The sequence below is a fragment of the Magnolia sinica genome, chromosome 13 (assembly GCF_029962835.1).
Source record: "Magnolia sinica isolate HGM2019 chromosome 13, MsV1, whole genome shotgun sequence".
NCBI lineage: Eukaryota > Viridiplantae > Streptophyta > Magnoliopsida > Magnoliales > Magnoliaceae > Magnolia > Magnolia sinica.
In genome coordinates this window covers 14,841,122-14,902,239 of record NC_080585.1, presented here as the reverse complement: position 1 = coordinate 14,902,239, position 61,118 = coordinate 14,841,122, and the positions used below count along the sequence as shown (strand labels likewise).

Genomic DNA, 61,118 nt, shown 5'->3' with positions numbered 1-61,118 from the left:
TTCAGACATGAGCCCACGAATGAAGCAGATCCAAATCTCAAGTGAACCACACTAAAGGAGACTAGTGATTTACCATTAAAAACTTCTCTTGGCCCACAAAAATTTTTGATGAATTTGATATTTATGTGATCCTTTCATCCAAGTCTTTTTTACCTTATCAACAGATTGGATGGAAAATAAAAATTACGGTGGCTCCCAAAATATTTTTAATAATGGATATTCAATCACCATTGTTACCTGCGGTGTGATCGCAGTGTTTAATTACTATTGTTTCTTTTGATGTGGTCCATGCTTTTAATGTGGTTTACTTAAGATTTGAATCTGCCTCATCTTTAGTACCATGTCCTTAAAGCAGCTGTCAAAAGGGGTCGAGGGCATGGATTCGGGGCACATACATCACAGCAATCCACGGAAGCCGTGTCCTCGTCAAACCAGGAGAACCGGAATGTGACAGAGCAATCGCTCTACAGTGCACATAGAAGCGTGATGCCTCAATCGAGACACAGCATCTGGTGGGACCTATGGTGGGTGGGCCATGCTTGAAAAAAAAAATACACCTACCAAACAATTTTAATTATCATCTTCGTTCTTAATCTTGACTGTTAGTCTTTTTATTTTCTCCCGTGTCTTTGAAGGCCACCAACCAGACGGCTAGGATCATCCGATCTATGAATATCTTGAGCTACTTGTCATCCATGTAGATCCCAGTAGCTAAACAGTCTAGATATATCACTCAGCGATATTCAGATTCAATTGTACATACTGTATCATATTTCCTTACTGGTCCCACACGCACTTTCGCGATGCAAACGTGCTAACCTGGGTAGTGAGTCTACCAAGACCTTGCTCATCTATTCATTAAGAAGCTCACGCATGTAATTTCGGTCCAACAAGCCCACCCCAGCTTTCGATTGGCTTGGACCTATTAGCTTGGGCTGTGGGCAGGCTTCATGGTCCAATCAAGTTTATACCGGTGCTTGGGCTCAAAGCATTTTAGTCCAGCTAGCCAAACTAGATATATGAATGTCTTATGTCCTACAAATACCTCACTCTAATCCTTTATTCGTCAACCGATACATCTTCCTCCAGGTGAGCTTGAGCCTATTGTACAAATCTCATTGGGGCTTGGACTGGGCTTGAACCTTCAAGCTTATGTCTCAACCGGGGCTCAGGCATGCCGCCCCTATTTGTAAGCCATCCATTGTTTGCGCGCAAAGGTAACCGAGATAACCCCAATTTTTGTGTTACTTCATCAGCAACTCTCCTGCCTTATTATGATTGGTAGGTTGGGCTTGACACACATGACTCAACCCACCACAACTAATCCCAAGCTTAAGAAAGGAAAATAAGACTGCCGGAATGCAATATCACCTGGGCCTTCACTAAAGCAGACCAAGCTAGGTACCCATTTTGTGTTGCTTGGCCTTCGTTAAAGCAGACCGAGCTAGTTGATCGATGGGCTGACTTATTCATTGCTATCTTATGAAAATATTATTAATAGAATGAAGATTACATTAATTAAATCTCATGGGTTGTTTGCTATGAGTAGATGTGCAAACTATGATAGAAACAAACAATTACAAAGCAGTGAAGAAGAAAAAAACTGAAGTTGTTATGATTGTTTTGAAAGTGATTGTTAACACTGTTAATTAATCCCAACCCATGTGTCAGGTTGGCATGTGTGTTGCATGCAAATTACGTGTGAAGCCAGTAGGCCTCTTTGGGCATATCCCATTAAAGGGTGGGCCACTTAGAACTAAAAATCATCTCTTTGGATTGTGGGGTTCACGTTACATGGGCATTGGAACACTATTAACATCCCAATTCATCGGGGGGCGACGATTATTCCAACCCGTGGCCTGTGCATTGTGCAGGGGATATGAAGCTAGCAATCCACAATTGCGCAATTTGATGGACAATTGTAGATCGGTCACACGACATAAGTCATTCATTTAGACAAATATATATGCATTTGTACATACATAGATATATATAAGGTGAGGCCTGGTTTCTCTTAGACTTTGCCATGTGAAGGAAAGTAATAGAGAAAAGCAATTAAGTCTTTTAGGGTATTACTTAATGAGAGAAATTTTGTACCTAAGAAGAGTGGATTGTGGCATATGGTCTTTGTTAAAATGAGAAAAACCCAGATGGGTAGACTCATAGGATCTGACCATATTTGCATGATTTCATGGACCCTCACAATGTCGAAGAAAAAATGATAAACCCATACGAGGACTTTCATTCAATAATTTGTATATTTATTATAATAGTGAAAACAAGCTAATCATTTTTCTTATTCTACAATTAATATTATTATTGGATATGATTAACGATTTAAATCATATAATAAGAATTATTATGGACAAATGAGTATTCAATCCTTCTTCTTGAGCTTTTCTCTCAGAAAGAGCAGAAGGGATTTAGAAGAATTGGTTAGGATGATAATAAGGCCCAGTGCATCGCATTCAATTCTATCTCTAATAGCGCTATACCTTAACTTGAATTTAAATTCCCAGGGAAAGAAGTACCTGTTCAAAAAAAAAAAAGGAAATCATATGAAGCACATCGACAAATGATTGTCCACAACTGGCCCCACAGGCTCATATCCAACACAACCTAATAATCCAGTCCATCAATGAGCAGATCGCGGGACCACTTGGCAAATATATCAATGGCAGACTTTGGAGGACTAATAAGTCACGTGCGACACAAGTGCAGATAGGAGACAGGAAGCAGTTTTGCCATTACATTTAAGGGCCATTTGAATACCTTATCCTTAACTCGATTGTAGAGAATTCCAGTAAATCTGTTCTTGATTTACGGAATCTTCCTTGATTATAGGAGACATAATTTAGATTATACGGTTTCCATTTGTAGTTATCTTTCCTATTTTATCTCTGTATTCAAACTCTACTCTGCTTTGTATACGTCTATATAAATGGAAAACTCAACCCCATAAAAGAATGGTGGTTTTACAAACATTGTTATGGCATCAGAGCCTTCTTTGGATTAACCTCCTCGATCCCCTCATGGCCGATTCTTTTTTCTCCTTCAACACCATGATCCACATGGTTACTATTAAACTCTCCTCCACAAATTATCTTCTCTGGCGAAATCAACTTCTCCCCATTCTTCAATGTCAGAACCTCCTTAGCTATGTCGATGGTTCAGTTGTAGCGCCTCCAACCACCATCGCCTCTGATTCTTCCTCTTCTCAACCGAATTCCAAATATGTGGAATGGCAACTTTAAAATCAACGTCTTCTCAGTCTTCTCATCTCCTCGTTGACTGAAAAAGCCATGGCCGAAGTCCTTGGTCTCACCACCGCTCGTGATGTTTGGCTTGCTTGTTATCGATGCACACTGCATCTTGTACGAAATATGATAAGCACATGATCATCTACGTTCAAGCCCCATTATACCTAAGCCCATACTCAAACGCTTGGAATATGCAACCCATGCGTCACAATCTCCAAAGCTCAAGTAAAAATATTATATAAACATCCACGTATAAACCATGATTTTCTTTTTTTATTTCCAATGTAAAACAAAAGCTCGCATTATACGTTTCAATTTGAAATTTCCTAAAAGTGTTTGGGCAGAAAAAGGAAAATTCAGAATTTTTTTAATATTTTAATTTTTCAAGTGGGGCCTACCGATTGATGGTATGGATCTTACTTTGGACCTTAGGTGTGGCCGATGGCCCACCTTGATTCTCATGATCATTTCATGATGGGGCCATTCTTCATGAACCCCATCATGATGTTTATTTTTCTTGCATGAAAAGAGGTTATCTAGAACGTCCATTTTGGGTGGAGAAGGAATCTCCACCGTTGATCTTTGATTTGGTGGGCCCACATGTATTGGGACTCACTTGATGTATAATTGAATGCAAGGGAGGGCTCGTAGTGGCGGAGCCCTCCATCACACGTGTCCCTTCTCTCTCTCTCCCTCCCTCCCTTTTTCATTTATTTTTGTGGTTTGATGATGTGGCTGTGTGGCCCACCTGGATGAGCCCCCTCTTGATGTATGTATTACCTACGCCACTCAACCATTTTTTTCGGTGTGGCCCACATTAAACGTATGTGTTATACCCAACTGTCTAGTGTCCAGGGACGCTGGACGTGAACTGGAAAAAAAAAATATTAGCTTGATTTACAAGCCTTGGAGAGGGCTGTCCATGTAGGCCCCACCTTGATGTATGGGACTAATCCACACCGTCCATTCCATTTCCCAAATTATTTTAGGCGTTGAGCCGAAAAATGAAGCTGATTCGATTTTTAGGTGGGTCATAGCATAGCAAACAACGTTTTTACCGCTGAAATACACCATGATATTTTTGTATCCCAAAATATATCGAATATTGGGCTTGATGGGTCTGTCTTGGGCCATAAAAACCAATGGCTGGGTCGGATTCTGCTAATGCGGGCCCCACATATGAAAAACCACACAAAATATGGTTTTAAAAAAATAAGCAAACAACAGCAGCTGACGCTGCTGCTGGTGCAAGGATGGCACAGCGTCCTCTGCGTTGGGACGGTCCCTAGCCGACCATGGGTTCCCAAACGTGGGAACCACCACGATGTGTGTGGACATCAGCACCGTGCATTTCGTGGCCCCTTTAGGGCAGCGCGTCCCCTCAAAAAATCAGTCATATCTAGAACTCAGGGCCCACATCACAGGAAATAGTGGGATTGAACGTCTGCCATTGCAACCCTTTTAGGTGTCCCAGAAGTTTCGGATCACCATGAAATTTGTTTTCCCTCTTCATCAGGGTCTGTGTAACCTTATCAACGGTTTGGATGAGAAATAAATCATTATGGTGGGCCCCACGTGTGACCCAAGGATGTATGTGTTTTATTCACAGCGTCCACGGACGGTGGAACCCACCATGGTGTATGTGTTTTATACATGCCATCCACCCATTCTGTAAGAACGGTGGGTCCCACTGCTGTTGACATCAGCAAGGTCTGTGGAACCCACCATGGTTTATGTGTTTTATCCACACCGTCCATCCTTATGGGACCCACCATGATGCATGTGTTGTATCCATACGTCCAACCATTTTGAAAGCTCATTTTAGGGCTTGAGACCAAAATTAAGGTAGATCTAGGATTAGGTGGACCACACTATAGAAATCAGTGGGTTTGACCGTCCACCATTAAAACCCCTTTCAGGTCATTATGACCTTATGATCAAATTGGATGGGAAATAAATGTTATCGTGGGCCTTCGAAATTTTAATGGTAGAAATCATTATCACCGCTTATCTTGGGTATGGGCCATTTGATATGCATGAGGGCCCAATTGGTGTGGCCCATTTGATATACATATGGACCATGTGATGTGGCCCATTTGCCATATGAGGGCCCATTGTGATGTATTCAAAGGCCCATGGGATATGGCCCATTGCAATGTACATAAGGCCCATTGATGCGGCCCATTTAATGTATCTGAGGCCCATGGGTTGAGGTCCAAAGAGATGTATATAGGTCCATTGCAATGTGTGGTTTCATCGTGGTATATATAATGATGTTTATGGTGGGCCATGCATTGGGAATAATGATGGTTTGACGTCCACATTGTAAGAATAATGTTGGTTAAATGTCTGCATTATAACTCTCCCTAGGGCCCATTGATAGGCCCGTACTTGTTGTGTATAGGCCGTCTAGGCCCATCTGCGTTGTAAGGATAGTTCATTACTTTATAACATACTTAGTACAATTCTATGATTCATGCCCATATGCATCATATGTATGCTTGATACGAGGAATGTTTGATCATAGCATAAGCCGTTGGGCTGAAACATTTACGGGACTCCTTATGAGATGGAGTGCCCCACATGATCACGTGGTACGCGCCGGATTGCTGTATGATTTGACAGTGTGACTCATGCATCTCGCATACGTGTGACTTAATCATTGTACGTCCTAGGGACATCAGGGTCGTGGCTCCACAGGTACATCGTGGATGGCCGTATCGGATACCAGAAATACTTGGTTCTAGCACTGTGGGCACTTAGGATGTCCTTGGGTGAAAATTTCAGAACCTTTTTGGTACCAGGAGCTGCTCCAACGTCTAGACCGATTGGATACACGAGCACCCGAGTGCCGAATACCAGTAGGCCACGTCTCCTACTCTGTCATGGTCGGTTGGAAGGGGGTGTGGCCTTATCCGCCCGATTAAGGGGGTTATAAGATAGGCTGAGTTTGACCAGCTCGCAAATGAGTCCGCTGTCGACGAGGCAGGTAGGTATTGACAGACTACTGGTCAGACGGATAGTGAGGTCTATTCCGCTCGCTAGGCTATGCAGCTAGGGAAACGACAATCAATGTGGAGTATACTAGACCCCGGTGATATCCCAGAGAGAAACTGTACTGATATGTGTACTTGATGAGTACTGGTATGTTTGCTTTACATCTCACATATAACATTTGGCTACATAAGCCTTGCATCGCATGGCCTTGGTATGACCGATAACATTCATGCCTTGCATCACATAGATTTGGTACAACTGATAGCATTTATAAACTTATCGTATATTTTCGCATTACTCTGATATTGTACACTTGATGCTTGCCTTGCATACACACTTACACCACCCTCTAAGCTTTTGTAAGCTTATGCACGCCCGTTGCGTGCAAGTGGCATTGGATCGCAGCAGCGCTGAGGCAGGAGTGCACATCAGATCATTTTAGAGTTTTTGATCACCTTGTATTTCCCTTTCCACATTGTACTTAAAGTTTTTAATATAGTGGATATGTGGTGATGTTGTTTTGTGACTTGGTTATGCTTGTGGTTATGCTCAATTATAAAAAAAAATAATTCATACTGAAAATTCTCCTTGTAGGATCCTAGGATTGAAATCTAGCATATGAGTACCGAAATTCGAGAATGGGGCACTACGGAAGCTATCAGTGCCAAATTCGGCGATCGAAAATTTTATGAGCCCGTTTTTCGAGTTTGGGGCGTGACAGAAATGGTACGCCCCTGGTCATCAATGAGAAATCCCATGGGTTGTGGTTGTCACGGATCATAGTTGTCATGTAATATATGGTCGTGGTTCTCATGTGATATTGGTTGTGGTTGTAATGGGTCATTGTTTCCATGGGTCATCGTTGTCATTATATATGGGTTGTGGTTGTCATTTTAAATGGGTCGTGGTTGTCATGTTAAATGGGTTGTAGTTCTCATTATAAATGGGTCGTGGTTCTCATGTTAAATGGGTCGTGGATATAACATTTTTCCATATGATGTGATACAAATGACTATTATATTTACATGAAATTTAGGATACATGGTGAAAATATGATTCCTTGTGAGATGGATGGAATGGATCTCGTATAAACAATACTATGATATACGTGCCATCTAGACGTTAGAACAGTCAAACACATAAATGCTACGGAATGAGGCCGATTGACTGTGCACACAACTATCCACCATTAAAATCCTCCTAAAGCCCACAGTACTGTTTATTTGACATCCAATCTGTTGATTAGGTCGTATAGACACAAATGAAGGGAAGAAACAAAGATTAGCTTGATCTAGAACTTTTATGGCCCCCCAAAAGTTTTTGATGGTCTACAATGCTCATTGAACATTGTTTCCTCTAATGTAGCATGGATGAAACACATACATGGTGGTGGGGCCCATAGACCACTGAGCACCACCCATTGACTGGTGGTAGAGGGAGTAGCCAATCCGTCACTTTCTCAGGTTTTGAAAAAGAAGGTAACTTCTTATTCACTCCAGGACCGTACGACTTCTGACCAAGGACGGACATTTTCGTCTGAAACAATATCCAAAGCTTGTGAGAAGGCCACTTTTAAGATATATGAAATGTCATAGCTTTCTAGGTAATTTACCCAAACTTCGAAGTGAGTATGATCAAATTCCCACATATTACATTGAATGCTTCGTGTATAGCCGTGGGCTGGACTGGTCTTCCTGGACCGTATGCATTAGTTTATACATGGCTAACATCCTTGCTAGTTTCAGAGCTATGCTAAGCCCTACCATGATTGCATGTGCTATATCAACGCCGTCCATCAATTTTGTGAAGTCATTTTAGGGATTTGCCCAAAATAAGAAAAATCTAAAGCTCAAGTGAACCACACAACGAAAGCAAAAGGTAGTGGGGACAATGACATCCACTGTTGATACCTTTCTAGGGCCCACTATGATGTTTATTTGACAACCTTTTCGTAAGTTCATACAGACTTTGATGAAAGGAAAACACAAATATAAACTTGATCTAAAACTTATGCTCCTCCTAAAAAGTTTTCAACGGTAAGCATTCAATCCCTATTGCTTTCTATGGTGTGGTTTATTTAAGTTATGGATTTGCCTCAATTTTGAGCCATGCACTGATATGGAAAAACAAAAGAATGATGTTGATATAAAAAATACATCATGGCGGGGCTAACATAACTTGGTGATGTCACACCTTTAGAAATTAGAGTCATCCAAACATATAAATGATTCACATTAGAACTGCAGTTTGCCTGTTAAGGTGTGGAACCATTCGTCAACCTGCAGTTCATGAACAATGGAACCATACTCCATGAATAGTGGTACTGCATTCATTTTTTTTACCTTATTTATCTATGTTTTTTAAAAAAATAAATATGAGGGTAATTTTATCATTATCATAACAATAAAATCTCAATCATCTCCAAGAGTCAAAGTCTCTTAAGTCCTTGCTTTCTCTCTTATGATATTTTTCTTCCATTCTTCCTCTTCTCATGTCAACAACAAAAGTATATTATCTACCTTCTTCGCTACATTTTTATATGGCCAACATGTCAAATTTGTAAGATGATCATCCATTCCATCAAAAGCACAAATGCCCTGGGAGATTACACATGCCAAAAGGCCATGTATGGGATTGATGCGTCACTTCTATTTTCTTATTTTATTTTTCAAGCTCATTTCTTTTAATTTTTTTTAACAATTAAAATAATGGAATTAATATATATTTAGAGTTGAGGTTATATTTGATATGATTGATTGTTCTTGTGAATTCATGAGATTATGCTTTAAAATGAAGAGGTTGATTGTTGTCATTAATCAGGTGTAACTCACTATAAAAATTAGGGCTGAAAGTTGGGCAGGTTGGATCGGGTTGGTAATCAACCTTAGCCCAAGCCAAGGTTATTATACCTCAACCCTAACCTAACCCAACCAAACCTCTAGTTGCAAATTCTCAACCCAAGCCTAACCCAAGCGAGCTCCGTGGATACATGCTAATATTTTCATTATTACATTAAACAGTAATAAAATCTCTTGTGCCTTTAACATAGACAATTGGTACTCAATTATAATTTATAACTTATATATTAATTGGGTTCAAGTTGTGTCGGGCAACCTAAGACCTCAACCCAAGCCCGACTCATCTTTTCATAGGGTTGGTGTTTGTATATCCCAAGCTTGAGACCAAAGCTGATACATTGCACCCAAGCTCAGCCCAATGTCAAGTCGGGTTAAACAAGCTCAACTTCCAGCCCTAATAAAAATAAGAAACGATATAAAAATCAGCCCGATAACGAACTCAAGACAGCCAAACGACTTTAGCCGTTTTGGAAGCAATTCTATATTATTCCTACTGGCATTTCACATATTGAGTTTTAAAGAGCTCATCTTCAGCCTTGTGTCCAAATGATTGTTCTAGCCTGATCAACGGAGTGGATTTTACCTATACGACATACTAACAAGACGAGCCTCCCTGTAGACGGTCCAATCCAACCCTCTTATCTGATGTTACAGGTCATCATTACGAAGTTATCTAAACATGGGAAGATGAACATTTGAAGAAGATCAGGATGAAGGAATGTTATTATTTGGAAGGGCCTATCAAGTTAAAAAATGTTCTGTCCAAGGTCATATCTTTCTAACTTTTGGTGTGTCGTCCATTGTACATGTGCATCCAAGCGCCCAGTTTGGACCGCCCAAATATGGGGCCCCACTTAGCTTGGAGCATAGCCTAAAATTCACTTCGGATTAAAAAAATAAAAAAAATCTTTAATCATCTCTGCGGTTGATTTGGACTGATTACCATTTTATCTCTGAACGTTGGTTTGAAGTCATGAGATTGGGTGCTTAGAGCCGTTCGATCCATTTAAATTTTGAGCTGTGATTTATCTGTAGTGAGCCTTACAACATGGACGGTGGGAATCAAGTGAATATGCCACGTGTATGGTTGATCAGATGAGAAAGATTATTTCCCACTTGTGTCTCGCACATTAACACACCTTCCGAAAATGGGGCGTTTCAGGTTTCAACGCAAATAAGTCGAGAAGTCATCGAGTAGGGACTTTAACATAGAAGGTTCGGTTGCAGCCAAGATAACGTGCACGCGCATGCGAAATTTCAGGCAACTAGCAGGCACTTTATATCCGGACCCACGAAAAGATTATTACACATGTAAGGAAACTAAGGTGGTGAGTCAATGACGCGCACGCATGTGTCTTGGTGGAGCACATGCCGCAGATCTACACGAATGGCACGTGTGTCAGCAATCTGAGCCATTCATCATGTATGGAGCAGAGTGAACACGTACCCAAAAGAAAATTAGATGTTGCACTCAGCAAGAGAACTTACATGTACATTGAACTTGGCAGGTACCATTTCTATAACTGCAGGTACCGATCCAGTTGAATATTATTTTTTTAAGTCCGTGGCACGTTCATGTAATCTATTAATTTCTGTGCATATCATGTTTACGATAAGTATACATGATGAATTGTTTGGTGGCAGAGAGATTACGCGGCACATGTGAATGAAGATCTATATTAAATGTCCGTGTGTCCGATTAAGATAGTGGGCCTGTTAGAGTTCGCTTGACTCAAGGATTTACTGAATTGTCGATATCCTCGTTGGGATCCATAATTCTTTCAACCATATATTCTGCCCTCCTTTCACACTATTTGTTGAATGAAAGGAGGATAATCCTTTTAAATGAGTTTTTTTTTGGTTTTTTTTTTACATTATGACTATTATAGGTAAAAATGGATTGACAAATGAGATGAGGTCAAGTTGAATACTTGTGTAAGATATGAGGTCGGCCAACACTTGTGCACAGCATGAGGTCAGCCAACCCCAGTTATGACCAAGAAGTTCCTGAACGACCAGAAAGCAATAACATATTATTGAGGAAACGGTCTACTCTTCAAACTCAACCTCTAGAAGATGAAGTATACCCACTTCCATAAGACATCGAGCTCTTCCATAGTCCCATACATTTTCTAGTTGCCACTTGAATTGTTTCTTGAGAATAGTTCATGTCCCGTGTGATAGAATGAAAAGGATGGTCGTTTTAGATTTCGTCTACATTTCGCTAAAAAAATGACCTTGGCCTTTGTGCTCAGACAAATGTAGATCGGCAGGTCGATCATCCGCTTGATACTGAGGGAAAGCCCGACCATGGTTAACTAGAGAATTCAAGTCAGCAAATCGCTCTCAGAAGCAACCATATAAGTCACATTGGACTCTTCACCTCGGCCTCCTGCCACGTACTTCTACTAGATCTGACCCAGTATTGACTATCCAGACCTTACTAAACTTACTCATCCGAGATCCTAGCTAAGGATCTATGGAGACGACTGCAACACAGGTTTGTCTGAAATATTCGCTAAAGATCTCGAAAGATCATCATGATATGCCCTGGATACGAATTCATCTACAATATTTTTCTACTTAAAAGGGAAATTATCCCCTACGCCACCGCCATCTCTCACTTATACATAGGAGTATCTCTAATGGTGAAAGGTACACATAGTTATAAGTTTAAAAATTCTATTCTTTATTATATTTAGATTCCCTACCTAACTTAAGCATTAGAGGGTCCTCTGCTACAGCTAGGGTCTCCTTTGTCTTCTCTGTGTGCAGTTATTCAAAGGTCCAAGGAGGGGTAACCAGATTTTTGCATCAACAGTGATAATAGACGTGAGTCTACGAACTTTAAGACTTATTCTTTCACTAACACTTTAAGTTTAATGTACTTCTCAAATGATTAAGGATAAACATATAAATTAAAGAAGGCATAATGCAGTTAATTTATTTAATATTTAGAAACGATGTGGATTACCATCGACTAGTTGGTAGACAACTAAATGAATAGATTAAAAAAAAAATGATAAATACATGATACACCTATCGGAGCAGATGATTGAAGCGGATGTAATTAGCTAAATCAAAGCTCAGGGATTATAATCCTACAACTTAATATTGCAGAAATTTACTTATACTCGTAAGATATTATAGCGGATGGTGCTATGTAGTAGTTATGTAAAACTAGACTAGGGCAGGTTATGCTAAGAAAGATAAATGAAAGATAAATTAAAAGATAGGTTGATGTGTCTTGCATAAGGCCTCAAGCTTTTCTTTGATTGCTCCTTTAATAAATTGTCAATGCAATGAAACTCTCACGATGGTTTTGTTGTTGCTTATGGATCCTTTGTGATCACCTTGCTGGCTTTCCAAATAAGAAAATCTACTTTGCTGACATGCAACCTCCAAATCAAGAAGATCTTATATTAACTTTTCTTAGAATGGTAAGAAATAAGATGCAACATGATGCAACAATGCTTTACTTATATTATTGACCAATGGATCCCCTTATTTGAACACGATAGGTTGTGAAGGCTTTGACCCCACCCCTTTCGACTAAAAATTCAAAGTATACCATGCGAATTTCAAAGCCTTGCACGGAGGTTTCTCTAATTGGGAACTAATATTGTAAGGCATGGTTGACCATAATAAGTTAAGCAACCAATCATGCTACACCATGCGGTAGCTTAGAAACACTTTTAGAAAAAAAGAAAGAAAACAAAAAACAAATAAATCCATAAAAGACTATAAAAAGTGACTTATCAGCCACTTACCCTTTGTTGCTTGGTGACTTACCCTATTACGGTACACCATGGCTTACCGTATTCCTCTCTAATCCCCCACTTTCACGGGCTGAGAGCATGTTAGTGGTGCATTCTACTTCTGGTAATTTTGCTTTATTCAAGCCTAATCTCTTAGGTCATTCTCGTAATTTCTCTTAAATTTATGTCTTATTATATAGTCAAACTCCATTTCCCCAATAGACCAAACATAGAATAATTCCTTATCTCCGTGACACTGCGAGCACAAAATAGTCCACCACAAACATAAATAGGAAGTGTCATGATTCATGACCAGCTTCTTATGATGGGGTTGGGGCAGTTAAAGATCTGTGCGCACGTGGCAGAGATCCAGGCCATTCATTAGGTAAGATATACTATGAACATGCCACGTGTGAGGTTCCTTAATTATTCAAGTCAAAACTTGCAGGATAAAAAATGGTTGATAAAACGTCCAAACAGCTCAATAGATAAGTGTACTACCTTGATTTTTGGCATACGGTACGTTCACATGCACCCTACTTGATGAATGGCCTATATCTCTTACATGTGTGTCATAGGCTCAGTTCGGGCACTTTTTCTACCAGAGAACTAAGGGGCCACTTACCCTCTCATGTGAATCTGAGCCATTCATCTGGTAGGGTACAAAACGAATTGGCCATGGACCAAAAGTAATATTGGACCTTAGAATCTATACGTGCTGCCAATGGATAGATCTCTAATTCTAGATCGGGACACCTACGTCATTGGACAGGATGTGATAGAACCGGTGAAACCTAGATACGGTGGATCCATCTCTCTAAACAAACGTCCGAGCTACGTCATTGGACAGGATGTGATGGAACCGTTGAAACCTAGATATGGTTGAGCCATCTCTCCAAACACACATACATGGAAGGTTAATGTATAATTCTGACCGTAGATGTGGTTTTTCTTAATCTAGATGCGAAATAATCCAAAATACACGGCTATCAGATGATCTTAGCCAGGTGATCAATGGTCTTAAAGTGACCGTTTAAAACAAAAATAGTTAGCCGGTAAATATTCAGCAGCTGAGAGTGAATATAAGGGTGACGGATAGGATCTTTTAAAATGTGTGGCTTCGAAGTAGATAGATGGGCGGCTGTGATAGATGTTTAATGTTTCACCCTATCTCGTGCATCATGGGGAAAGGGGTCAAACCTATTTTGGTTCGTCCACCTCTATTATATTATCTCCTCCATGACCATACTCAAGAAATAGTACGGGGGATTCATCGCCACGGGCATACTTGCGCGTCAATCCCGAGCGTCCAAGTCAAGGGTCCCGATCACTGATACATGGTGTGTCCCACGATGGATATTATGCTACGGTAGGTAGCGCACGTGTCTTATGTAGTTTATGATAATTTCCGGACCATACTCTAGTTTCCATTCGGTGGCTTGTTGTCCCGACGGACCGACTCCCGCGCACACGTACCTTTACCCAGAGCGTGTAACCCATCCAAGCAGTGAAAAAGGCCGCGGGGCCCACCATGAAGATGACCGCATGCAACGGCTGAAGTTGGTCTAGTCATCAGGTGGGATGCGGATTGCGTGGTGACCCTAACACTGTGGGTCCCACCGTGATGTATTCGTTTTATCCTCTCCGTTCTTTCGTTCCACCTAAAATATTTGAATCATATTCGAAGCTCTCAGGGCCCATCCGATCTATTCATAAGGTCGCATAAACTTGAACGTAGAGAATATATATATATATATATATATATATATAGAGAGAGAGAGAGAGAGGTATTCAATCGTAACCTTCAATTCACACTATTTCCTGTGGTGTAGTCTAGAATGGAACATGGGTAATTTTAAATTTTATGGGCTCAATGCCCTGAAATGAATAGATGGACCGCGTGATAAAACACATGCATCATGGTGGGCCCCACGGAGTCCGGATACCATGTGGCTAATGGGGTGTTGAGTCACTACGCAACAGGCGTCATTGGACCGTTCGTACACGAAAAGAATCGGCTGTAGAATTTCAACGGTCTTTACACGTGTGACCCACCTGCCAAGGAGACCAACCTGATTTTAATAAATGGTATGGTCCACACTCCACGGTGTGAGGAGTGTGGACCACCCTATGCCAAGATTTTCCACACGCTTGCCAGCTGCCACGGTGCTGCGCGTGGGGCTAGTAAATCTCCCATTCCGTGTGTGAAACGCGGATGGTGTACTGTCGCCGCCCGTCCTTATCAGGCACGTATGGTTTTTATCCACTGTCCATCCCCTTTTTCATCTCATTTTTAGAGTATAAGCCTAAAAATAATTCAAATACAAAGCTCAAGTAACCACACCACAAGAAGCATCAGCATGATAATGACGCCACCGTTTAAACCTTATTTATTTGCCATCCAACTCACTCTTAAAGGTACATACATTGACCAGATAGAGTAAAACACAATTATCAGCTTGATCCAAAGCTTCCGTGGCCCCTTAAAAATTTTCAACGGTAGATATTCAATACAGACTGTGTGGTCCAATTGAGCTTGCATCTGCTTCGTTTTTTAAATTATAACCTTAAAATGAGATGAAAAAATAGATGGACGGTTTGGATAAAACCAATACATCACGGTGGCCCCTCAGAGGCCCTGCCTGTGCCGAGCTTGGGACAGGCATGCATAATACCTAATCCGCATCCCCGTTCCACCGTACACTTGGATTGATACTGTCCATCATATGGGCCACATGAAGGATGGCCTGTGGCCCACCTGATCCTGTGTGATTTAAACGGTGGCCCACGTTAGATCCCGCACATGGACAGTCTCGGTCTTCCATCGGCTGCCACGTGTACATCCAGATGTAGGTTTCCGGGAGTTTCAGCAGGGACGACTCTACCTAGAAAGAAGAAACACGTAACCTTATCGTTGACGGCATCCAATCATTACTATCCATAAAAATCTCAGGAGTGGCATCTGACGTAAATTTAATCAAACACATGTCTGAAACCGACCCCCGGATTTCGTCCCTAGACTCAAATACTAACCAAATTGTCCTCGACCCGAGCACATACGAAGAATCCTCGGGTTTTTAGTTTTTAAAAGTGGGACCCATGTTTCGGTGATCCAATCCGTTGAACGTAAAGGTAAACCATCTTCAAAAAATTCAATTGAAATTTCGGTCCTTTCTCATAAAAATATGGGCCATTTCTTTGATCCCTTATTAAATGTTTATTTTTCAGGACTCAAAGTGGAGGATTGTATTCCAAATCAAGGAGATTTTTATATCATACAGCAATCCACAGTGTTTTCTATCAAATCAACGGTCTAGATCACTTATACATGGCCCCTTAGGCACGAACCTAGAACTCGAGAATAGAGTAGATCCTCGGGTCGTGGACATCCAACTCGAAAGGCGATCCAAGGCCAACCTGCATTCCACCATCCCGTCTCTCTCTATAAAAGCAAGCAAAGAGGAGGAGGAAAGAAAAAGGAAAAAGCTCAGCTTCGTAGACTCGACCCGGCACGCTTCCGAGTCGAGTGACTCAGCCATGACTCGTCGCTGCTCCCATTGCAGCAACAACGGGCACAACTCGCGCACGTGCCCGTCGCGAGGCGGACTGAAACTGTTCGGCGTCCGGCTGACCGACGGCTCTTCCATGAAGAAGAGCGCGAGCATGGGGAATCTGTCATCCGCGCATCATCATTCATTTTCTTCCTCCCCAAACCCTGGCTCTCCCTCCTCAGATCTCCTCCGCGATCCGACGCACCTCGCCGAAGGCTACGCGTCGGATGATCCCGCGCACGCCTCTTGTTCGTCGAATTGCCGCGGTGAGCGTAAGAAAGGTGGAACGATCTTTTGCCTTTGTTTCCTTTTTCTTTTATCTTTTTTTCTTTATCAAATCTGTTCTGCTATGAATTTAGTTTATGTTGATTTTTTCAAGCATTTGTTTTGGTTTTTGGTTGATATTTCTTTTTTTTTTTTTTTTGTTTGTTTGATTTTTCAGGTTGTTGATTTGATTTTGATTTTGATTTTTTTGTGGGTTTTTTGATCGATTTTCTGTGATTTTTGGGAATTGCGTGGATTGCCAGCTAGTCCTTCATTTTCTCCATTTTATGCTTGAAATTTGAATGTGATTATGATTAAGGCTTCTTTTTTGTTTTTTTTTCCATTTTTTTTTCAATCAATCCGCCTGTTATTATCTTGAGGTAATGTCTGTTGTGAGCTTACCACTGGTGTTACATGTTAAATTATGGTGTCTCATCCACCTTCATTTGGTACAGACGAACAACAATCCAGACCATTGAAATAATGGGAAACGTTTTGGATGGATCAAAGCCTGAAAATCTCGCTAATCGGACTGCATTTACTTGATAATTTCACCCTATTGTGCTTAGACTGTTGACCATTTTCATTTTGAACCGTCCATTTGATGGCTGCCAATTGAATGGTAAGGATCATATTATCTTAATTTTCGATCTATGATCCATTCAGAATGAAACCCATGATTCGGATCATCTGGGGTCTGGCCTGAAATGTTTGCCACCTGTAGGTGGTTGGCGACCACCATTTAACATAGTCACGGCACCAGAGTCCAGTCCTTCTGGTTAGGGATTGTTGATTTATCTTGCTTGATCATTTTGACTAGCCATTTTCGTTTCAGAGTAGTTTGTTCATTTCCTAATTCTTTTGTTTGAGGAATTGGCTATCATTATTATTGTTTTAGCCTACTATGGAGGATAAATAAGAGATGCTGGGCTTTTCAGGCTTCTCGCCTTCAAAACACTGGCCACTGAAATTACTCAAAATTTCATAAGATGGTGATTTTTGTATTTAATTCATTTTATTGATTTATTTTTTTTTTCACCTGCACGGTTATCATCTCTTGTGACAAAAAGACTCCAGTAAGAGGATGGCATCTAACAAATATGATCAAACCCCTTCATCTCAATGCTCAATCTCTCAAGGAAACCTCCAAATCTAGTGCTCAGGTATAGCCATTGATTGGGATTCTCGATCGAAGTTTTTATCAATTGATAGGGATTCTCAATCAAAAGTTTGCCAAATAAAGGAGGGAACATTGAGGGCAATAGCTTTCTAACTTTTGTCCGAATTTTTCTCACTCTCGCTCAAATTTTCTTACTATTGCTCCATTGTAGGCTTTTACGGAGATTTTTTTTTTGAAAGGTAAGCAACTTTATTAAAGGGCAGAGAACTACTGAAAGAAAGAAGAGAGGGAGCCAACAGCCCAACAAGGAGAAAAATAAATAAAAATAAAAATAAAAATACAAAGGCCACAACCCTAGCCCAGAACCCAATCCCCACAAGGTAAAACCACACTTCACAGAGCCCAATCTCTGAACAGAACTTAGCACCTAGAAAATAGCAGCTGAAGAGAGGCTTCGGTTCCTAAACACACGGTTATTTATCTCCACCCAGACTGCTTAGAGGACCGCTAACAGGATACACCTCCATTTTCTCTTGCCTAAAGCTCCTCCGGACTCTGCATGCCAAGAGCAAAATAGCTGATCGAGGGAGGATGGCATAGACCAGGACACACCCGTGAGGCGGAGAACACTCCACTGATGTCAGCGCTGAACTGGCAATGAACAAAGAGAATGGCTTTTACAGAGAATTGTCTCAATGAATTATATAAGAAGTGATCATGATATTTATTGATTGATTCAGATGCTAGATAGAGTCCCACTCTGTCGATAATAGTTTGAATTCCATACCTGAGTTTCATGTGCAATGAATTTCAAAACCACAAATATTAACTATAGTTTTTTTTTGGAAAGGTAATGATGTTTTATTAAGAAGAGCCAAAAATCCAGTAATGGTAATGGGCTAGTGGGTGCTGTAAGAGGACAGTTTAGTTATCAAAGGTCTATCAAAAGGCCAAAATGATGACCATCTCTCACCAATCTGCTGCCAGTGCATATCAGACCCCAAGATAGAGGCATATTTCTCCAGATGGATTTTTTGTGCATTGCCAGGGTACTTCTTGAGAGAATGTAATGCACAAAAAATCACATTCCTTGGTTATCAGTTGCCAAATCATCTCAACTCGAAGAGTTATATTGGTTACGCTGAGAATTGTTATCATCTCTCAGTCTGTCCATTGTACTAGGCAGATTTGCATATGTCATTCGAAGGTCGAACTTTACATTACTTATCATGGTTGTTCTGTAAGTAACATTTCATATCTCTGCTACTCTTGTAAAACAAATTTCTGATTCTGGAAGAGTGAGAGGACAGCTAGAATACCTAGGAATACAGAATATGAGCTAAAACTTCCTCAACAAGGAAAATGATTTTCCTTTTCAGAGTTCCATGTCTGTTGTTGGATCCTACACAATCTTCCCTTGATTAAAGACCTACCATGGTATATGAAAGACATCTTACGCTACTCATTATGATAGTGCTAAGAATGTCTATAAAAAATGTGCTGATATTATTAAAAATTAATCATGTGGCCTGAATATGTGGCAGAGCCCTTCAAGACTCTAATTTCTTGTCCATCAGTTTTCTTTGTCCTTTCCTTGTACAAGGGGGAGAGATATTTAACATTTCTAATGGTGCTGGATCTTCTGTCCTTATTCTTTCTTTCTTCTGAACCTTCTTTTCAAAATTCCTCTGTTTTTCTAAGAATCCTCTGCCAATAAGTTTCAGCTTTCAATTCCGTTGTCTTAACTTAGTTCTGTTGATCAATAGGTTTTTAGTTGTTCTGTTCTGTTTATTGACAATGTACTTTATGATATTCTTCTTGGATGGAGTGCTATTATTCTGTTTGGTTATTTTATTTCTAGACTTCTGTTACTGGACATGCAACATACAATCAAGACAACAGTTTACATTCTAAACCTTTTCTTTCATCATAAAAGGGAAAATGTTTATGTCTGTGTCTCTGTCCTTTATAAAATGTACACCAAATTCTTGTTAAAGAAACAATACATTTAATTCAGAAGAAAAATAAAAATAAAAATAAAAATTTCTGTGGTTGTTGCTTTGGCACAACACCTTCCTTAGCTTTAGGCGGCATGAAACTTCATTTCTTTTTGTTAATCACATACCTGGCAGGTTATAGTGTCTAATCCCACACTCTTATTGTTTCTTATCTGAATATTTTACTGGTCAGATATAATCTCTTACCTGCTCATAATGATTTCTACAATCCCACTACCTTTTGATGTGTACTTTCTAAGAGTTGTATCTTTCATAGCTATTTGATCTGTTTAAAATGTTTACTTAAAAAGAAAAGTATTTGGATGCCTTACGTCTTTTGATGTAGTTATCTTTGTTATAGATTTATTATCACTGTCAGGTTTAATTCTCTGATTTTTTTTCTTGGTCTCTTCTAATTCACTACGTTTTTTAAATTACTATTTCTGTATCCTTTTCAGAAAAGAGCTCCTTTTGTAATCACCATGTGATCTTTGACACCTGTTAATGATTTATTTTTCATTAAAGACTTAATTCTCCAATGTGGCTGTAACAGCATTGCTATTTTCAGCTTTATATCTAAAAGATTGTTGAAAATTATTCTTGGACAACAATATATTGCTTCTCTAACCAATTTTATCTGAGTACACTTAATATTCGTGGATAAGATGCTCCTTTTCTTTCATTGGGTTTTCAGAATGTCAAAATTCTTCTTGGACAATGATATATTGCTTCTCTAATCAAATTTATCCAGAGTACACTTAATATTCGTTCAAAGTTATCTGAGTACACTTAATATTCGTACAAAGTTACTCTATAGTCAATTCATAAACTATTCCCGAATGTAAGTGGACTATCAGTTGATGAGGTTGCTGTCAACTGCCATAAAGGACCACCAAAAGAGGGAATGTTTGGCATCTGGTAAAATTTCAACCTTCTTCTGGCACAACTTTTTTTCATAGATTCCCTCGTGGCTGGTTTCTTATAGTTCATTTCTGAACGAAGAGGGGGTGCCTTTTTCATGCGGTTGAGGCTAGCTTGCTGCTGCTGCTTTTGGCCTCTTTGGATTGTTGGGGCAGTTATGCATTTTCTGAAATGCTTACCCTGTGATTCGGTTCTGATTGAGATTGCATTTTGGATGAGATCTTGGGTGATTCTTACTTTCACTTCATTATTGGCTGACCACTGGAGTTGTTGAAGAGGGATTCTTTGCTTCTATTGCTTCTGAAAAGGAGGAGTTTTTAGACAAAATTTCAACCTTCCAATATGCTTTTCTTTTATTACTTAGTAAAGACATCCTATGTCAGAAAATTAGCTGGACGGTATGTTCTCTGATTGCATTTTCCAATGTGATCTTGAAGACTGTACAATTTAAAGGTGTAATAATTGCCTGAAGCAAACAGTTTGTGGTCCCGATGCATCAGCACACAATTAAAGGTGTAATAATTGACTTAGCAAAATTATGTTGTCCTGAACATCAGAACATGAAGTGTCCTGTTGTCCGTGCGGTTAGGTGATCCAGACTGTTGATATGGTGGTCCCCATCATAGATGTGGGATGCCCCCAAAATTCCAGGCTCGAAGATCCTAACCATTCCATAACTGGCCTGCACAATAAATGGTTATGGAAAAAAACACACCTAGAGTAAAGACTGGATGGCTAGGATGTCTCGATCTGAAATTTTTTGAGGCATCCACTGGCCATGGTACTGTCGATCAGGTCAACAGTCTGGATCATCTAATTTGGGTCACAATTGTATCGACTAGGCACATCGGGATCTTATTCACATCCTGATTCATCAGGACCCTTTAATTTGTCTTTAACTGTAATATCTTCCATTAGTTTGACTTATTGATGTTGTAGGATTCAAAGGTATTGAATTCTTTTACAAGCATCTCTTCTAATGAGAGAATTTGGGCTGAAACATACTGTAGCTACATTTCTTACCTATTGCATTTGAAGCTATCATTGCACGGTTCCAAACCTTTATATGATTTGAGTCTGCCTCTTGAATATGAATGGTTTTCAGGCATCCCTTGGACAGAAGAGGAGCACCGGATGTTCTTAGTGGGTCTCCAGAAGTTGGGAAAAGGCGACTGGCGTGGAATAGCACGGAACTTTGTTGTGTCAAGGAGTCCTACTCAAGTTGCCAGCCACGCCCAGAAGTATTTCATCCGACAGAGTAACACATCCAGAAGGAAGAGACGATCAAGCCTATTTGATATGGTTCCAGACATGGTGGGTCTTGCATTTCATAATATTCTTATTTGCATGATCTTCCTTTATTTGCCTTTTGAAAAGAAAAGCCCCATTTGTAAGTGAATGCATGAAAATAACAGCCTGAAAATAACGGCCCAAACACCATTCAAACTGACCACAATGCCCTCAACAACTGTACGATTAGTGCAGCTTTACAGAATTATTTTGAAACTTGAGTGCATTTGGAAATTTAAGAAAAGGGGAATGCTCCACCCCCATTGGCCTTGGTGGTGGGACAGAGCATGTTTTTGTGGCCCCTTTTGAGAACCAAACTAGCAGCAGTGAGACATCCTGAACACCTTTGAGAATTCCTAGCTGGCTTACAGAGCTGTTCCTCATGCCGATTTACGTTGGTTTTTTGAAGTTAATTATAGTTTGCTAAGCCCACTTGTTGTAGAGCCCTGCCATCTAACAGGTGTGGTGTGCATGCATGCTTATATGACAGTATGCCAGATCCAAGCTTTCCATCTGGTAGGCCACATTGTTTGGATCTTGTGGCCAAAAATCAGGCTGTTTCACTCCCTGGGTGGGCTGCAGTGTGCTATACAATTGGATTTCTAGAAAAAAAAAAGAAAAAGTTTTAGCCCTCTATTTGTTTTTTGTGCATTTGTGGCCCAGCTAGGGAGTGAAATGGCCTGATTTTGTGGGCCAGAAGATCCAATCAGTGTGTCACCATCCTGATGGGCTCCTTGGATCTGCACACGTGCCATATTGGCACTTGTGTTTGCATGTAGGTGGACAGGGCTCTGTGTGTTCATCAATAGTTAGCAGTATCACATAATCATGCACTTGCACCCCTCTTATTTTATTTCAGTTAATTTGATATTTGTATACATATTTTCAGACAAACGAGTCGCTACCTGCACTTGAAGAACAATTCCTGCGCCCTTCTTTTCAAGCAAGTGAAACAGAAAACACAAATCCATCTCCCCCTTTAAATCTCTCTCTCAATCTCGAATGCAAACCCATGGAATCAACTTCCGACGACACTCCAATAGAGCCTGAAGAACACATAGCATGCAGCAGTTTTCCACCTATGCTCCCAGCATTCTTCCCGGCATATCTACCAATTCCTCCATATCCATTCTGGCATCCGAATCAGACACATGCTGGGAAAGAGGTGGAGACACATAAGGTCCTGAAGCCAACCCCAGTCCTTTCAAAGGATCCAGTCAATGTAGACGAGCTTGTGGGCCTGTCCAAGCTAAGCCTTGCGGAGCCTGTTGCTGGGCGTATAGAGCCATCTGCACTCTCTGTAAAACTGCTCGGTGCCCCTCTGTCAAGGCAGTCTGCGTTTCATGCGAACCCACCTGTTGGTGGGTCAGATATAAGCCAGAGCAACGGCAATGCAATCCATGCAGTTTGAGAGAGGGCGAGAGAGAATCCATGCAGTTTCAGAGAGGCTGAGCATCAAATGCCTTCTTTCTTTTCATTTAGTCTTCATGTGTATACGAGGGTTTCTTATCCTTGTCAAGAAAGCTGGTTCACGTTGGAGGCACAACTGTTTTTGTTTGTTGTTTTTTTTTTTTTTTTTCCCTCTTAGAAAGGTAAAGATAGAGTTAAAGAATAATTATTCTTTAATTAGATTTTCCCAACAACAACCTTATATATTTGTGTTTGATGTTGAAAGGTTACAATTTACTGGTACAAAATTTGGGCCTGACCAGGCTGTGGGAGTGGACCAAACTTGAACTGGAACTGGCCACCAAAACAGCCTGGGTCACCCTTCCTGTTTGATAAAGTAGGAAAATCCATATGAAATCCTACATTTGTTAGACGTGGATAAGGCTAATATGGCTTTGGAATTCATTATCTCTATAACAAATCAAATAAGAGAAAATATCAAATCAAGGCGGAGAATTCCTTTGTAGGAAATCAGACCCTCTTTAAGTAAGAATGCCACTTCTTGTTTGAATGTGACACCAACACAGTTAACCCATGTTGACGTCTTTGGTTCAGAAACTAGTGCTGTTTACTTGTGAAAGCGTGGAGACTTCATTCCAAAGTGCATCAAACCAGCATTTTTTCTGTCCATGTTTTCATGCATGTGTGGGCTGCTGGGTGAGGCATCTGATAGGGCTTGTTCACACTAGTCCCTTGTTTTCTTGAGCCAGGAATTGTTTGTTAACTCTTTCTATAACCATCCATTTTCTAAGAGATGGGTGGCCAACCTGATTGATGAAATGGCCTGATGTTTGGACCAGCACATTGGCAGCGGGCCCACACGATGAATAGACCAGATGGTGTGCTACTTAGCCTTCTCTCCCTGACTGTCGCTCTGGGCTTGGGGCCCAGGCATTGCCCCGCTGGTTTGTAGCTGGCACTATTGCAATTGGTTTAAGAGAGACCTTGATACCTGGATGATATCAAGTCACTTGGAAATTACATATGCTGTTTGGTTGTGGCTTAAAAATGAGTTCTCCTCTTATTCTGCCATTCCACTGGCCATATCATGTTTTTCTTACTTCCTCCATCTACATCTTTTGGAGCCATAAAGTACTTAGACATCATAGTTTATTTTTGCATATGGTTACAGAAAATTTAATCACGAAATTTCATGATATTTGGTGGAACTAAACAGACCTTTATATAAATTACAGGTTATCAAGATTTGAATAATCATTACGAAAGTCTTTAATACAAAACTGGTATTAACTTAAATGAGATTAACTCATTCTTTAGGTGGCTAACACGTAGGGGCATAAGAAATTGAATGCATGTGTACAAGTCCAATTAAATTATCCAAAGTTCCAAACTGTCCATGTGGGATTCATGGTGCTGAGTGGATGGCATCCAATCCATGGACCAAGTGAGCCCCACCACGATGATCATCATGGGCGCCTCAAAAATCATGTTTTTACAATCTTTAGGTGGGTCACACAGTAAAAAAAAAAAAAGGACATCCACCAATAAACATTTAAATTCAGTGTCCCCCTCTCATGGTGCAGCGATCTTTTTGGTAAGGGTTAGATTCTGTTAAAAACGACGGTGGGACCCACCTTATGAACGGCTTCCATGATATATAAACATCACGTGGGGCTCCAGGAAGTTTTCAAATTTGGGCGTCCCCATCCCACTGCGTCCCGTGATTTAGCCCACTTTGAGCTTTGGATCTGAGTTTCGGGCGCTCTCAGAACATGAGCTGGCGCAAGCGCAACTGACAGACGGAGGGGATGTAACACAGGCATCACGGTGGTTACAAAACTGGAAGTTCCCAGCTGTTGCTGAGTCTCTCTTCTTATCCTTCTATTTGGAGGCACGGGATGAAAGGTTACGGCTGTCCCGTTGAGCGTTGAGGACATCATCCGCTGTTGCTGTATTCCTCCACCGCCCGATGAGATGAGTAGACGGCCAGGATCATCCGCAACCACAGAGCAGCTAAGTGGGCCCCATATTGATGGGCCATGCCGGTTCGGAAGCGGATTGGCTGGTGTACCTCACACCAGCTATATAGCTGCTGTATTGACGTCAGCAAGTTCTATGGGTCTGATCGTAAGATATGTGTTATATCAAAATTGTCCATCCATTTGGCGAGCGCGTATGAAGTCTTGAGATGAAATATAAGACAGATCTAACTATCAAGTGGACCACACTGCCAAAACCAGTAAAGGATTGAGCGTCTACCATTGAAACCCTTTTGGGGGTCACAGAAGTTTTGCATCAATATGAAATTTGTTTTTCCTCTTCATTCAGGTATTTGTGACCTTATGAACAGATTGGATGTAAAATAAACGTTATGGTGGGCCCTTCAAATTGTTTAACAGTGAAAATCATTATTTCCACTGCTATTTATGGTGTGGTCCAGTTAATCTTTGGATATGATTCATATTTTGGATAATGCTCTAAAATGATCTCTAAAAATAGATTAACGGTGTAGATATAATAAATACATCACAGTGGGGCAATGTAACTTTGATCTCCTTTGAACCGTTGATACAACTCGGAGCTCGAGGAGCGTTAGCGCTCGTCTTCGCACGACACGTACCTACAGCAGCTATGAGGTACACCAGCCAATCCGCTACCTGCCGGTTCGGCCTCTTACGGATGCGGTTTGGCTGGGGACCCCAACACTAGCCAGCTGGCTGATGTTAAAGCTCTGTGAGCCCCACCACGAAGTATGTATTTTATCAACGCAGTCCATCCATTTTTCCAGCTCAAGTTAGGGCATAATCCTAAAGATATGGAAGATCCAAGCCTCAGGTGGACCACACCACGGAAAACACCGGGCATTGAATGCTTACCCCGGAAAAAAATTCTCGGGGCATACAGAAGTTTTGGATCAAACTGATGTATGTGTTTTAACTTATCAAGGTATCTGTGACCTTATCAGCATGTTGGATGCCATATAAACATTACGGTGGGTCCTGGGAAGTTTTTAACGGTGTAAGTTCAATTAACAGTGTTTTCCTGTGGTGTCGTCCACCTGAGATTTAGATCTGCCTCGTTTTTTGATCTCATGCCCTAAAATGAGTTGAAAAAATGGATGGATGGCGTGGATAAAACATATCCATCATGGTGATTGGTGGGATCCACAGAGCTTTGACACCAGCTAGCTGGCTGGTGACCCGCGTCCGCCCCTTGCTATGCCACAATCTTTCTTTCCCCGGATGAAGTCCTCATCCCAGCGCGCGCGCGCGCACAGACAGAGAGGGAGAGTGAGAATGGGTCGCTCCGTTTTCTCCCATTTCTTGAATCTCTCCAATCACTCCCCTCGTTTTGCCGCTACAACAATGTACGGAACTCTCTTTTCATTCTCTCTCTCTCTCTCTCTCTCTCTCTCTCTCTCTTTCTGAAATTCTTACTATCTCTCTCTCTCTCTCACACACACACACACACACACACACTCTCTCTCTCTCTCTCCCCTTTTGCTTTTATCAGCGGATATCGCCTTCAAACTCGCAGGAGCTACTCAAAAAGAAGCGGAGGAATCGCACCACTCGGTCTCCCAAATCGATACACAGCCAGTGTCCGTTGCCTCTGTACTGTCTCCGCCACGCAATCGGACGTTTCTGAAGCTCCTCCAAGCTCCATCAAGTAAGTTATCATCTCTCGTTGTTTGATTTGGTAGAGCCTCGGATTGAAATTTCTGATTCTGATGTACTCTCTCTGGCACGCTCTTCGTCCTCATTTGTGTATGCTACAATGCCAGTTTCTGATGGAAGACATCGTTGCATTTCTCACCGATTGTTTTAGGGTGCGTTTGGATGTTGCCTGAACTGAATTCCGATTCATTTATTAGTGGAAATGGTGGAAGTTGGGCTTGTGTCGGTAACAATTTCGATTGGGGGGCTAGTCCCACTTTTGGTCATTTACCATTCATTGAATTGAAGTTGAGCAAACAACTGCAGCATTTGTATCAAGACTGATTCGTTGTTCAATTTGATTTTTTTTCATGACTAGCATCATGTCCACATTTTCCATGAGTTGTCTTCAATGACTTTAAGGACTGTTGAAATGATGATTTGTCTGGGTGATAGTGAAATTAAATTGCTAGTTGAAATTCGTGTATTCTTTGATAACCAAATAGTTCTGGCATATAGTACAAAAAGTGGAAGCTCATCCATGCTCATTGAGGATGCTTTTGCATCCCCGGAGTGTTAATTTTTCATGGAATCAAATTGAAGGTTATGATTCCAGAACTAGGATCATGAAATGCATACATATGCAATAATGTCAACTAGAAAACTACAAACTAGAAGTGAGATTGACCACATACCTTGAGCCATGCTGAAACAACAATGCACGACACTCCTCTAGGCAGTCGGACTTGATGATAAATAGCTCTGATCACTGCTGCACACGTCCTTGCACAGATGCCCTTGGCTTACCTTCTCCCAAATTCTCCCTTAAGTGTGCTTAAAGATGGGCAACCTCGCAGATTTTGAGCTCGGATGGAGAGGGTCAAGAGTCTTTGTTATTTATAGGCTTGGATGTCATTTCCCATCACAGAAACCAAGTCCACATGGACTTTCCTTCCTTGCACATGCTAGCTTGCTCTAATTAAAAGTTTTCTCTTATGATTGGGCCTTGAAACTTAGAGCTTAAGTTTTCCAAAAGCCAAATGCCAAAGTCGCCGCACGTACGTACATGCACATGTGTATGTGTGCGTGTCGGCCATCATATGGAAGACACGCTAACACAGAGTTCACAAGTGGCGTATCCCATTGAATATTCTTTGGGATTGGAATGTGATGATTAATGGGCATAGGTGGGTGAAGGTGGCAAAGGTGGTGTGGGTGCCACCCAAGTTGGTTTTATTAAGCTCAATTTCACCTTGTGCTTTGAGGGTGTAATTTGACCTATTGATGTCCTAGAGGGGAGTGAATAGGATTTAACTATTTTTTGGTAATCAATCTTAGAAAATAAATTCAAAACAACAATTAATATGGAAATATTGATTTCAATTGAATCGTAGGACAACCTTCTCCTAATCTCTTAAGTAAGACAACCTTATTTGACAATTTCTTTGATTTCAGTATTTCACAATAATAAATACAAGGAAAATATTATCAATCATCACAAGACAAATAAAGTTATAGTGGTTCGGTGTTGACACACACCTACTCCACTCTCAAAATTACTTCTCCATGTAATTTTGGCTTTCCACTATAATAAAGGTTTTTACAAGCTTACCTTAACAACCTCTTACAGTTTGTGATTTTAACAGGCTCTCACAACTAACCTCAAATGATTTTAACAGGCTTATCACTTCTCAATTCGATGAGATTTTTCCGGGCAATCTCATTCAACTCAAGTAAAAGTAATTTACTGAATGAAACGTGTATCTTCTTGAAGACGTGAGTTGAAGCGAATATATTGGTGAAGCTTTTGAAGATGAAGCTTCAGTAGATGCAACGATCTTTTCTTTTCTTAGATAAAAATAAACCAATGTATGCATAACCAAGAAGAATCTAGGGATACATAAATGTTCAAAGAGAAAAACCCTAAAAGCTGCAGATTCAATCCTCTATTCTCAAGTTGAGTATATGCCACTCTCTATTTGAATTTAACATGGCTTGAGAAGAAAATTGAATAAGCTAAAAAACAATATATGAAAGACAATGCAACTAGCTTAAAAAGAAGAAGAAGATTTTTCACTTTTGTTTCCTGTATATATATATATATATATATATATATATATATATATATATATATATATATATATATATATATATATATATATAGCTATATTTATAGCAAAATGATTGGAGCTTCGGTCAGCCTAAGAATCCCTTCGGCTGGCTAGAGTTTCACGATTCTGTTTCAACGGGTAGTAGATTTCGTGGGATCTGATTTGAATCAATCTTAGGCTGGCCTGATATAGAATTTGGCTGGCCTGAGATTCCTTCGGTTGATCGGAGACAGGGTTCGGTTGGCCTAAGATTCATGAAAGTCAAACTCATACATTGCTGGAAACTTGACCTAGGTCGCTCTCGAGCTGACCTGAGATGGATTGGCTAGCCAAAAACAGGGTTGGGCTAGCTGAACAACCCTAAATTTTAATGTAAAAATGCAATAAGTTATAACTTAGAAAACCACTAAGATGTACTTTAACCTAGGGTCTTTCCTAAGGTCTTCTTTACTTGTAGGTTGGCATATAATTGATTCTTCTCTTGAAATTCTTCCGAGCCTTCTAATCTTGAGATGTTGAGTCGCGCACTAGTCTTGAAATGTTGAAGTGAGCTGAAGTTCCATACACTCTATATTTTGTCTACAAAATTTGAATTTTCTACTCGTGTGCTTAAAACATTAGCACTTATAGAGTGTAATCGTATCCTGTTTGTGGCTGGTGGCATTTTGAGGGATGAGAAAGGAGAGGTGTTAATGACTTTCTTTGGTCCCTGTGGAGTGTGGAGGGTGGAGCTCTTAGAGAGGGTGTGCATTTGGTTAATTGCTCCGCTGAGAAGATAATCACTGGGGAAAGCTCTCTTTTGGTCTTTTTATATGGTATCTAGAATTTCACTGGGCAATGGAAGTTTGTTTGTTGTATTCAGGAGGTTAAGGGTGTGTTTGGTTGCCAAATTTCATCTCATGAAAAATTTGCACCAAATAAGACTCATTAATCATGAAATATCATGATGTTTGATACAACCAAATGCACCCTAAGGTCTCATTTCCCCAGATTGTTGCACCCTGACATTTGATGGTGCAATGAGGTGGCTGAGGGAGTGAGACAAGGGTAACTTGCTATTGGTCCTTGCCCTTTTCTGTGAATGGTAACAGAAACTTATTAACAGCAAAAAAAGGCCAAGAAAGCGACCAAAGATACATCAAAGATGATGAGAGATCATCTGGAACAAAGTTAGCCAACACCTCAACTTTCAATGATTTGCTCTCTCAAGCAACCGTGAATTACTTTTGTTGGCAATGTCTAGCTTAGGATCCTACTTTTAACCCTAGGCCAACAACCTCTCGCGACTCAGAGATATAACAGAAAGTTCTGTTGTTCTGTTCCTTCCAAAGCGACCAAAGACCAGTAACAAGGTAAGATGCAATCAGGACTTGCTCATACTTCTCTGCCAAACCATGTGCGAAGCTTGGAAGCTTCTATTGGTTTTTAATTTTTAAATTTTTTTTTTTTGTTGTTGTCAATTAAAATGCATGTATTTATTTTTATTGCTTATGAATCACTTTTTCTTACATGATTTTCTGGTACACCTATTATGACAATGGAAGTTATATTGATCTATAAGGGTGTGTTTCGGTTCCCAGTTGAATTGAATTAGGGCATCCTTTTTTTTCTCTTGAACAGTAGGACATCAGTTTAATCAAGAGGAAATTAACATATTGTGACGATGTTCCCTAGTATTTCATGATAAGGAAGTAACGTCAAATTGCAGTTGCATCTCTCTTGTGACCAACTTGGCAGTAACACAATTTCAATTGCCAGGAACATTCAATTGATGATATTCCTAGTATTTATAGTGGGGAAGTAGCCCTCAAATTGCAGTCATATTCCCTTTGAGTCCAACTTGGAGGTAAAACAAATGCAATTCAAAGCCCAGTTCCTCAATATGAATACAAAAGCTATTACAAATCTGTGATTTCCAGTTTGTTGAACTTATCAATGGAATTTAATTAAACAGCATATCCGACACAGACATAGATTTTCATTATTAGGAAATGGCTGAAAATGGGAATTAAATCAATATTATTGAAAAACATATAAATGTACTGTGAAATCGATCTTTTCCTCTCTCTCTCTCTCTCTCTCTCTCTCTCTCGTCCTTTCAATGAAGTGTGGTCTTGTTTTCAGTATATATTGTTTCTCATTTGAATCCTCGGTTTACAGGAAGAGGGTTGTTTCTGGGGTCCAACCAACAGGATCAATACATCTTGGAAATTACCTTGGTGCCATTAAAAACTGGACTTTGCTTCAGGTAGTTTGACTTTCCCTTCCCACAATGAAGTGTCTTTGCTATAAATTTTGCATATGGTATGTTTCATTCCTTAAGTATAATTTTTTTAAAATGAAAATTAAGAAGAGAGATGCTGTGATGATTCATGTGTCATGCAAATTATAAAGCTCAGTCCCCACCTCACATTCGACAGATGCTCATGGTCATTCTAAACATTGATGTGGTGGACCAAGTTATTGATTGGCCATAGCCTGAAAATCACATTGATTGGATGATCCTAACCATCTAATTGTTGTGTGTTTTGCTTGTTGAGGGCAGACTGTTGCTCAGTTTTGCACAACTTTGTGTTAACTGTCTATTACACAGGCAGCTGAGTCGATGGTTACCATTGTGCGGTTAAACTTGGTTTTGGCTAAGACCTATCCACATGGTGGCCCGCCATTCAATGCACAGTCCTGATCACCATAAATATGTGCCGTGTTTACTGTGTGGCATTGTACTTGGCACTTTGTGGAACTCCATGAAGCTTGCACGTCATAATAGCATTTCTCAAGTAAGAAATACCTTTGATGTCATTATCTTGTCATGGAACCTTCATTTTTAGAATACTGCAGAAACAAATTCCTTTACAATCTTGTAGCTTATGACCCCTGCTTTCATATTTGGCATTGTGGTGTAATAGTCACCAATCTGGTTCCACCTTGCAGAATACTTATGAAACACTCTTCTTCATTGTGGACCTTCATGCGGTATGCTTTAGCTTTTTGTTATGATCTGGTTCTCATTTTTCCAATTTATATCTCTTTGTTCTTGGTGTATATAGTGCTAATGTTCCTCTATATAGCAGCTTTAAGACAAACCATTTTATTCTTGTATCTACTATTCTTGGTGTATGAAGATTGCTCTGATTTGTTAGTACTCGCTTTTTTCTGATCACAAAGGCTGCAAATGTTGTAGGACTGCTGGCTAACCACATGGATAAACTATAGCAGCCAATAACCTGTAATATGCTGGCAAAACCTTTGTTGCTTACTGAAAAAGAAATAACATAATTATGTTTCGGATATTCAACCTTCTCTGCCACATAAGCCATGAAGATTTGGAGAGTGAAAACAAGTAGTGTTCTAATGGGCTAAACCACTAGGCTTTGGATTTCAATGCTATTAGGGCTGTCAACGGGCCGGGCCGAGGTCTGTCCAAGCCTCGCCTGCAAAGTAAAACCTAGGCTTGAGCCTGCCCAGCCTAGGATAGTGATGGGTCAAAACAAACAGGCCTGATTACGACCCTCAATGAGTATGCATGGCCCGAGCCTGGCTGCCACTTTTGCGCAAGACTGGGGCTGTTTGTTGTGCATGATAACAAAAATTCCCTTGAAATCCGAAACGGGCCAGGTTGGGTTGATGATCTCCGACTCTTCTATATGAAGCCTCAGTCTGGCCCTATTACTAACGGGCTTAAATTTTAGGCCTGGGTCAGGCCATGGGGCCTAGTATTCTGGCCCAAGCCAGTCCTGAAGGAGGCCAGGCCCTAAAGCTCATCGGGCCAGCCAAGCTGATTGACAGCCCTAAATGCTATCCAATATATTCATTGAGTTTTCTTGATGCGTTTTTGGTCCTTTTTCTTTCTTTCTTTTCATTTCTTTTTGTTTTTTTCTTAAACAGTTATGATCTAACAGGTGATATGAGTTGTCCCCATAGTTAGCAAAACAGCATACTGCAAAAAAAAAAAAAAAAAAAAAAAAAAAGGTACGGGAAATATCTGTGTTTAATTCAGTCATGACTGTTAAAAATAAGGTTAAAAAAAACCAGTTTGGACAAAAATGGAGTGAAAAAAGGGTATATATGTTCATGTATATTATAAATAATAATGTTAAAATAGAAGACTTTAATGCAAATAATTAGAATTTCTATATGTATGAACAAAATTTATATAATGGTTGATCAGTGATCCTTGCTCGTTCAAATCCTTTCTTTTTAAGTAATCCACATTCAGTCCGTCTCTACTACAAATTTTCACTATCTACAAAATTTCATCAATGGGAAGCGATATCCAAATCTCCATTTTCTAAATTGCCCCCAAAAGTTTTTTTTTTCTTGAACAAACATGTTTAATTAAGTTTGCCCCAAAACGAGGTTTTTTTTAAAATTATTTAATTTATTATTTAATTTTTTTAATTTTAAAAATTAAATGCAGAGTTTAACAGAGTTTTGCTAATAGAGGTTGTTCCACATAGCCATGAGGTCAAATGGCTATTTACTGTTGCTCACCCTAGAGGGCCACACTTTTTATCTTTTATAGTTTGGGTAATAAGAGAGAAGAAAGCAAAAGGATTGCATGAGGGAAATTGATCTCCTACTAACAAAGGACAAGTGATCCCTACCCTTGCTAGAGTTGGCCTCTCTAAGAACATGGGAGAAGGAGATTTGGATCCATCCATGTGATTCTCTTAGCTCGTTGGCCCATTTTTGCAACCTACAAGGATAGGCATCTGTATCATTTGCCCACTTAATGTCATTCAACGGACTCTCTATGATGAACATCCCTAAGAAACAAAAAGTGAGTTCCCTTACACCCTATAAAATTCTAATTTCTCATCAGAATCATATATCTCAATAGGGCCCAATTACTCCCCTTTTGTTCTACTCAATCCACAATCAGATAGCCTAATAACCTTTCATCAATATTTAACTTTATGAGGACCTACCATTTATGCATTATAATGCTTTGCTGGTCCATTCAACAACAGCACCCTTCTTCTTGGGGACGTGGGAATTTTGCTGAATTTTTTTAACCGACACTATTTATTCTAGAAATTAGTTGAAAGTAAAAAATTACGAAAAAAAAAGAAAATGAGATCAACAAATCTGATATAATGAATGCATACGTAGAGATGTAAAGTCTACATGTATTCTAACCATCCACACTCAAAATGGAAGAAAATTCAAACTGACATTATTGATTCCAGAAATTAGCTCAAAATAAAAAATAGGAAAAAATAGAAACTGAGATGAACAAATCTAATATAGTGCATGCATGTGCAGATGTAAAGAGTCTACCAAGGTCTTATCATTTTAGTTTGATTTAATATGTGCCATGGGTACAATTTCTGAGTGCAAGTGTAGCAAGTGTTATACGCCGCCTGAGTATCCTATTACATCTCTTTTAAAAGCTTGGCTATGAGGAGGACACACCACCCCTCTATTGTTTTTCTCTTTTGGTGTGTGTGTGTGTGTGTGAGAGAGAGAGAGAGAGAGAGAGGGAGGGAGACCGTTTGTATGATGGATGGGGGACATAGATTGGAATATTTCAACGTTTGACAAATTTCCTTTTGAATATGGACTGTCTCCTTTTAATTTTTGTTTCACAGATCATTGATATGATCTTCGAATCTTGAAAATCCTTTTCAGTATCCCATCCATGGTTAGGTTCGTCATAAAAATGGCTTGGATCATTGCAACACGACTGGTTCAGCACAAAAAAATGATTTGGATAATTTGCAACATCATCAGGTCCAACAACTATATTCCGAACATGAAAAATAGCAATATGTTGGGATGTACTGTAGCAATATGGACCGTACAAGTGTATAGTTCAGATTACAGCCATCTAGGTGGGCCATTTGATTGTATGGGTTGCATGTTCATTAACTTCAACCAACCTCAACACTTCACCTCAAGCTGCTGCATATCTAACATTGATGCCGAGCCTGGAAAAGATATGTTCAAAATGATTTCTCTTCAGAGCTTTAGCAAATACATCAACTGATCTTGAGATTTGACATACAACGTATAGATTTCAATCACTTAAGCCGGCACGAATAACATGTTTCGTGAGATGCACCAATCAGCCTAACACATTACTATATGCCAATCACAAACAATTTCACACGTCCTTATTTTATTTATTTATTTATTTATTTTTATTTTTTTTAAAGGATAAATTCACACGTCTTCACACCATGAGGATGACTACATCAATCACTCATGTCTTCATGCGCAAGCCGTCAACAAGCTCGATGCACAAACAAAAGAAAAACCTAGATTCTTTGAAGAACTCTCAAGAAAAGAAAGAGTACAAGAGAAAAAAAATGAGGAGAAAATAATTTTAAGAGAAGAAGAAAAGAGGGGAAAACTCTAGCTTGATCAAACCTGCTATGATACTATGTAGTTTATGAGAAGATTTAAGAGAGAGAAGAGGAGAGGGGAGAGAGTTGAGAGAGAATGGAGAAAGCGAAGAGGATTGGGGTAGGACATCCCCTCCCTTCCTTTTATTCAATTAAGTTAAAAAACCAAAAATGCCCAAAATGCCCTTCACTTGTTATAAATTAATGCATGCACCTTAAAACTCAAATATGATAAGTGAGGGGCCACAATTGATGAGGACATCACGTCACATACACCCTTGCGTACGTATTAGAGAAGGCGGGCTGCATCGATTTCCCGGTGGCTAAGCGAGTATTCATGATTGTGCTGAAGACCCCATGTGTATGTGCGAGCATCTAGAAGACCCCATGCTGGGAAGATGCACATGGGTTGCTTTATGGAGTGATTCAGACCGCTGGATTGGAGGGACGTGACGATCGGGCCATTGGATTGCATGGATCACATGATCAGGCCATTGATCGTGAATCGTCCACATTGGTTATTTAGATTTTATCATATTTTAAGACTTAGTTTTGATTAATTTATGTTTGGACACCTTTATGAGTATTTAGTAGATTCTCTTTAGATTAGGGCCATTTTAATTAAAATTTCATAAGACGGTGTTTTTTATAATTAGTGAAACTTGGTGAAACTATAAAAAGAGGGTGGGCATGTGACTCTCTCCCCCTCATTAGGTTTTGTGAAAAAAGAAAGAAAGAGACTTTTGCTTTTTTTATTCTTCTTCTTCCATCTTCATGAGATTTGAAGATACTTTCATGTGATTTGGAAGGGAGATTGGTGCGAGGCTAATCTTCATCAATGGAGGTGCGAGGTTTTCATCTATCCCCTCATCATCATCTCTCTTTCATCCATCAAGGTATTTTCTTCAAGTTCTTCAAATCTTCCATCCCAAGTCTTATTTTTCTCCTGAACCCATATTTCCCTTATCTATCTACCATCCAAACCCTAACTGACCTAAACCCATCCATCCCACGCCACACGCGTGACTGTACGGCCTCACATGTGAATCCTTGCCCTTTTTTGATGCGGACACAAGTGCATTCAAGGTGTACCAACGAAGAAAGCGCCAACCACAAGTGCCGTCCTTGTGGATAGGCGACTATTGAGGAGCTGAAGACCTTTCACATGTGATTGGACATATAGAAGACCCCACTTAGGGAAGACACATGTGAAGAAAGATTAGAGAAAGAAGACCGAGCGCCCAAACTTTCCCATACTTATGTTATTTGCACGTTTTTGACTTAGTTAGGGGTCTTTTAGTAATCTTATATCTTTATTTGCTTATCCTAGGGGTATTTTAGTAATTTTATGTCTTTATTTGCTTATTTAAGTGGGGTAAAGCCCTAAACACGAATTTCAACTATTGATGAATGAAAAGCAAACCCTTTGGTTGCCTCCTTCCTCTCTTCTCTCTAATGGTGCTTCTTCTCTCCCCTTGATCTTCTTCTTCTAATTTTTTCTTGTGCCCCTCCAACTTCCTCAAGGTAATAGCTTTCTTTCTTCTATTTTTTTTTATTTTGGCTAATTCCTCTTCGATCAAAATCTTGAAAACCGATCTAAACCCTAAATCCCCAAATTCTTAAATCCCTAATCCGAGAAACTTCTTGGTTCTTCGGACTAGTGATCTTCATTGATCGATTGGGTGTGACCATGCAAGATCGGGAGGTCTCATCCCTCGCCGGATCCAACCTAAGTAGTAATTGAATTCCATACTCCATGGTTGTAGTGATGGTCCGCTCCATTGCATGTTTCCTTTATGATTTTCTCAGTTATGATGATTATTGTTAGAATTTTAGATCATTTATTCCTTTTATTTCCGCTGTTTAATTATCTCCATGAGCATGCATCATAATTAGGGCTGTCCTGCGTCAAATTTGGTATCAAAGCCTAGGCTTGCATGGTTTTTGTCTAGATCGAGTTATCAAATTAGGGTTTTGATTTTTAGGTTTAACTTAGGAAAGTTTTAGGTTTAGAAAGTTTTCAATTTTAGAAACTTTCCAATTTTAGAAAGTTCCTAATCTGGAAAATTTTCAGATTTGAGTTGTTTCCTGTTTCAACTTAATTGTGTCAGTTCATAGTAGTTTTGCATTCATCGCATTCATCTTGAAAGTCATAGCACCTAGTAGTCTAGTTAGGTAGAGTTTGGTTCAAGTCTTCATTGTATGCCCACGAGAAGGGGTAGAGGTTTCGGACTTCAACCTACCATGAATAACGAGCAGTTATCTGAGCAACTTGCTCAATTGATACAAAAGATAACCGCCCTAGAAGCGGGTCAAAGGCGTGAGTTTGCCCGCCTTGAGAACCAAATTACCACCACCATGACCAAGGTGGAGCAACTAGAGGCGTCCCAAAAGGAAAACCCTGCTGTAGGGGAAGATGCGCACTCCCAAGTGGAAAGAATCATGGAAGAACGTGCTGTCACACGTGGTGGTAGTGAGGATAGAGATCGTGGTAACGGTCGTGGTGTGGTGCGAGAGGCACGAGCCACATGTGGTCAGCAAGACCGTTATGATCCAGATGAGCGTGCGATGAAGAGTGTGAGAGTTGAGGCCCCGAGTTTTGATGGGCGCTTGGATCCCAAGGCATTCCTTGACTGGGTTGCTGACATGGACCACTACTTTGAGTGGTATGACATGTCAGAAAACCGTCAAATGCGGTTTGCTAAGATGAAGCTTGTGGGTCAAGCCAAGCTCTTCTGGACCAACACCGAGCGTAGGATAGAGAGAGTTGGTAGAGCCCCTATCACACATTGGTATGAGATGAAAGAGAAGTTGAAGGAGAAGTACCTTCCTCTCTCATACCGTCAGAAGCTCCTTGACCAATGGCAATCCTTACGTCAAGGGTCAATGCCTGCCGCTGACTACATCGCTAAATTTGAAGAGTATGTGATGCGATGTGATATCCGAGAAGACCCTCTAGTAACGCTCTCGCGTTTTAAGACGGGCCTTTGTGCGGATCTTCAGCGCGAGCTTATTACTCGGCCCTTAACGGACTTAGATGAAGCATATCAAGTCGTGCAGGAGTTAGAGCAGTATCTGAAGGCTCCTGTCGTTCGTCGTTTTGAGTCCCGAGACTCCAATGCTAGATCTAGTTCCCAAGGAACTAGACCTAATATTGGTAATCAACCTAGGGCACAGGCGACCATTCTGCCTAGGCCTAGGGAGGACAAGGGAAAAGGGGTTCTTGGTGCCGGTCCTAGTAACATGAGCCAAGTGAGGTGCTATGAGTGTGGTAACCTTGGCCACATGTCTAATCAGTGTCTTACGAAGAGCCGTGGGAGAGCTTTAGTTATAGGCGAATCCCACGAGGGTGGAGATGACCAGAGTGATTATGAAGTTGAAGAGTATCACCCTGAAGGAGGACTTACTGATGAAGAAGTGGATGGAGAAGCAACGCTTGCAGTAGTCAGGCGTGTGTTAGCTTAGTCTAGAAGTAGTGCTGACTGGCGTCGAAGCACTATCTTCTACACTATTGCCAAGTGTGGTGAAAAGAATTGTAAGGTGATAGTGGACAGTGGAAGTTGTCAGAATGTGATTTCTACTAGCACCTTAGATCGCTTAAAACTGAAATCCACACCTCATCCAGACCCGTATAAAGTTTCTTGGGTTGACAAGACATCCCTACCTATCACCCAGCAATGTCTAGTCCCCATCGAGTTTGGGTCATACAAAGAGTCCCTGTGGTGTGATGTTTTACCTATGGATGTGGGGCATGTTATCCTAGGTAGACCGTGGCTATTCGATAATGATGTCACGATCTTTGGCCGTTCGAATGCGTGTACTTTTATGTATAATGGTAAAAAGATCAAACTTAATCCCATGCCACCTGAGAATACACTAGGAAAGAAGAAGGATGAGAAAGCAAGTGAGCCTAGAGAAATGGGGAAATCCAAACCTAAGTCTTTACATATAATCAGCGCAAGAGAGTTTGAAAAAGAGGCTAAGGAGGATTCTATGGTGTATGCCCTTGTGGCTAGAGAAATTACACCAAAGGATCCAACAGAGAAGCCCTCTGAGGTGACCTCAGTCCAGAAGGAATACAGTGATGTATTTCCTGAAGACTTACCGAATGAGTTGCCACCTATGAGGGACATACAGCATGCCATTGATCTTGTCCCAGGGTCTACTCTACCGAACCTTCCTCACGACAGGATGAACCCTGCAGCGCATGCAGAGTTGAAGAAGCAAGTTGATGAGCTTCTGCAAAAGGGTTTCATCCAAGAGAGTATGAGCCCGTGTGCCGTGCCTGCATTGTTGACGCCAAAGAAAGACGGCACGTGGCGGATGTGTGTGGACAGCCGTGCCATAAACAAAATTACTGTCAAGTATAGGTTCCCTATACCTAGACTTGATGATATGCTTGACATGATGGCCAGGTCTACTATATTCTCTAAGATAGACCTCAAGAGTGGATATCACCAAATTCGTATACGCCCAGGAGATGAGTGGAAGACGGCGTTTAAGACGAAAGATGGGTTGTATGAGTGGTTGGTCATGCCCTTCGGCTTGACTAACGCACCCAGTACTTTCATGCGGGTGATGACCCAAGCTTTGAGGCCGTTCATGGAAAAATTCCTAGTGGTGTATTTTGACGATATTTTTATTTATAGTACCACTAAGGAATCACACCTTGAACATTTAAAGAAGGTCTGTAGTGTCCTTAGGAAGGAAAAGATGTACGCTAATCTTAAGAAATGTGCATTCATGTCTAGCCAAGTTGTGTTCTTAGGATTTATAGTGTCATCTGAAGGGATACGTGCTGACCCTGAAAAAGTCAGGGCCATAGTTGAGTGGCAATAACCAAGGATCATTCATGAGGTGCGAAGTTTTCACGGCCTAGCAACTTTTTATCGTCGGTTCATTAGGGGTTTTAGCACGATCATGGCTCCCATTACCGAGTGCATGAAAAAGGGAGAGTTCGTGTGGTCTAAAGCCGCCGTCAAGGCTTTTAAAGAAATTAAGGTCAAGATGGTGGAAGCTCCTGTCATGCGTCTACCTGACTTTTCTAAAGTCTTTGTAGTAGCGTGCGATGCGTCTGGTGTCGGTATAGGTGGAGTGTTGAGTCAAGAAGGACACCCAGTGGCCTATTTCAGTGAAAAACTGAATGAGGCAAAACAAAAATACTCCACTTACGACAAAGAATTTTATGCGGTAGTGCAATCCCTGAGACATTGGCGACACTACCTCCTACCGCAAGAATTCGTTTTGTTTTCTGACCATGAGGCTTTGAGATATTTGCATTCTCAGAAGAAACTCAACCCAAGGCATGCCAAGTGGGTAGCGTTTCTTCAGGAATATTCGTTTGTTTTGAAACACAAGGCCGGGGTTGAAAACAAACCAGCGGATGCCCTTAGTAGGAGAGTGGCGTTGCTCAACTCCTTGAGTGTAGAGGTAGTCGGATTTGAGCAATTGAAAGATGAATACCCCATATGTCCTGATTTTGGGGGTACTTACGCGTCGCTCTCTAGTGACCAGCATATTATGGGTGAATATGTTCTTAAAGATGGCTTTCTTTTCAAGGGAGACAGACTTTGTATTCCCCATATGTCCCTTCGTGAATTCCTCATCTGGGAGCTTCATTCAGGAGGGATAGCTGGCCATTTTGGTCGTGATAAGACCATTGCCCTCGTGGAAGATCGTTTCTATTGGCCAAGCCTCAAGCGAGACGTAGCCAAAGTTTTAGGGCAGTGTCGAACATGTCAGCTGGCAAAGCAAAGAAAGCAAAATACCGGGCTGTACACGCCATTGCCAGTGCCACATGCTCCGTGGCAGGACATTAGTATGGACTTCGTGCTCGGGCTTCCCAAGACTATAAAAAAGCACGATTCCGTTTTTGTCGTTGTTGACCGTTTTTCTAAAATGGCACATTTCCTCCCATGTTCGAAGACGTCAGATGCGTCTCATGTTGCTCGTATCTTTTTTGATGGTGTGGTGCGTCTCCATGGGTTACCTAAAACCATAGTGTCTGATCGTGATGTTCGATTTACTAGCTATTTTTGGAAGACACTGTGGCACATTATGGGAACTCGTTTGCAATTTTCTACTGCTTACCACCCACAAACAGATGGTCAAACTGAAGTGGTAAACCGTAGCCTTGGAAATCTTCTACGTTGTCTAGTGGGTGAACATGTTAAGACTTGGGACCTAATTTTACCAACTCGAACTTGCTTATAATGGGTCAGTTAATAGATCTACAGGGTTGAGTCCTTTTGAAATTGTAAGTGGTTATAAACCTAGAATGCCCATAGATCTCTTACCTATGTCTGTTACCCAAAGGTCTTCTGAGTCAGCCGATGCATTCGCACGCCATATTCATGATTTGCATACACATATTAGACAGCGGTTAAATAAGAGCAATGATGATTATAAAGTTTCAGCTGATTCTCATCGTAGAGCGCAAGAATTTCAAGAAGGAGACTATGTAATGGTGCGAATAAGGCCAGAGCGATTCTCTCAAGGATCTGCAAAGAAATTACAAGCGCGTAGTGCTGGACCATTCAAGATATTACAAAAAGTTGGGTCCAACGCGTATCGGGTTGATCTTCCACCTGAAATGAGCATTAATCCAACTTTTAATGTGGAAGATCTAGTCCGTGCCCATACTCCCATTGTTGATACATCGTCCCTTTCATGGCCTTTTCCTGAGTTTACTACCCAACCCTTTCCACCCCTCCTCCACCCATTACCTATAAAGAAGCAATTGAGGAAATCTTGGATGACGAGATAGTATCCACGAGCGATGGGGGTTTCCAAAGGTATCTTGTCAAGTGGAAGAACAAACCATCTCTAAATCTACGTGGCTGTCGGGCGACGCATTGCAGGGTATTGATCCAGATCTACTCGAGCGCTACAAAAGTTTCAACTCGTCGGAGTCGAGTTTTTCTCATCCGAGGGGAATTAATGCGGACACAAGCGCATTCAAGGTGTACCAACGAAGATAGCGCCAACCACAAGTGCCGTCCTTGTGGATAGGCGACTATTGAGGAGCTGAAGACCTTTCACATGTGATTGGACATATAGAAGACCCCACTTAGGGAAGACACATGTGAAGGAAGATTAGAGAAAGAAGACCGAGCGCCCAAACTTTCCCATACTTATGTTATTTGCACGTTTTTGACTTAGTTAGGGGTCTTTTAGTAATCTTATATCTTTATTTGCTTATCCTAGGGGTATTTTAGTAATTTTATGTCTTTATTTGCTTATTTAAGTGGGGTAAAGCCCTAAACACGAATTTCAACTATTGATGAATGAAAAGCAAACCCTTTGGTTGCCTCCTTCCTCTCTTCTCTCTAATGGTGCTTCTTCTCTCCCCTTGATCTTCTTCTTCTAATTTCTTCTTGTGCCCCTCCAACTTCCTCAAGGTAATAACTTTCTTTCTTCTATTTTTTTTTGTTTTGGCTAATTCCTCTTCGATCAAAATCTTGAGAACCGATCTAAACCCTAAATCCCCAAATTCTTAAATCCCTAATCCGAGAAACTTCTTGGTTCTTCGGACTAGTGATCTTCATTGATCGATTGGGTGTGACCATGCAAGATCGGGAGGTCTCATCCCTCGCCTGATCCAACCTAAGTAGTAATTGAATTCCATACTCCATGGTTGTAGTGATGGCCCGCTCCATTGCATGTTTCCTTTATGATTTTCTCAGTTATGATGATTATTGTTAGAATTTTAGATCATTTATTCCTTTTATTTCCGCTGTTTAATTATCTCCATGAGCATGCATCATAATTAGGGCTGTCCTGCGTCATTTTTGGTTTTCCATCACCCTTAAATCAATATCCTCTTTATCTTTTCCCCAAATCCGCTGAACCAACTCACCCAATTTATTCCTATATTTCTCAAAATCTTTTAACCCTAATTTCACCCTAGGTTGTATTAGACATTCTACTTTAAAATAGATTATACCCTATGCTAAATGGATGCCCCTACATCCATTAGATCCTAGTTTCCTTTTATTTAATGATCTTGTGTGACAATGTTGGTAACTTAGGCTAAGATTATGCATGATGTTCTTTTGCTTTTCATGGGATTCATGATGATGATGGCAATGCTTATGTTTTTTTTTTTTTTTCTCTGTTAATTGTCTTAATTCTGCTACTTGATCTCGCATGTTATTTGGTTCATGCAACTGTCCTGCATCAACAATGCTAGAGAAAATAGATAAGATGGACCCTACAAGTGTAGGGGTCTAGATTACAGTTATCCAGGTGGGCCGTATAATTGTATCGCCAATATGTTCATTAACTTCAACAAAACCCCTCGGTGAATTTTGAATTAAATTTTGGCATACTTATTTGTCAATGGTCGATAGTGAAAACATTGTATTTGGTTACAAACTTACAATAGGTTAGAGCTGTCTTTTCTGTTTTGATCTGTATTATTGTGACAGAAGGAAGAGCTTCTTCTTCTTTTCCTTGTCAGGAAGAAGGGCTTGTTGCGAAAGATTCCAATCTAGTCAAAAAAGAAAAGAATTCCCTATTTCTTAATGTGCACTAGGTGAAGTTATGGAAGCTGCTACAAACATTAACTATTACTCTCTAAATCTAGGTAAAATTGATAAGTAGGGGGCATTATGGTATTGAGTTGGTTGGTCCTAGCCACAGGGTAGATTTAAAAAGTCGTGTGATTGTTTTCTAAAGCATCTTCTAGAAAATTCCCGAAAATACAGAAGTGGAACCAAGAAACACATGGGTAGCTTTTCTGCTGATTTTTCTTTAGTAGTTATGAATGTACTTTATGAAAACATTGTAACAGAGCAGAATGAAGTGTCCCACATTCGACTCTTTTTCCCTTATTTGCTTGTGTAATATCTTCACTTTGAACTATTTGGTCTTTGACAATGGTTCCTGCATTTCCTTGTGGACTTGGGATGGATTGCCGTCTCTTTGTAGTAGACTTGAAGTAACTGTGTCGTGGCAGCTCATATCTTGTACTGATGCTGATTCCTTTTCTTTTCCCAGTTTTTTTTACAAGACTCACCTTGTTTTACTGCTTAGTTTTCTTTTCCATGCTTAACATCTCTGTGTTTGTTGCATGCTTCCTCATTTTTCTTTTGTGAATGTTGGCATTCACAGATAACCCTACCATATGATGCCAAACAACTATCTAAAGCAACTAGGGATACGGCTGCTATTTATCTAGCATGTGGGATAGACCCATCCAAGGTCTTGACAACTTTTAGCACTTATGTTATGCTACCTATAGCTTGCAACTGTTTCACAAGCTACTTAATGTGAATGCTGCTTTCACTTTTACTTGCACCTGCAGGCTTCTGTCTTTGTGCAGTCTCATGTTCATGCCCATGTAGAACTGATGTGGCTACTTAGTTCCACCGCACCAATTGGTAGATTGAACAGAATGATCCAATTTAAAGAGAAATCACGCAAGGCGGTGCGTTGCCACTGTATGAAAGCTTCATCACCATTACTTCTATTTAGTTGTAATCCTTTTCCATTTTGTGGTTGTAGCTCATTCACCATTCTTCTTATTGCTTCACATTTATCATGATTTTTATCAATTTGAATTTCAAAGTCTATCAATCTGTAGAGCAGGGCAAATGTTTGATCATTCTCTCAAATGAAAATTTAAGATGTGTGCGTGCATGTTATTGCAAACGAAGGGATATCAGAAATAAAGTTTTTTCAGGCAATAAATGAAAATAATTTGATGATGCACTAACAGGAAAAATCTGCTTCAACAAAAAAAATCTCCAGCAAACCCTAGCCAAGGCAACACAAAAATATGCTACAACAGAAAAAATCCAGCAAACCCTAGCCAAGGTGACCCAAAATCTGCTTGAACTTAAGCTGGATGTTGAAAATCTAGAGAAGCAACTTAAAAAATCTGTCAAATCCGAATGTCCAGCAATACCTTCAACCATTCAACAAAAATCAGCAAGTCCTTCAGAAAAAGATCTAAAAAAAAAGAATCGAAGAAGAATTTCTAGCAACATCTTTAATTGGACATCAGAAAAATCAGCAGGGCTTCAAATTCAGTAACACATGATTTAAAACCCTAATTTTTTTTTTCTGCTGTAAGCCACCCTCGTCTCACAAATCACAACAGGTTAGTGAGGAAAGGCCCCACGACTCTCAAAATAGAAAAAGAATGAATAAGAAGAAACAAAGTGAAGGAAAAAAAAAAGAAAAGAGAAAAGAAGAGGGAAAAAAACCCTAGAAGAAGAAGAAGAAGAAGAAGAAGAAGAAGAAGAATAGACCCTAGGAGCACTTAGTCTCTGATACCATGTTAAGAAGAATGGGAGAATTTGAGAGAGAGAGCATATGGGACTGGGTCTCTTATCTATAATAATATAATAGAAGGTAAAATTACATATATGCCTTTATATAAGGGAAAAACTAAAGGAAGGTAAGGGGCAAATAAAAAAGCACGAAACAAAGATAGAATGCTGAAAATTAAGGGCAAAGACCCAGAATATAAAAATTAAGGATAAAAGCCCATAACATGACCCAGGTGTATGTACCTGTGGGCCCAGTCATAGGCCCACACGCACATACACCCACAAAAACATCTACTGAAATATTGCTCTTTAAAATGAATACGCTGTTTGCATGCATTGTTGAGACTATCTTTGTGCAAGCAACAATACCTATCGTTTTGAGGTTGAGTTTTGCTTGTCCAGTTATAGATATGAATATTGGTATCGTATTGGCCGATACAGCTGTATCGTATCCATATCGGCACGAGACAAAACGTGATACGGGATCATATCGGCCTGATACGAAAAAGTGACCCATATCGGCCTATATCGGCTGATATGGGACGTATCGGCACCGATACGGGGGTGACATGCCCATAAAAGCCCAATTTTGATTTATTTTTTTCAATTTAACTCACGTCTCCTCTCTCTCTCTCTCTCTCTCTCTCTCTCTCTCTCTCTCTTCATTTAAACCATGGAAGAAGCCTAAAAACTCATTTTAAGCTAGATCTATACCTATTTTGGGATCAAAACAAATGATTTGAATATGATTCGACAAATCGAAGCGAAGTGGACCATTATGGGAAAAATTGGAAATGGTATACCTTCACTTTCTTTTTTATATTTTCATCTTCTTTTTGTTGTATTGCAATGTAATGGGCCCTAGTTCACCAAATCCTGCTTGATTTGTGTTTAATTAGGGCCCATTTAGTTGACCTTCAACAAGTCAAACCGTTAGACAACATTCTCGTCAAAGAATGGTTTGAACACTAATGAATATATGGTCAAAACACAAAAAATGATATATTCTTGGATATCTCAGTTAGTTCGTCAACCATTAATAACTTGATTGTTGATTGTTTGATGGATAACTTGATAGTTGATTGTTGGAACTTGGCACTTATAAGCTCTTTCTTGTATTACTCTATTGTTGATGGTTATTTATTGATGAGATATTCTTGGGACTTGATGGACCTGATGCATTATATATTACATTTTATTAAGCTAGATTGCAATTTAATACCTAGGTTAAATACTTAATGCATTATATAGTACTTTTTTATTTGTTACATGTACAACTATTTGTTGTAAAGTCCAACCAAACTAGCTGCCCATCTAGTAATTTCATTTTTCTTTTTAATGTTTCTAACATTTCTAGTTTTTTGGTTTCTTTGCAATTATCTGATGCTTCTTATAATTGTGCATGTTACTTGGACGCTTCAGAGTTCGAAATGCATGTCCTACCTTTGTTTGGCAAGAATCAAGAATGGGTCCTTCCTAGGAAATATTTCCCCATCATATTCAATCCAAAACCTTAAAAATAATTCCCAATGTATCAGTTATGTCATTATTTATTAATAATTAGTATCTTAATAATGTTGAATTTTAAGCTTTGCATACTGATTTAGCTGCTAAGCATACACTTAACTCCCTAACCCATGATATATATATATATATATATTCTTGTTGAAGGTTAATGGGGTTTACATGATAAAAGAGAAGGTATGGAAAGAGGAAAATGGTGAACCATGTGGATCAAGGAGGGGATAGAGAGAGACTTTGGAGTAGAGAGAAAAGGAGATAGGGGTGGAAGGTAAGGTGGGGGCGAGAGAGAGGGGGGGGGGGGGGGGGGTGTCTCCTTACTTAGATGCTTTGTACGGGTGCGGGCTACACATGGAGAGGTTGGTGTGGGCTAATGCATTAAAAGAAGTGGGTGCAATCTATGCCATCCCTTGTGTGGTAAAATCTCAATCGTTCCCTGCCAAGCAGCTACGTTTTTATGAAAAATTTATCTGAAGAGTAATTGCGAGGGAAAAAATGTCGGCATTGTATATAGTAGAGATAATGAAGCCCTAATAGAAAAAAGGAATGGTACTTGAGAGTACACACGTAAGCAACACACACCCATAAACAACATATATACAACCATAATTTACTACATTTAAGTTCTGTTTAATAGATTACTTAAGAAAATAAATATGTAAACTTAGAGGTACCGATGTACCTACTTTTTTAGAGGTTGCCATGTCTCAATACTTCTATTCCTGTCATACCCAATGCCAGTACCTATACCTTTAAAATTGTATTCTTATTTCTTTCTCCTCAAATTTGTATATGTTTTCCAAATTATGTCCAGCATTATTGGAGCTGTTCTTAAATTTCTGAACTCTGCTGAAATTCACTAGATCCATACAGATTAAACTTGTCATTATTACATTTTTGTTTTATAGGGAGATGAAAATGTTGGAGTTGCCCTTCTGACTTATCCTGTTCTTATGGCCTCTGATATTCTTTTATATCAGGTAATTGATCCTTATATTCATGCTGCAATAAATTTAAGGGAATGCATAGAATTCTGCAATGCAAAAATTCATTGTTATATAAACACACATGCACATGCACTCAGATATATGTATGTATTTGCATGCGTGCACACACACACACGCACAGTATATGTATATGTATGTGCACACGCACATGTATCCTAGAACTCCTCATGATTGCTTAAAATATGTATATGTATGCGCACGCTCACGCTCACATGTATGCTATAACTCATCATGATTGCTTAAAATTTGGCTTCTAAGCCCACTACTTCGGACATCTTCATTTTATAACTTCACAAATATCCAATGTGTGCCTTTTGACTATATTATTTACTAAAAATCATCATGGAGAAACGTTATCCTTACAAGTTGCAGCATGAATCTACAGACTGACTTGGTCCCAGTTGGTGAGGATCAGACACAACATCTAGAGTTGACCCGAGAGTTGGCCGAGAGGGTAAATTATTTATTTGGAGGAAAGAAGTGGAAGAAAATGGGAGGGTAAGATTCTAAGCTATCACAACTGTAGTTTTAGACATCTATTTATGAAGGTTCAATTTTGTAATCTCTTTCCCTGCATCATGGATTTAATTGCCTCCATGTTTCTGATCACAGACGGGGTGGTGCACTTTTTAAGGTGGATTCCCTCTCTTTGATGCGTGGTTGAAATTCTTCATTGGAAGCATCATGGTAAAATTTGTTCCGTTGTTACTGTTAACAATTTGCTGTAGTAGGTTCCTGAAGCCCTCATTCCTCCATCTGGAGCTCGTGTGATGTCTCTTACAGATGGTCTTTCCAAGGTATTATTCTCATTTTTTCCTTTGGAAAATTATCAAAGGGAGGAAGCATTTGTATACATCTTGAATTTTTTTTTTTTTTTTTTTTCATATGATATAATGGATCTCTTTCTGCTTCAAATGGTTCCTAACAGTCTGATACACCTTTAGGTCGTCTAGATTTCTCAGACAAATTGAACTATACCCTCACTGTAGGTGGCTTTATTTGAAGATAATTTTTTTCTGAAAAACTATCATTATGTACCATGGTTTGGTTGGATCTTAATTTGAGGAAAGACTAATTCGGATCTGAAAAAGCAATGCTTAGTGGAATTCATTTTTTTGGAGAGGGGTCTGGTTGGAATTCATTAGGGCATGCTTGGATATCACCAATTCCATGGAAATTAATGGAAATGGAAGAGATTTTCTATTGATGTGACAGTTCGAGATGTTTGTATGGCAAAGAAAAGGGAGGATTCCATTTATTATCCAACAAATGCTGTTATTCAGCTTATATTGAGTATTGACTTCATTTCTTTTGCTTGCTTGCCAGATGTCCAAATCTGCACCTTCTGATCTGTCCCGAATCAATCTTCTTGATGCCAAAGATGTGGGTTTGCTATCTTTTCCTAATTTTGCATCCATCAATGTATTGAGTTATATGTTTATCTTAAACAGTACTTAGTGGACCCATTATTTTCTATGTGATATGTGAAATGATAGCAAATGCGACAGCAAACACAGAGCATGCTGATTGGTGGAAGGCTATATGCATCGCAATGTGCCAACCTGCTTTGCTACAGTCTCTGAAGTCTGAATATATTTAGGAAATTCATCTTCCGCTTATTTTATTTTCTTATTATTTAATTAAATTTTTTTTTTTTAATAAGTAAAGGATTTGTTTATTAGAAACAAGATAGCGCTAATGGTGGTGCATATATTTCTCAATGAATAAAAGTCCCCAGTGGCCCCTTTTCTTAGAGGGTTGTCCTTGTGAAGTGTGCTCAGTTTCCTGCTAAAGTTACTGGTTATTGTGAACAGCTTGGCAATATCATTCTTTAAATGACTAAGCTACATTGTTTATTTAGAGATCAGTAACATGAACACCCATCTAGTAGAAAAGGCAAATATGAGTAAAAATAAACAAAGTAAAGATAAGAGGTAGGAAGCAAGATCTTACAGGTGTCTTAGCATCAATGAAAATGAGGCCCACTTGGTGCCTTTTGCTGTGGTTTGCGAGAATGTTTACAATGCCTATTCTTAAATTAATGACTTGGACCATCACCACTGAATCAAATTTCTCTTCATACCTTTTGATAAAATGGGGTTGGGAAGTATTGACATTAACATTCACAACGTGGCTATTCAAAAAAATAAAAAAAATGAAGTGGTTTTTTTTTTTTGGTTTCTAGAATTAATGCTGATACATGTTGTACTCCTCTTTATGAAGGTTAATGTGTACTTGTCTATTTATTTTGGTGAATGTTAATTACATTTGCTGAATGCTGATGTGTATACAATACAACTTAGTTTATTGTAGAATTGAGATGTAAATGTTGAGTCATGTGAATCTGCGTCTCATGTTTAAAAATATCTCATGTTGAATAATAATCGTAACTCCAAGAACTTCTTTTTTAGCTTTGTTATTCTCCATTATCTCTTGTTTGGTTTTCTATCTTCTACATCCTTAATGTTGCATGTTGGTTCTGTAGGTAATTGCCAACAAGATAAAACGATGTAAAACGGATTCATTTCCTGGGTTTGTAACTCTACCCCCTTTCTCTGTATTTTTGTGCACGCATGGGTGTGGGTGCGTAGCGGCACCGGTAATGTGAGTATGGCAGTCAATGGGCTGGGCCCATGCCAAGTAAACTCAAAAATTGAATAGGCCATCACTACAGTTGATGCAGGGACATGTCAGGCCTGGCCCAACCAGTTCAAAATCCAGGCTGAAGACAACTCAAAGCATGGCCGAACCATTCAAAATCCAGGCTGAAGACAACCCCAGGCCTGGTCCATTTGACAACCCCATACTTGTGTGCAGAGTTGTTATTGATGTTTACTATATCAATTCTCTCTCTCTCTCTCTCTCTCTCTCTCTTTAATTCTTTGAATGGTATTATATGCATACATACTTTCCTGCTAGTTGTCTACTGGCTGTCAATTTTCATTGCTCAAATGTCTGGTCAATAGCTTGTTTTACTCAAAGGTCACTTTTTATTAATTTATATTGATCACATGGTTTTCAAAAAGTGTTATACATTGGCCATATCGTAATGGAAATGGCCAACCCTGTATGTGATATGAGGGCGAATCGGTCCATTATGAATAAATGGGCCATACTAGCACTTATTGGCCGATGCACCCCGTATTGGCACTATTGTGAGGCCAAATTGCCGTAAAGAGCAAATTTTGAAAAATTTTATCTTCAAAATTTTATTTTCAAAATTTCTCCAGTTTTTCCACTTCTTTCTTCATTTCAATCATGAAGGAGGCTTAAAAACTAATTTTAACCTAGATCTAGGCCTATTTTGAAGGTCAAAACACAAAATTTGAGTGGCATTTGAAGAACCGAAGTAGAGTGGACCATTTTGGAAAATATCTATAGAAGGGGTAAACCTTCACTTAAAAGAAAGGAAATTTTCCATCTTCTTGTATTTATATGTTAAGGGCCCTAGTCCATCGAATCATACTTGATTTGTGTTTGATTAAGGCCTACGTGGTTGAATTATAGCAAGTCAAGCTGACATTGTGCAGTAGACGACATTCTTACCATAGAATAGCCTGTTACAGCATCAAATACATGTCCAAAACCAAAAAAGAATATACACATTTGGGATCCTCACTTCTTCTTTTTTTTTTTTAATTTTTTTTTAATTTTTTTAATTTTTAATTTTTAATTTTTTTTTAGAATTTTACCAACAAGTTTTGAGATTTTTCCCAAGAAAGAAATATATTGGCCATTTTTAGAGCTGTACTGCATAGACTAGCAAGCTGGCTGATACGCTGGCTGATAGTGTCACATAATACCTTGATTTATGATGTTGCCTTATTTCCAGGGAGGTGTATGAAGCTAGAACTAGGATGTGTCAAAGGAAATAGATTTAGGGTGATTTTCTTAGTTTACAAGGAGCATGACTAGACTATATTTGCTAACCAATATGGTTTTACATGATTTCATCACAGAAGCTATCAGAATTGTTGTGTTCTTTTGTCTGAAGAGTCTCTAGTTGCTTGGTGCTCCAAATGGCTTATGATGCTATTTTATCTTGTGGCTAAACTACCATGTGCATTTCCACCATTAATATGATGGGATTTTAGTTGATGTGTCTGGTTTGGCAGGGGGCGATTTTAGTTGCTTGGAACATTGAGATATGGAGAAAGGTTGATTTTTGTTGTCAGATCTTACTCGGTGTCTGTTGTTTTCTGCCATATTTCTTACAGGCTGAAGTGGATTTATACTCCTTGTAGCTACAGGCTATGTGATCAACTGTGGAGTGAGCTTGATAGTGTTAAACAATTATGGGTGGCTGCATGGTGTGTTGGAAGGGATTTTAATACTTGTACGATTCTCCCATGAAAAATCTAAGGGTGGTCATGTGACTAGGAGTATGAGGAGTTTTTCTGATTGCATGGCCCGACACAATATTGTGGATTTACCACTAGGGGGAGTGAAATTCACTTGGTCAAGTGGGTGTGAAAATGCAACTCTTTCTTGTTTGGACAGATTTCTGGTGTTTGCTGATTGGATTGAAAAGTTCCCGTTGGTTACTAAGTGTGGTCTTCCTAGGACGGTGTTGGATCATCACCCCATTGTCTTACAGGTTGTTCCAAAAAATTGTGGTCCAAGGTGATGCAAGACTGATGCATGAACTAAGTAACATGTGAGATCAAATAGTCGAATTAAGATATTTAACAAAAAACACAAACATCGCTATAATAATTACAAATATCATGAAAATCAAAAGAAAATCATGCACCATCCTAACCTAAGCTACCAACATTGTAACACAAGATTATTAAATAAAAAGAAACTAGGATCTAATGGATGTAGGGACATCCAATTAGCATAGGGTATAGTGTATTTCAAAATAGGAAACTTGATACAACCTAGGGTGAAAATTAGGGTTTGGGTAATTTGGGAAAGTAGGAAAATTAAGAATTTTAGGTTTAGGGTTGGGGTTTTGGGGATGGAAGAAAGGGGTTTTGATATTGTAGGATTCACACGTGTGGTCGTACGGTCACATGTGTGGTGTGGGAGGATGGGTTTAGGTCGGTTAGGGTTTAGATTGTAGATGTGTATGGGAAAGTAAGGTTTGGGAGAAGATGAAGATCTGGTATAAAGAGATGAAGAACCTGAAGAAAATACCTGGATGGGGGAGAAAAGATAAGATAGTGTGGGGATATATGGGGACCTCACACTTTCGTTGATGAAAATTAGCCTCACACCAATCTTCCTTTCAAATCGCATAGATGTATCTTCAAATCACACGTGTGTGTGTGTGTGTGTGTATATATATCACAAAATTCAATCCCTTTTTTTTTTTATAGATTCAAAAAGTTTCAAAAATTACAATAATCCTTGTCTTGTGAGTCTTAACGAAAATAGCCCTAGTCTAAATAAAATAAACCAAAACACTCATAATGTGTCCAAATATAAAATAATAAAAAACTAAATCCTAAAAGGTGATAAAGTCTAAAACTGATGTGGACGATCAACGATCAATGACCCGATCATGTAATCCATACAATCCAATGGCTCGATTGTCGCGTCCCTCCGATCCAATGGTCTGATTCACTCCATAAAGCAGCCCATGTGCATCTTCCTAGTGTCGGGTTTTCCAGATGCTCGCACATGCACATGGGGTCTTCGGCATGATCACGGGTACTCACCTAGCCACAGGAAAATCGGTGCGGCCTGCCTCCTCTGATACGTATGTAAGGGTGTACATGACGTGATGTCCTCATCACAAGGCCTTTTAGATATGAAGCATCCTGGTTGGAAATAGATGGCTTCATGCATTTGGTTGTCGAATGGCGGTCATCTTTCTCGGTAGTTGGATATGCTGGATTTAGATTGAGCAGAAAGTTGAAATTATTGAAGGATAAAATTAATTTGTGGAAGAAAGAGGTGCTTGGAGCTCGAGAAGAGGTATTTGACAGAATGGTGGAAGAAATTCATAAGTTGGACCTCTTAGAAGAAAGGAGGAGCTTGTCAGTGGAGGATAAAGCAAAAAGGGATGCTCTTTATGTGTTATATGCTAACTGCTCCAAGGAAGAGGAAATTAAATGGCGCCAAAGATTGAGAGCGGTATGGCTTAAAGAAGGTGATTAGAACAAGAGATTTTTTCATAGTATTGCTAGCGCTCAAGCTCGTGCCAACAATGTTTCTAGTTTGATAGTGGATGGGTCGGCGACTTCGGATAAGAGTAAGATATGTGAAGCCATTGTGCAATTCTACAAGAAATTATGAAATTTTATTCAGTTGAAAACCTGATGTAATGGAGGAGTTGCATGCTAATGAATAACTGCAAATTTTCTTTATTGAATGCATGCCATCTTCCAGATGGCCTAAAGGTACATGCAACTTTAGAGTTGCATTTCATTGTGTACAATCAGGTGCATCCAATACTGAAACTTCAGTATTGGCGAAACTTAGCACCGGACAGTGACAAGTCTCTATTTCTGCTAAACTCCTGAAGGTTGACTGCAGATTAGATTATTTTTAATACTTACAGTGTGCTGCCTTTGTTACTCATTGAGGGTTTCACTAAAAGCTATATACATTTCTTTTCCTGTTCCTACTGACCTACTGAAGGCTAACTGTAATATAGGATTCCCTTTGTATGTAATTTTCATGGGCACCTATCATTTACTTCAGGGATCTGTTTTTATTTCCAAGCTTGATTTATTTTTTTTCTTGTATCTTTGTTGTCTAGGTTGGAATTTGACAATCCTGATAGACCTGAAAGTAACAACCTTCTTTCAATTTATCAGCTAGTTACAGGAAAGACGAAAGAGGTATTGGAATTTATGTTGTGGTCACCTGTTACAGTAAAATGGAACTCATGCTTTGTGCAATCTTACCTTCACTTTTCATATGCAAGTTATTTGTAGCTATTCTTTATTATTATTATTATTATTATTATTATTGTTATTGTTATTATTATTTTTTACTTCCTTTCTAAGGTTATTCATGTGTAATTATCTTATAAAAATTAGGGTGCGGTTGGATGCGCTATTGAATTGAATTACAATTCTTTGTCTGATAAAATGAACACGACCAGATAGTGATTCTGCATTGTTCATACTGACGGATTGTGAGCTACTTTTGGGTTGGACTTGAAGTGAATGCAACTGCTATTTGAGGACTGTCGTCAGTATGAATACTAGGAAATACTAAGAAACCTTATCAATTTTTGTTGTCATTATGAATACTAGGATAACTTGTCAAATTTGTCATTTCCTCTCGATTAAACTTACTGTCCGTGATTCAATTTACTTATGCATTAACCTTAAAATTATTCATGAACTAGGAACTATAAGATCTGTTTCTGTGACTTGCGAATCAACTTCCATATTCGATGTTTCCTTGTCTCATGATATGCTGATGTTGTGACCTTTCAATAGGACCTATAATTACTATGGGTCACCATGAATGTTCACATGTTGCAGTTCCACTGCCTGTACCTGTTGATGCAGGAATGACTACACTTGCTTCAACATCCCTCTTATTGTTCCATTATGCTGCATCGTGCTCTTCTATATGCATTAACATGCTTTCTCTAACATAATGTTCTATAACATCAAATAAGGAGGTTTATTTTCTTCATGTATCTTCAAATGCATGGTTTGGGTTCTTTTCCAAATAGTTCCCAAGAAAAAATAAAAATAAAAAATAAAAAACATGTTCTCCTGCTGACTGGAAAAAGGAAACCTGTAAAAAAAAGAGGGGTGTGGGGCCCCAGGCCAAAAGCTGGGCTGGGTGTCACACTTCTCCAGTCTCAAATGCAATGTCTTGGAGGGGATTTAAGTGGGGGTTTTGAGGCTAAACTTCAGTTGGTTTAGGTAATACAGATCGAAACGCGACAGTCTTTCAAGGACCAAAGGTAGTGATTCAACGCGATTCCTTCAACTGATGCTTTCGCTTGATCAATGGGCTCTCTGCCTGAATGGTTGGGATCTCATATGAGGTGGGGTGTCTACAGCTGTATATCCTGTTTCACCAATCAATTTTGAGTCCCTATGATGGGGACATCAATCTCACGTGCATGCCCCCACCTTACGCACGTACTCAAGGAGGAGGAAGGCCCCGCTATCGGTCTGAATCGACGACGACGACATCTATGGAGGACCTCTTAGTTAGGGGGCTGTGCTATGGAGCATTGGAGTGGACCCAATCATCATAGGGATTCCACCATTGGATCTCATGATCGTGGCCCACTACCCTAGATGATCTAGGATTTTGAGTTTTAGTTATTATCGTTATTAGAAATATCATGAATGGTTTTGATTGCGTTGATTAGTTGTTATTTTTGTTACTTCTTCTCTAAGTAATAGTGTGCGCACATGGCGAGGCTTTTGGGGTTTAGAGTTTTCTTATAAATAGGCAACCCCATGTAGGTTTTTTGTCGTTGAAGTTCATGAATAAAATTCTGCTTTTCTTCTTCTCTATTCCTTGGAGTTGAAGAAGCTAATTGGGTGCGAAACCCTCTCTTCCTTGAATGGCTAACTACCGTGGTACGAAGCCGCAACCATCCCAAATTGTCCCCGCCTCCTACACCCCACATCCATCATTTCCCACAGCCTTCTTATATTTAGGTTTCTCTTTTCTTTGCACCCAAATTCTCCTTTACAGCAGATTTTCAAATTCTGTCCCACCAGGGGGCCGAAACTTCGGTAGAGTACCACGCACACATCGGACCGCGGATTGACGTGAGGGTGGACCTCCCCTGGCTAACCAACCCCTAGCTGCCCGTTTCCAGTTTCGTGGCCCCCACACACGTGCGGACAGGAACTCACGCACGTGCGTCTAGGCTGGGTTGCTGTCCACACGTGTGGACTGTCTCAGGTTATTCTCTCTCCCCTATTTCACTCCTCTCTTGCCTTAAATCCCTAACCCTAACCCTAGATAATCCTAAATTCCAAGTTTTTCAACTTTTGTAAACTCTAGACTTTCTCCGAATTGAAACATGGTGAATCTCTTGAATTTGGGAACAATCCTTTGCAAGAGTGGATGAATCTTACACTCATTTGGGCATTACTTGGTTTATAATTTTATTTTCCAGCCCTAAACGTGTGTAGGCTTGGACCCCTGTGGATTCCACTTGTTGAATGTCTGATTGTATGTAGGATGTGGAATTTTGTGATTGTTTAAAATTGGTATGATCTAAAGCTTGAAATCCTTCATGTCATATTTAATTTCATGTCCTGCATCACCCTATCCTCGAACAGGCTTTCATATCCCTTCTGACCAACATCGATTCAACTCCCCTTAGGTCTTCGTCCTGTCGTCTTTTCAAGCCCTTTCACCCTAATCAACTGGTCTACATTGCACATGACCAAATCATCTCAATCCTCTCTCCATCATTTCCTCTTACTGAGACTAAGAGGATGCCTGGGATGACCTTAGTCTTAGTCCTATCCTTGTCAATCTTCCCTACATTCTTCCTGAGAGAGGAAGGGAGAACTTTTGCAAGCTTTTAATTTAATGATGTATAGGTTCTTAATGATGTTTACTTGGTTTGATGCCTTGATCATTTAGGGCCTGTTTGGATACCACCAAATAAGTTACTTTTTAACTCAAGTCATTAAGTTGTTTTTTGCACTTGTGTCTGGTTCCATGGCTCAGTGGTAGACAACCTCTATTTCAACACTGAGATCATGAGATTAAGTGCCCATGTGGTGTGTGTGTGTGTGTGTGTGTAAAAAAGTTGCTTTTTGCACTTAAGTTAGTTTGGTAAACATGATTACAAAAGTAACTTATGTGCTTAAAGCTACTTATCCCCATAATTTTTTTATTTTATTTTATTTTTATTTTTTTATTTTTAAATTAGCCTTTTAACTTTTCACTTTCTACTTCAAAGGAGGCCCCGCATGATGGACTGTCCACATTGAAGGTGGGGCCCACGCGATGGATGATCCACATCAAAGGTGGGCCCCACATGATGGATCACCCATATTAACGTGGGCCCACATAATGGATGACCCGCAACAAAGGTCGACCCCTAGTGATAAATAGCACACATCCGAAATGGGCGGGTATGATGGATGACCCACTTCAAAGGTGGGGCCCACACGATTGACGGTCCACATCGAAGGTGAGCTCACATGATGGGCAATGGACATTGAAGCTGGGCCCCACATGATGGATGGCCCACATCGAGGTGCCCCCACATGATGGACGGTCCACATTAAAGGTTGGCCTGTAATGATGAATGATCAACATCCAAGGCAGGCCCTACATGATGGGCAACTCACATTGAATGCATGGTTCACATGAAGGACAATCCACATCAGAGGTGGGCTACACATGATGTGCGATTAATAATAGTGGGCCCCACATGATGGATGATCCACATCAAGGTGGGCCCTAATGATGAGTGGCCCATATCCAAAGTGGGTCACACATGATGGATGGACCCACGTCGGAGGTGGGGTGCACATGATGGATGATCCACATCAAAGGTAGGTCCCACATGATGGATGGTGGATATTGAAGGTGGGCCCTACATGATGGATGGTGGATATTGAAGGTGGATCCTACGTAATGGACGGTGCACATTAAAGGTTGTCCCTAATGATGAATGGCCCACGTCCAAGATGGGCCCCACATGATGGACGACCCACATCAAAGGCGGGGCCCACACAATGAATGGTCCACAACAAAGGTTGGCCCCACATGATGGATGGTGGTTGATGGGGACCAAACGGACTTAAGGGATAAGTACTAATGATGTTGGAAACCAAACATACTTTTCTACTTATTGGCTGATAAGTATGTGGTTTACCAAACATGTCAAGTATGTTGTTTACCAAACATACTAACTACTAAATAAGTAGAAACCAAGATAAGCTACTTGTGGCATAAGTAGCTTATCTAAAGTAACTTACAATCCAAAGGCCCCCTTAGTATACACTCATTCATACACATGAACATACATAAAATACAAATCTATCCTTCAGCTAGCCTCAACATGATTGGCATGCATCATCATTATTCAGCTTATCAACTTCTACTTCTTCATCATCTTTTTATTATTTATTTATTTATTTATTTTTTCTACAGGAAGTCACACAAGAATGCAAAGATATGAACTGGGGCACATTTAAAATCAATCTCACGGACGCTTTGATTAACCATCTCCATCCCATCCAGGTTTCTATCGCTAATTATGATGCATTTGAAATGGATTCTTGGCATATTAGCTGGTTATTGCTGGTTCTCTCGGCAAATTCCTTGGCTGCCATATGAACATATTTTTAAATGATACAAAAATGCCTTCTATCAATAACGAGGTATTCCGTAATGGTAACAATGGTTGTTATACTCTCTCTCTTTAACTCTCCCCCTCGAAAAGCCTGTATATGGTTACAGGGCTGTCATGACCTTTACAGGGGGTTATGGGTCATTTTTTTCATTACGGCTGCTACCCCCACCTAATGTGTAACGGTTTCTACTGTTACCTTTATGTAATGGCCTATAAGGCCCTGTCACAGCTGTTATGGCACGCCATGATCAATAACCAGATTATGTGTAAAACTTCTAACACCCCTATGGCTAAGCATGCAAGATCACTTTCACCAGCTTCACCAAAATCATACATTTTTTTTGTCTTTTCGATATTTAGTTATCACAAGCAATTCTACTTGCAGACATTCATCTACTGCTGCCAAACCTGGATACCACATGCATTCCCATATGTGCCAATGTGGCAAATGTGCAAGATCTAGGTTGTTGATCGGATGAACCCACATGTTGAGCAAATAATGGACAGAAACAACCAGTGGTGCACATTCATCATGAGCACATCAGCTGATCTTCTCACAATGTGGGACGCATGTGATGAATGGCCCGTATCATGCATTCACACACCACACAGGTGCAAGTGGGGGGTCTGGGTTTCCTGACAGCAGTGATACACTCGTGCAAGTGGAGAGCATTCCTCAATTATCACTGGTTCCCATCACTACTTTTTTCCTTTTTCAGGTGCGCTACGAGGAAATCACATCTGATGCACCTTACTTGGATAAAGTACTGTTAGAGGGAGCTACAAAAGCTGCTGAAATAGCAGATGCTACTCTCAATAATGTCTACCAAGCGATGGGATTCTTGCGGAGATGAGCAGAATCGATGCCGTGAAAAGGTCAGTCGGAAAGCAACCTTAGAGTTAACTTTTGGATGATCCAATTAATGCCCCTTGAGTGATTTTATTCCCAAGATCACTTTCTTGATGAGGGTAAAAGGCTTATTCCATCAAGAAGATTCCGCAGCAGCGTAATTCCTTGATACGCAACAACCTCGTCTTCTTCTTTTCCTAGTATTGCTTTTCTGATGCTGCCATATTCTTTTCGTTTATTGAACTGCCAGCTTTAATACCAATAGCTGAATTAGGCTCGATTCTTTAATTCCTGCCCTTGTGAGGACAAGAACTGCTCTCCCTGCACATGCAAATGTGGTATCATGTGTGAGATCCAGGTCATTCATCTGGTGGGCCTGACTGCTTTAGTCCTTCAGCCTGAAAATTAGTTGTTTGTTTATCAGGTGGGATAGTAATATGAAGTATACTTTGTTTACTGCCAGGCGAATTATTCTAAGTTACTGCCCCCAGTTAGGAGCCCTTGGCCACTTGAGGGTTGAAATGACTGTTTTGCCCTGTCGTCAATTAGGAGCCCTTGGCTGCTTCAGGGGTGAAATGATTGTTTCACCACTGTAGTTTAAAATAATGCTATGTTAATTACAAGTTCTAATAAAGAGATGCTCCAATTAAGGTTGGC

General features: G+C 39.9%; 2 protein-coding genes and 1 long non-coding RNA gene across 5 annotated transcripts; 2 read left to right on the top strand and 1 right to left on the bottom strand.

Annotated features, from left to right (window-relative positions):
* The first annotated feature begins 16,328 nt into the window (after positions 1 to 16,328).
* Positions 16,329 to 23,667, top strand: LOC131222938 (transcription factor MYBS3-like). 2 transcript variants are annotated; one of them, XM_058218196.1, is made up of 3 exons: positions 16,329 to 16,690; positions 21,832 to 22,040; positions 22,906 to 23,667. In XM_058218196.1, the coding sequence occupies exons 1-3, from the start codon at positions 16,411 to 16,413 to the stop codon at positions 23,425 to 23,427; spliced, it is 1,011 nt and encodes a 336-aa protein (XP_058074179.1). In that variant the 5' UTR covers positions 16,329 to 16,410; the 3' UTR covers positions 23,428 to 23,667. The 2 variants fall into 2 exon arrangements, with proteins under 2 accessions (XP_058074179.1, XP_058074178.1); XM_058218195.1 differs by having other exon boundaries at positions 16,329 to 16,705.
* LOC131222939 (uncharacterized) lies at positions 20,804 to 21,097 on the bottom strand. The gene is made up of 2 exons (XR_009160233.1): positions 20,964 to 21,097; positions 20,804 to 20,862 (listed from the first exon to the last, which is right to left on the bottom strand). It is a non-coding gene; the product is annotated as an uncharacterized LOC131222939 (long non-coding RNA).
* A 2,968-nt stretch (positions 23,668 to 26,635) lies between the features above and the next one.
* On the top strand, positions 26,636 to 60,917 carry LOC131222936 (tryptophan--tRNA ligase, chloroplastic/mitochondrial). 2 transcript variants are annotated; one of them, XM_058218193.1, is made up of 15 exons: positions 26,636 to 26,793; positions 26,940 to 27,095; positions 31,354 to 31,441; positions 32,128 to 32,169; positions 44,658 to 44,747; positions 44,851 to 44,973; positions 48,250 to 48,321; positions 48,734 to 48,846; positions 48,961 to 48,982; positions 49,080 to 49,145; positions 49,675 to 49,731; positions 50,834 to 50,880; positions 55,061 to 55,142; positions 59,410 to 59,499; positions 60,331 to 60,917. In XM_058218193.1, the coding sequence occupies exons 1-15, from the start codon at positions 26,645 to 26,647 to the stop codon at positions 60,463 to 60,465; spliced, it is 1,332 nt and encodes a 443-aa protein (XP_058074176.1). In that variant the 5' UTR covers positions 26,636 to 26,644; the 3' UTR covers positions 60,466 to 60,917. The 2 variants fall into 2 exon arrangements, with proteins under 2 accessions (XP_058074176.1, XP_058074177.1); XM_058218194.1 differs by lacking the exons at positions 44,658 to 44,747; positions 44,851 to 44,973.
* The last annotated feature ends 201 nt before the right edge of the window (positions 60,918 to 61,118 follow it).

What these genes read in the sequence shown, in the direction of transcription:
- LOC131222938 (XM_058218195.1), top strand. Translation starts at nt 16,411, where the DNA reads ATGACTCGTCGCTGCTCCCATTGCAGCAACAACGGGCACAACTCGCGC. An exon ending in CCGCGGTGAGCGTAAGAAAG is followed by an intron (nt 16,706 to 21,831) that starts GTGGAACGATCT and finishes AATGGTTTTCAG; the next exon opens with GCATCCCTTGGACAGAAGAG. An exon ending in TTGATATGGTTCCAGACATG is followed by an intron (nt 22,041 to 22,905) that starts GTGGGTCTTGCA and finishes ACATATTTTCAG; the next exon opens with ACAAACGAGTCGCTACCTGC.
- LOC131222936 (XM_058218193.1), top strand. Translation starts at nt 26,645, where the DNA reads ATGCCACAATCTTTCTTTCCCCGGATGAAGTCCTCATCCCAGCGCGCG. An exon ending in GTGGGATAGACCCATCCAAG is followed by an intron (nt 44,748 to 44,850) that starts GTCTTGACAACT and finishes TTGCACCTGCAG; the next exon opens with GCTTCTGTCTTTGTGCAGTC. An exon ending in CTGATATTCTTTTATATCAG is followed by an intron (nt 48,322 to 48,733) that starts GTAATTGATCCT and finishes ATGAATCTACAG; the next exon opens with ACTGACTTGGTCCCAGTTGG.